General features: G+C 33.8%; 2 protein-coding genes across 2 annotated transcripts; both read right to left on the bottom strand.

Annotated features, from left to right (window-relative positions):
• Positions 1-2,334: 2,334 nt before the first annotated feature.
• On the bottom strand, positions 2,335-6,498 carry LOC115958337 (ethylene-responsive transcription factor RAP2-7-like). Its single transcript, XM_031076739.1, has 9 exons — positions 5,470-6,498; positions 5,193-5,218; positions 5,045-5,075; positions 4,866-4,953; positions 4,634-4,779; positions 4,129-4,232; positions 3,898-4,001; positions 3,455-3,571; positions 2,335-2,755 (listed from the first exon to the last, which is right to left on the bottom strand). The coding sequence occupies exons 1-9, from the start codon at positions 6,006-6,008 to the stop codon at positions 2,483-2,485; spliced, it is 1,428 nt and encodes a 475-aa protein (XP_030932599.1). The 5' UTR covers positions 6,009-6,498; the 3' UTR covers positions 2,335-2,482.
• A 21,859-nt stretch (positions 6,499-28,357) lies between these two features.
• On the bottom strand, positions 28,358-50,842 carry LOC115957986 (regulator of nonsense transcripts UPF2). Its single transcript, XM_031076346.1, has 18 exons — positions 50,709-50,842; positions 50,052-50,152; positions 49,656-49,743; positions 45,267-45,469; positions 44,689-45,033; positions 44,310-44,414; positions 43,979-44,106; positions 42,312-42,488; positions 42,042-42,123; positions 41,377-41,760; positions 41,074-41,271; positions 40,845-40,946; positions 40,037-40,288; positions 39,738-39,956; positions 34,987-35,157; positions 32,169-32,354; positions 29,891-30,352; positions 28,358-29,452 (listed from the first exon to the last, which is right to left on the bottom strand). The coding sequence occupies exons 2-18, from the start codon at positions 50,112-50,114 to the stop codon at positions 28,955-28,957; spliced, it is 3,663 nt and encodes a 1,220-aa protein (XP_030932206.1). The 5' UTR covers positions 50,115-50,152; positions 50,709-50,842; the 3' UTR covers positions 28,358-28,954.
• Positions 50,843-61,432: the final 10,590 nt, after the last annotated feature.

Below are 61,432 nucleotides of genomic sequence, written 5' to 3' on the forward strand. Positions count from 1 at the left end.
GACTGGAATTCAATTCTCTAGGAGAGAGCTTCACACACATATACACTTAGATTAAATTAGAATAGAAATTCTATCTCGTAAAAGAGAGAGAGAGAGAGAGAGAGAGAGAGAGAGAGAGAGTTTATTTTGATTCAAAACTGGAACATTTCAACCCGAATCCAAACGGGGCTTGACTTGGGCTGTATTACTACTTTCCCATGTTGTTCACTGGCTTAAGCGTATCCCAATTCCCAGCTAGGCTCAGCCCATTTCCAGTTCTAGCCCAACTGTATGCGATTTCTTTGCTCCCAAATTCAGTGTCCATAAAAAAACTCTCGGGTATACCCTACCAATAAAGAACTTCCTTTTTTGCGTTGACAATACTATGAATAAAGAGCTTGCTCATATCATTTTTCAGTGTTTGCAAAAAGTGTAAGAAAAATAATTAAAATAGATGTGCTTGCAATATGGTTGATCCAGTTAGGCCAAAACCAACTCCATGATGTTACTCATTTTGATATCATGTTTTCACTATCAAAGAATGTAGCAGACAGAATGTTTATATATGACTTAGAATGTGCTTGCAATTCACAATCAATCACTTTAATTTAGGTCCATCATGGGATTGATTTGCTGGCTAATTTGGTGTCACTCTCCAGGATGAAGATTGGGTCTGCCTAACCAATGGCGGTTTTAGGAATTTTTTTTAGGGTGTTCCTTAAAAAGCGTAAATTATACCATCTAATAAAAAAAATAAATTCATATATTGACAACAACAACAATATAAATAAAAAAATTAAAAAAAAAAACACGCAAATATATAAAGTTTACAATTGTCTTCTACGAGTTTTCATATTTTGAAATCGTTACATGATAGTCTCATTATCAATGCAACAAGTTATATCTCCTTCAATGTATACAACTAAGCAATCATTCATTCATTGAATGACAACAAATTATGGAGCAAAATTTAATTTTATTGGCAAAAAAAAAAAAAAAAACTGAGGGTGTTTCCAATTTTTTTTGAAGGGTAGACAAATAAATTTTTTTAAAATTATTATATATATAAATAATAATAATAATAAAATTAGGTCAGGGTGTTCCTGGGATCACCTTGGCCTTAAGGTGGCGCGGCCCCTGTGTCTAACAATTCATGTTGCATTCATTTAATCTGCTTAGGATTTGCATGTCCTATTACTATTTTCCAGCCCATAGGTCATTCTAGTTTTGGGTGCTATAACCACTGAAGCAGTTGAGTTTGAAATTGAATCATAACATTTATGGTTTCAGCCCTGGCCTGAACCACCATGGCAGCTCCACCAGCAACAAAGAGGAACTGTTCTGAAGGAGTTAATTGAAAAAAAAAATAGGGCAATTTTTATGCGTTTATATATATATGCTGTTACTATAACTAGTCCTTGGCAAGCCCTCACAAAGAACTTATGGTTCAGGTCTCCCTGGAGATCATTGCCACTCAATTCTCAGCAACACTTTATGCGGTCACAAAACAAAGGGAATAAAGACAAACCATATTAACCTTGGATAGATAGAACTGACTAGTAGAACAGTCCAAGTCACTTTCAATTCAAAATGCCTACATTGAAAATTTTAGTACTAGGAAGTCTCAAGAACTAAGCAATGCTAAGGACTTTTTTTTCTTTTTCTTTTTTCACAATTTGTTAAGGTGGGAAGTTATTATATCCTTAACACATTAGCACACCACTGAATTGTTGACATCTTTATTATTATAAATCAATCACAACATGATACATTAATATTTGTAAAAAGAAAAAATCTTGTGTCACTGTACTTGTTTGTAAACGAACTAGCCAAAAAGAGCTGCTGATAAGTATCTTGCAACTTGGGTGGGTTGAAGTTGACCCAAGCTGTGACTGAACTTTTCAAAGGAATCAGGGCCTCCTTTGGGTCGAAAATAGTGACTGAACCTTATTTTAGTATTATCCTTTTTGTATGCTTGCAAGTTTACAACTTGGATAGGTTGAAGTGGACCCACCCGAATGACAAGAAAGCTTGAAATGTAAGTTTTAGCCACCGGGTTGGACCAGGCTAATGATATTTATAACTTTTTTGGGGGGACACATTTCTAGGCTGCCAATAAGTTCGGAGCTCCAAACTCTAATTAGCCTACTCAAATGGTGGTGATATTACACAGCGCTACTCAAATGGTGGTGACTGTTTATCTATATAATGCCACATTTATTGAAGGTAATAGGCAAGAGCACTCATAACTTTGTGCTCCATCCATACATTATTAGCCAACTAAATGCAGGCCATTATTTTCTGAAACTTAAATAATTTTTATCACAAACTCAAGGCTGGCCATGATAAAGGATAACTTGAAAAAAGCCTTTTACGACAGGCAATATATGCTTTATATTATAAAGATACACACCTGTACATAGTACAGACTACTATAATTGGCTAATTTGTCTTGCTTACCTAACCTTCTAAAGGCATAAAGACAAGTGATTACATCTTGGTTTCAGCTCCTCCTATAAGTGAAGTAGTTAGAAATGTTGGTATTTGATGTGGATGTGGTGGGTAAAGGAAGCAAGGGATTCTGGACGCAATTGTTCTGGGGGTTAGATGGGAAGGTAGCTGATGGAGCAGTAGTCGTAGAAGAGGAGAATCCTGATGATGCTGCAATAGAGAATAAGGGCACCGGGGCAACAATGCCATTGCCTTGTATTTGCCATCCCCAGCTGGATAACTGTTGCGAAGAAACAGCTTCAACTGTCTTCTCTGTGGCCATTCCCTGCAAATAAAAGATTAATTAAGTTTTGCTATTTAAACCTGAAATGCAAGGCATGTCAACAACATGAATGACACCTTAATAACCATAGGAAAGAGTGTTAGAACATGGAAAATGGTGTCCTAAAATAAGGTCATTTAGACCTTTTCTACTTAGGAAATGGCTTACTTCTTGCGCTAGACCGTAATATTAATTGAAGTTTTATACTTAGAATTGTATCAAAGCAAAGTTTCAAACTATCTGAATTATAATTAGCTTGTGGAAGGAAAACGTAGAGAGCATGAAAAGTGAAAATATAAATCGCATTATTAGTTCTTCTTAATCAACAAAGAACTACATGTATCGTGTTTATCTTTCTCAACTCTGGTTGATATTTCTGCTACAACCCAAGAATTGTGGAAGATGTATTTTTTTGGAAATTTGAGGGCTAATCCCGTGATTAACTACCAACTAAGCAGATCACAACATGGCCTTCATCACTTTAAACTGGGCCAATTATGAGTCAAGAAATAGTCACTGTAGATCATACTCCGTACATTGACATTCAGTGAAGCACAAAATAGCGAAGAAAGCATTGACAATGCTTGTTGTTACAGGGATCAGTGGTGCTTACACTAATATTTTCTAAACTTCCACAGGGTAGAGGTAGTGTAAATTAACCAGTGTAACAAATCAAATTTTAAATGAAAGAAAGATAATTACCTCATAACTTTGTAAGTAACCAGGACATATGCCAGACCATATGGGAAGGTGCTTTGATGCCATTGTCAGACTATGAACGGGTTGGCCACCCAGTGGTGCAGAAGCAGAGTTATCAACCTGTAAAAGTGGGGCATCAATTATTAATGGCAATATGATAAGAATCCACATGCATTTATATGAGGGTAAAACTTAGGTATGGTTCCTAAGATTTTGTATCATAGGTCTTCCAATTTAATTCAATTACATGGTTGTATTGATTAATGCAGCAAAATAAGTATTATCCTTTCCAAGAATAATTTAACTCAATCAAGTGGGTTATTGATGAAAGCAATCACGTGATTAAATTTAATTGGGAAAACTAAGGTATAAATACCTACGAAACTATACCTAAGTTACACGGAAAAAAAAAAAAATGTAAGCATTGTAAAAGACTGAAGGGCTACCATTAATCTCTCTCTATTGCAACAAGAAAGACAATCCCCCACATTGGGCTTGCCCTTTGAACCATTAGATATCCCAAGGCTTAGATCAAGATTGTGGCCATTTCCTGAACTCATAGAAACAGAAATTCATTCAACATATTTATTAGCAGAGAACTTGTTTTTTACTTGTAAATGCAACCAAAAAATTAACATTTGAAAAATTAAATAAAAGACATTAGTATCTATTAGTACCTTGAGTATTGCAATCTACAATGATCTCCCCTTCATAGGAGCTTGGCTCAAAGTTGGTCACTGCTTCCCTTCCATTGCACTTGATGGCTGCCATGTCATAGGCCCTGAATTCAACAACAACCAAAAAAAGGAAATGAAGATTTCTGTTAGATTAAACCCCACCTAAATCAGATTTCAGACCACAAATTAGTGTCGAGGACAATAAATTCATGATCACAAGGACCTTGCAGCTTCTGCTTCACTGTCAAACAACCCAAGGTATTTATACCTGCAAGCAAGCTTGATAATCTCATGGATAAAAGAGAGGATTGCCTAAGCATTTCATCTTTTGTATCGTTCTTTCTTATAGCCATATTACGCTTCATTTCATTAGCAGAAGAGCAAATTGACTAGATCTAAGAATTCAAGCTGGAGCGTAGGATAGGACTTATATAATACCAATTTTTGACAGCTACCGCTTGTTTTAAAATCATTAGAAATATGGTTTAAGGGAATGTTCTCTTACTTCTTCCCAAGGAATTGTCCCATTCGAGCTTCCCATCGACCACATTTGTGCAGGGTTACACCTCTGTATTTTGAGCTCCCTCGTGCGAATCCAGTGCTTTGACGACGAAGAGTATGAATAAATTCTTCCTTAGTCATATTCCTGGTCTGCGAATCAACCAAACCACAATTAATATGCAAAATAATACTCAAAAAATTTCAGCCAGTAGCAATTAAACAAATCCCACTTCTACCTGTTTCATATCATCCCCATAATCGCTTACACTAAAATTGATATCAGCATCAATCCCCCGGAACTTAATTGCAGCTCGATCATATGCTCTGAAATCACAAGGTCCAAATTTAGGAAAATTTAACAAAAGCATGAAACAAAGTATGAGCTTCATTCAAAACATCAAGCATATCAACTCACCTAGCCGCAGCATGAGCAGTGTCAAATCCACCTAACAAATCCCAACACCAGAATTCATCAAGATATCCCAGAACCAAAAAAGAAATCATTCATTGAATTAATTTCCCCAATAAAATCAAATTACACAAAGAGATCATCATCTACTTACCTAAATATACTTGCTTTCCACAATCCCTGTATACACATAAAAAAGGAAATGAATTAATAACATTGAAGAAAACATATATACAAACCCTCCAATACAAAGAAAACAGATAATTGATTCATTTGCATAGCACAAAACCAGTTATGTAACTTCTTATACTATAAGAGTCAAAGATCAATAAAGAACATTAAACCATTGATGACATATAAAAACAGCTTCTTTCTTTAAGAATAAACAAACATATACTTTTTTTAATATATATATATATATATATATATACCATATATGTGATTCCCATCGCCCGGTTCTCCGGTAAAACGTTACGCCCCGGTACTGAGAGCTCCGGGACCTCGGTCCCCGTCTACTTTTCCTGGCTTGCTGTTGCTTCTGCTGCGTAATTCTCAGCTCAGGCTGACCTCTACCAGAGTCAGCAAACGACAAGTTCAACCATTGAGTCTTTGTCGACGACAACGAAGAAGATGATGATCCTAAGATGAACTCTGATTCCCTGGATTCTCTTACTCCGGTGACCGGAAAAAGTGTCCTTGTAACAAGTTCTGAACTTGGGGTTTTTTGTTTGACCTCGTCGGTGTTGTGGACACAGTATTTTTCTTTTCTCTTCAAGATGTCAAACATGAACTCAGAGGAGGAGTTGTTGGAAGAGTCCTCATCTCCGGCATTGGTTGGAGCTTCTTCAGCATTGACGATGGAGGAGGTGGAGGTGCCAGAGTCTTCTGGGAGCTTCACCAACTCCATTACCGTGTCTTTTTCATCACAAACTGAATTGTTTGAAAGGATATCAACATTGAGATCCAACATGGTTTTTTTAGGCTGTTGAGTGTTGATCTTTGAAGAAAAAAATGGGTCTTTTTGTTTTTTACTTAGTATTGTGTGTTTGACACGAAAACCCCATTTGCATAGCTGAATTTTCTTCAAGAAATATTAGCCAAAAAAGTTTCCAAAAAAGGAAATCTCTTTGAATGAAGACTGGGAAGGTTGCTTGAGCTAGCTTCTTGTGTGTAATGGTAGGAGAGAGAGAGAGAGAGAGAGAGAGAGAGATGTGATCGTAAGGTGTTGAAAAAAAAAAACGGCAGTCTTGAGGTTCTATAAGGACAAATGGATCAGAAAGAAAAGTCCTGCAAAGGCGAAGAGAGAGAGAGAGAGAGAAGAAGAAGAAGAAGAAGAATGGAAAAGAAGAAACTGATGAGATAGGCAATAATAGATGATCAGAGGTTTGTGAAGCACAAGAAACTGGCTGAGCAACTTATAAGAAAGAGATGGGGACGTGTTAACATTGTAGGTAGAGCATGGTTACACTTGGCCCTTTTACTTCGCAAATACTAGTACTTATATATTCACTCGGAACATTTCTCACATAATTGGGACAAAACTTAGTTTAAACCTTGTATTTTAGGTTTTTTAATTACATTTAATTATATGATTTATTAGTCAATACAGCTCATTTAGGTGGCTAATTAGCTCGTTGGCTAATGCAGTTTTCTTGTTAATGGCTACAACTTTCAATTTACAATTGGTATCATCTTTATCCGCACTGTTTTTTGACGTGCTAAACCAGTTTCAAGTTTAGGCAAATTTTAGATACAGTTATTTAAGTAATGATGTAAGTTAAGTTTTCCAATTAATTTTTAATTATATGGTTTATTAGTGAATGTAACACAATTATGTGGCTTATTAGCTTATTGACTAATGCACTTCTTTATGTATAATTACATCTTTTGAGTTTTACCTTTCAAATTCCAATTCTTTATTTTGGATAATTCAATAGTTGAGGGTACCGAAATTTAACCTCTAACGGTCTCTTTTAAAAATATTATGAGTGGTAAATTGAGCTATAAGGCTCTTAACTTTTAAGTTTCAACTTCATTACTATTTTTATTATGCTCTTTTTCAATAATATTGTAAATTAGAGTTTTAAAGTACCCTACTTACCAAATTAGTAAAAAAACAATAGCACAGTAATTATTAGCAACCAACTAACTCACTAATGACATCGTTTATATCCAAACACAAATCTTAACATAGTTTGACTTTGTGCAACTTGTGTACGTCTTTGGCAATTAAGTATAATAATAAGTAATTAAGTTTCAACCATACAAATCAAAATTAACTTTGAAGAAGTGGAATGTCAAATAGATCTTAGGTTGACGTGTCATGAACGTATGGATGTGATGTTACATGTTAATATTATTGGTAAAAGTTATGACTTAGAAAAACAACTTCATGGTAGAACCGTAGAACTAGAAGACAATTAGTTTTCCTTAATCCAACATCTTCTTGGGACTAAAGGAATCTTACATTGTTGAGATTTTTTCATGCAAGTTGATTGAAGTAAGTTTGGTCCACAAAAAGTTAATCTCACGACATAGACACCCTCGCCTCCAAACCTAACTTCACTTCTATCTCCAAATTTGGAATTTGTGATTTCTTCAAAGATTATAATATTAAGTTATTAACTTTAGCAAGTCCTACACGATAATATCAACATGACAGTAGCTTTGCATATTAAAATCCAAAAAATTGTGTTTCTTTATGTGACTCTCATAGATGGAAATAATCCAGAAATTACACTATTTCCTCCATTTTCAATATACTAACAGTATATACCTAAACAGTCCTTTTCACATTGCTAATATTTATTCATTTCTGGTTGTTCAGTCTTTAATGTACCTAAAAAAAGTTGACAACAGAGTGAAATACAAAAAATAGTTAGGAACTTTCTTGGTTATTACAAGAGCCATCATGGCGTAGAGCATAAATGGCCAAATGGGTCATAAAAAGTAAATTATGAAACCGCCAAATCCTAGAGTCCAAATCCCAAATCCTATATTAGTACTGCTTGTTTTGGGTTGTATCCTACACCTTAATTTCTGGAAACTAGGAAAAGCATTTCCCTAAGTGGTAAAGTCATAGGTTTTAATTGCGAAATGGGTGGGCGCGTCTAATGACTTTAGACTTCCTATAGTCACCAAATAGCATACGCGTAGAGTGGAATTTCATTTTCCACGCGCGACATTATTCATCAAAATCTTTACACTCCCAATTCGGGAAACTTTTTCAAGAAAATGTTTTCATTAATTTTTTTTTCTATGATTTCAATACTTTTATGGTACTCCACGTGTCAGTCAGTGATAGGTGCCAAACCTCCAGATATTAATAGGGATATCATAGCCTGATCCCAAAACTTGCCAAAGCTGGACAATGTTGACTGTACACTATATATGAAGGACCACCCCTTCCTTATGTGATAATGGTCCCCCCCCCTATAGAGAGAGATTCAATAAATCGAGCAGTTATAGGTTGGGCCACTCATCCCCTTAAGTTGGGCGCAACAAAATAAATTGAACGTGGCCGAAACTACTTCAAATATCATAAGAATTTATTTACCTACTTCATTTTAATTTATGTTTTTATATTCGATTATTAGTATGAACTATAAACAACGTTTTCTTCCAAACCATGTTGAAAAAATATTCTCTAATCCATACGGGGTAGTTTATAAGATCATATACATGATTATTAGGTAAGTCATGTTACTAAAAAATACGAGGATGTTTATTTAATTTACCATATAATAAGTTAGACAAAATTTTATCTTACTAGTATTAATAAGGATGTTGTGCCAATGACACAATGGTATCTAGTCCAAGGTTAACAATCTTGTTCAAGTAACCATTTTCGATTTGTCCATTAATGGTTTACTTTGACATACTATTTTATAATATAAATATATATGAGAGAGAGAGAGAGAGAGAGAGAGATGCGAAATAGATTTTATCTAATTCTTGATTATGCACACAATACCATTTGTTAACATGTCCAAACAAACTTTGAAATATTTGCCAAAAACAAACACACAGCATACTAGTGTGGTACTGGTCAAGATTTTTCAATTAAATAATATGTCTAGTTAACAGGTGCCCTTAGAGCATTTGTTAATAAACCATTTTTAAAAAGTTTTGATAGTGCTTTTATAGAAAATAGAAAAAGTTGTCAAAATATTGATTTTTTTTTTCCTTTTTTTCCCATAAAAACTTTTCTAAAATGTTTCAATATTAAATGTCCTTATAACATCTATTTATACACCCTTTAGATAGATGAATAATGCTAGAGATAGATTTTATTTTATTTTATTTTTTGAGAATCAAATGGATTTTTTTACATGCCTAATATTATATCCCTCATATGGAAATTTTTTACAATATGTATATTGTTTTTATGGGTATGATATATTAATTTATTCTTTACTAGTAGCATTTTTTTTTATTACGTTAGTAGTAACATGGTTACGCATAGGGGTGTCAATGTTCGACCCAACCCGTGAACACGACACGAACCCGACACGGGTTTTTGCGGGTTAGGGTTGTGCCTTAATGGGCTTGGGTCATAAAAGGGTCGACCCGAAAGCGACACGATAAAAAATGTGTCATAAGCGGATCAACCCGCATAACCCGCAATAGACACGTTTGACAAGCCAATTTATTTGTGTCAACCCAAAATGACCTACTTAACACAACCCGTTTAACTTGTATAACAAATAAATATTCATTTTATTTTAGATTTGTCAAATACCTTTTATATCCAACATATATTTTAAATTTAAAAAGAGAAGTGAGTAATAACAAAAACTTATAAGGGATATAATTGGAAATTGAAACTTTACAAATCCTAGATCTCTAAACCCTAAATCTCTAAACCTTCTTATAAATATCTTATTTATTTATTTATTTATTTATTTTTATTTCAGTTGTACTACCCACTCTATTATCTTATAGACTCATACCCAATTCTCAAACTTGAAGTCTCAAACCGGATATTGCTCTCTCTCTCTCTCTCTCTCTCTCTCTCATGTGTTTAGTGAGTTTTAGAATTAAAAAAAAAAAAAAAACCGTTTTCCTGGTGTTTCAAAATTCTGTATTAATGTTTTCTGCATAATGCTTTTGTTCTATAAACTTCGAACCCATGTGTCGCTATTAATATATGAGATATATTAATTGTTGATTAAGGTCACAGTTGCAGCTTTTGTTTTATGTCAAGTTTTTTTTTGTGTGTTTGTATTAGTGTTGGACACCATCTGCATATCTTGCAAGTGGGTTTATTGAGATAGTTTATAAACTAGATCTGATGGGTACTACTTTTAAAATTGTTGAGGCATGATCATATTTTGTAACTACTAATACTCATATATATATATATATATATATGGCATAGAACTTGCACAAATGAAATTGGATGAGCTTATGGAAGATTTTATGAATTTGGATATCAACAAAGAATTTATGGATGCTAATCGTAGTCATAGTCAAAATTAGTTTACTATTTGCTCCAATTATTTCAATATTGATATTTAGCATTTGGCAAATTCTAAGGATATTATATTTTTGTTAAACTATGTTATTTCATTTTTGTTAAACTATGTTATTTTAAATTTGGGTTGAAGTTTATGCAATTCTTTTAGAGTGTAAAGAACTTATTTCTAGATGAATATTATATTTTTGTTGAACTATATTATTTTGAATGTGGGTTGAAGACTTGAAGTGTATGCACTGCTTTTGGGATGTAAAAAAAAATATTTCTAGATGGATATTATATTTAATATTATGTAGGTTGAAATGAGTTGTGTTACATTCGTGTCAACCCAACACGACTTGTTTATTAAGCGTGACAAATGGGTTGGATCAGGTCAACCCTCCTTATTAACAGGTTGAGTTAGGATTGAAGGATCATGACACGATTATTAAATGGGTTGGGTTAGAGTTAAGCCATTTAGTTGAATACCCCTACCTCGACACGACACGAATCCAACATGCTAACCCGAATTGACACCCCTAGTTACGCATTACAATAATTTCGTTACATTTATTGAAAACTAATGGTCACAGTGAATAGTTTTCTTCCTCAAAAAAAAAATAGTTTAGTATTTTTTATTATATTTTTTCAAATTAAATTGTAATATGATCAAATTAGAAAATGTATACATTAAATCCAAGTTTTTGCAAACATCACATGTTAACACACATTTTTTTTTTAATAAACAATAAAAAAATTCACATATGATAGTATTTTTGACACATTCATTAATCATTAATAACTTAAATCAAATTAATCAATAATTATTCTTTTCAAAAGCTCAGCTAATACTTTTTGAAATTTTCAAAAAATATTTTCAAGATTCAAAATTTTCATTCCTCATTTATCAAATAATTTATTTTTAAAAAAATTATTCTTAAAAAAATTATTAAAATATTAAAAGCTCTAGTATTGTACGGTGTACACAATAAATAAATTTTTTTTTGGTAGAAACAATAAATAATATATGAACCATGAAAGTACCATCTCCCCACCATTAATATTACATCTACCTATTATAATGATTTTATTTTAAAGAATTGATGCCCATCTCTCTCGTAGCCATACATCTTAACTATCACTTCTTAAAAGTTAAAATAACCACACAAAATATATATATATATATATATATATATATATAAGTTATTTTTACCAAGTGGAAAAAGACGAAGGAAATGACGAGAAACTGTAATTTATACGGATTTGTCCTTTCCTTAAAAATGTGAATGTCGTGTCTTTGACATTTCAAAAAGGGAGGGCCTCTTGGTCTTGGCGAAAGTAAAAAAGAAAAAATAAGGAGGGCCTCTTGTGTACCATTCTCAGACCATAATTTTGGATTTTTCAGGGACCCAAATCCAAATTTTAACAAAATAAAGATTCATTTGTGTACTTTATTTTATCTTTATTCACATGAAAAACAAGGCCATTAGATTTTCATTGTTATCACTGTTTTTTTTGTTATAGAGAGACTTTCATTTTACTAGGAATCTTGCATAGATGACCTAAGTGTGTGTTTGGATAGTGCGTTTCTGTGCGGCTGCGTTTTTTTTAGTGGGTTCATGGGCATCGTTCATGGAACCCGTAAATACGGAAAAATGCAAATCTAACTTTAAAATTAGGTTCCACGGCACCATTCACACAATTAAAAATTATTTTGCTACAGTATTTTTAGTTTTTAGTTTTCAGTTTTCAGTAATAAATAAATCCAAACAAACCTTAATTGTCCCTTTAATAATGTCAAAATCAGTAAAAATATCGTAAAGACGTGAAAGGGATATCTAGTAGCTCTTTACACCACTTGATTTTGGATTAATATTTCAGAATTTTCATTGTTTGAATTATATATTATTTATGTTGTTAACATTTATATATCAAATATCATGCCAATCAAATATTATTTTCTATTTCATCCGCATGCTCATATATATAAAGTTAAAATTCAAAAACCTTAAAATTTACTCATTTTTTAATTATTGGTTTCTAATCATCTTGATATTTTGTAAGTATTTAAAATATAATTAGATCATGTAATCTAATTATATAATTGTAAAAAAAAAAAATCAATAACAATTTATTGAGTGATGTAACGTTAACTAAAATAATTTTTTTAATTTTTTTGGATAAGCTAAAATAACACGAGACATAACATAAACTCAACCATATTTTTATGAGCAGTTTTATTAGAATATTTATACTAAAATCATTTTACCAAATAATATGATATCATAAAGATACATGAAAAAACATAACATGAGAAGAAAAAAAGTTTAATTTCCTCATGTAAAAATATTGTAAATTATATATTATATTACACAAAACACAAAAGTAGGTGCAGTTACATTAATGCAAACAAAAGTGCCTAACATGATTATATTCTACTCTGGCATAGCAGTCTGAATTTAGTTCTTAAAATTAATTGCTTCAAAGAGAGTCAAAGATCTATTTTCTCGAGTAGAGATATATATAGAGATCTACTAGATGTGTTTTAGCTCTTGATTTTATTAACATAATGCATTGTTTTAATGTAAATATGTAATGTATTATTATTATTATTATTATTATTATATGTGAGTGACTGTGCTGTAGATTATCCTTGCTTGACTGGAAGAGAATCACGTGTTTGATTTGCACAGTAAAGTGCCTCTTCCCTTGTTTCAAAAGGCAAATGTTCTTTGCCTTTCGTGGACCACAATGTCGTACCTATGAAATTACGTTTTTCACACTTCTGCTTTAGGTTTGAGGCTACATATTATATTACTAAATTTATATTTATATTTATATATATATATTTGGGAGGGGGGGGGGGGGGGCCGAAGATCCAAAACAGCTGATAGGATAGGTAAGGACATTTCCGAAGAGGTAAACTTCATGGAATATTGGCAGTATGCCCTTGGAAAGTACTCACCTAACCTGTGAAGAGGTTGAACTACTATAGTTGGCAAGGGCACCAAGGACTCCTACCTAACCTCGGAAAGTTAAAAGTCAGGGGTAAGGGGAGCACGACACAACCTGGAGGAGAAAAATGGTAACTTGGCACTGAACAAGAAAGAGAATAAAAAGGAAGGAAAAAGCAGTCATTCCCTTTGCATTAAATGTACTGCAACCACTTAGCTAACCGTATTAATGGGAAAATGAATATGAATAGTCTCACACAACTCACACCTTGATGTAAAACCTTATAGCAAGACCTTGATGGGACAAGTATCAAGAAAATCTGATCTTAACCCTCCAAATGTAGAGTCTAGATGCATTTTGGCTAACTATATAAAGTCAAGAAGCACCTAGACCAAGGTGAGGGATTCTTTTTGAGAAGAGCGAGAGAGAGAAATGGACCAATTGTAGCATCTTCCTCAGACTCAACTAAACCAGAGGATGAGCACTTAGCCATTCTAAGGCTTTTTCCAATTGAATATATTCACTTCATGCTAGAGACTGATTTGACTATTAATTTTTGTTACATAATGGGTACTTAAAGGTTGACCTTGCATTCCATTTCTAAAAATTAATTGTGTGATCAAATAGTAATACGATTAAAACCTGCTTAATTTTTTTTTTTTTTTTGAGAAATAACTACAACATGCTGCTAACCCCGCAGCTCGAACCCTTTCTGTCCTAGACCCCCAAGCACTTTGTGCATGGGGGATACCAATTCAACAACTATAAAGCCTTCGGCAAACCTGCTTAATTTTTCTGTTTTACACTTTGCCCACCCCACACACACACACACACACACACACATATATATATACATATATTATAAAATTTAAGGTTCGCTAGCTTATGATAATTGCACATTTTTACTTTTTATTATAAGAGCAAGATATTAATTGATTTTTAGTACAAGTGAGAATAAATATCAGGTATCTTATTTAACTATTAAAACTTTACTTGTTGAGTTACCTAAAACTCATAAGTTGAATTTCTTTCCAAAAACATATTAACACATAAACAATGTAAAAAACTGAGAAGAAAAACGTAAATTACAAGTTGTGCTTAGCAAGTAGCAACTAATAATTAATTGTATATATTATTTGCATGAATTGGTTATTGTCAAACCCAAAATAGTACAAGATAACGTCTGAGAAAAAAATGGAACACAAAGTAGCTCGTTTTTATCAAATACTATTTGATGGATTGGGATTTGGTGCTCCGTGCAATTCACCCAAGTCCTTCACAATTTTATTTTACTTTTTTACCTTCATTTTTTTACTTTTTTATTTTTTATACTTAATTGTTGAGATTTAAAGTTGTTTTTTGCGACTTTAAATCTCAACCATCCATACCAATTGTATCAGGTGCAATACCCTAGGTACTGCACCTGATCTCAATCCCTATTTGATAATCACAAACCTCTGTTTTCATATTATAATTATTTTCCGTGTCAAACTACTTCTTCTTAAATATAATATATATTTTTCATGTAAAAAATAAATATAATATATATTTAGTGAACAGATATGATGAGGCTTCCCACAATTTTTCTCCTCCACAATAAGTAGTTGACCTTTTTGTATATGCATTATAATTCATGGCATGAAGATGATGGTAAGGAAGTCATTGCACTTTTAAGAGAATGACTAGTATCCGCACCATAAATAGTTGTCATGATTAGACCTTAAATCATACCAATTATAAGCACAATATGATGTTTACTTAAAAAACAAAAAACTTTTAATGATACCACAGTAAAAATTGCTTTCAGATTGGCTCAAATACACTTTCAGCCCTAAAGTTTGAGATTATTTTTGTTTTGGATATTTTACGCTTTAAAATTTTTATTTTGATATCTTATATTTTGTTTGGTTGTCATATTGGTCATGTTACCTATTTCTGTTAGTGATTTAATCATCCCTAATATGTTTTTCTACCTAATAATGGAGGTTCGGCAATCTAATAAGTATTTGATGAAATAGTTAAACATGAAGGATGTTTATTGGTCAACTTATTAATGATAATTGACAATAGAGTAAATATTAAGATGAACTCAAAACATGAAGGTCAAAATGAAATTAACTCCAAACTTTAAGAACCAAAAGTGTACTTTAGTATTTGAATTCTAATATTTAATTTTCACAATGAAATATTTATATTTCAAATAAAAAGAATCCTAATACAATAATAACATCTATAAAAAGGAGAAAATGAAAGTTCTTTTTCCTTGCTAAATAAAGAAGCAACTTCAAATCTAAAATATTTTATGGATCAATCCTCTATTCTCAAAATTGAATTTTTACCCATCATTCATGTAAAATGAGAGAATACCACATCATTGTATTCTAGAAATACTCTAATATTCTTTTCCTATTTTTTTAGATAAATATTTGTAAGGACAACTTGTTGTATTAATTGACATTCTTATTTTATTGTATAATTTGATAGTTGGGGGAGGGAGATTAGAATATTAGATGTATCTATTGGAAACTTGAAGATATACCGGTTAAGTTACAAGACTTTTGTATTCTTTTTATTTTTTATATTTTATAATTCGATATTTGAGGGAGGGGGATTCAAATGGAGTCTTTATTGAAAATACTAAGAAATATAAGTTGAGTTATAAGGATAACGGCAATTTAAAAATACTATAATAGAATTTAAAAAGTATGAAATATGTTAATGGGTGTTAGATTGCACTACTAACAAAAAAATAAAAAAAATTGAATAGGTCTCATTATATTAAAAGGTAACAAAAACTAATGAATAAATACTCCTTTCACTGAATGTAGTGTTAGATGACTCTTTACAAATAAAAATAAAAACTGATTGGTTGTGATAACAAATCTAATCTTACCTAATGCATTTCACTGTTTGTTGATAAACTTTAAAAATAAATTCTACTACTATATAAAAAAATCACAACTATTTTATCAGATAAATTATGATTAATTATCTGTCATTTTCACATAACACACTATTTTTATATTCATCCTTCATAATCCGAAAAAATTTGTGATTTTTTTTTTTTTTTTGGTTGGTAGTGGGAGTAGATTTTTTGAATTCAAAAAGTATTATATTGTTGAGACTCGAGAACATTGTAGAGGAAGAAGGGCGTGATGGTAATCTAACACAAAGTGAGAGAACCACCCAATTATTAAGTTGAGGAGAAAAAAAGATCATCAATGGAGAGAGAGAGAGAGAGAAACCTTAAATATTTTATGGATCAATCCTCTATTCTCAAACTTGAATTTTTACCCATCATTCATGTAAAATGAGAGAATACCACATCATTGTATTCTAGAAATACTCTAATATTCTTTTCCTATTTTTTTAGATAAATATTTGTAAGGACAACTTGTTGTATTAATTGACATTCTTATTTTATTGTATAATTTGATAGTTGGGGGAGGGAGATTAGAATATTAGATGTATCTGTTGGAAACTTGAAGATATACCGGTTAAGTTACAAGACTTTTGTATTCTTTTTATTTTTTATAATTCGATATTTGAGGGAGGGGGATTCAAATGGAGTCTTTATTGAAAATACTAAGAAATATAAGTTGAGTTATAAGGATAACGGCAATTTAACAATACTATAATAGAATTTAAAAAGTATGAAATATGTTAATGGGTGTTAGATTACACTACTTACAAAAAAAAAAAAAAAAAAAAAAAAAATTGAATAGGTCTCATTATATTGAAAGGTAACAAAAACTAATGAATAAATACTCCTTTCACCGAATGTAGTGTTAGATGACTCTTTACAAATAAAAATAAAAACTGATTGATTGTAATAACAAATCTAATCTAACCTAATGCATTTCACTGTTTGTTGACAAACTTTAAAGAGAAATTCTACTACTATATAAAAAAAAAATCACAACTATTTTATCAGACAAATTAGGATTAATTGTCTGTCATTTTCACATAACTCACTGTTTTTATATTCATCATTCATAATCCGAAAAAAATTGTGATTTTTTTTTCTTGGTAGTGGGAGTAGATTTTTTGAATTCAAAAAGTATTATATTGTTGAGACTTGAGAACATTGTAGAGGAACAAGGGCGTGATGGTAATCTAAGACAAAGTGAGAGAACCACCCAATTATTAAGTTGAGAGAAAAAAAGATCATCAATGGAGAGAGAGAGAGAAACCTTAAATATTTTATGGATCAATCCTCTATTCTCAAACTTGAATTTTTACCCATCATTCATGTAAAATGAGAGAATACCACATCATTGTATTCTAGAAATACTCTAATATTCTTTTCCTATTTTTTTAGATAAATATTTGTAAGGACAACTTGTTGTATTAATTGACATTCTTATTTTATTGTATAATTTGATAGTTGGGGGAGGGAGATTAGAATATTAGATGTATCTATTGGAAACTTGAAGATATACCGGTTAAGTTACAAGACTTTTGTATTCTTTTTATTTTTTATATTTTATAATTCGATATTTGAGGGAGGGGGATTCAAATGGAGTCTTTATTGAAAATACTAAGAAATATAAGTTGAGTTATAAGGATAACGGCAATTTAAAAATACTATAATAGAATTTAAAAAGTATGAAATATGTTAATGGGTGTTAGATTGCACTACTAACAAAAAAATAAAAAAAATTGAATAGGTCTCATTATATTAAAAGGTAACAAAAACTAATGAATAAATACTCCTTTCACTGAATGTAGTGTTAGATGACTCTTTACAAATAAAAATAAAAACTGATTGGTTGTGATAACAAATCTAATCTTACCTAATACATTTCACTGTTTGTTGATAAACTTTAAAAATAAATTCTACTACTATATAAAAAAATCACAACTATTTTATCAGATAAATTATGATTAATTATCTGTCATTTTCACATAACACACTATTTTTATATTCATCCTTCATAATCCGAAAAAATTTGTGATTTTTTTTTTTTTTTTTTGTTGGTAGTGGGAGTAGATTTTTTGAATTCAAAAAGTATTATATTGTTGAGACTCGAGAACATTGTAGAGGAAGAAGGTCGTGATGGTAATCTAACACAAAGTGAGAGAACCACCCAATTATTAAGTTGAGGAGAAAAAAAGATCATCAATGGAGAGAGAGAGAGAGAGAAACCTTAATGCCAATTGGGACAGGACGTCTTGTCAGTTGTCACTGACAACAACTAACCAACCCCAATCAATTCAATTCTCCCACGCCAAAAAAAGCAATGAATATCGTCGGACAAATCTGAGCCGTCCAAATTTTCCTTATTTGTAAAGAGAAATGGAAAGGGGCAATGGTGTTGATTGGTCACTGGTCAGAGATAAAGAAGACATTGGGCACGAGAATCTTTCATACACTGTCACGACTCGCGCAGGAACCTTTCCTCTTATGGTAATCCCTCTACCTTAAAAAATAAAAATCGTCCTTTTTTAAGATTCCTTTTTTGGTTAAAGTAAACAGTCCCCATCGGCCACTCCTTACTTGATTTGACCATTAATTATACCGGCATTACTAGGTAATCTTCAAGCTCTAAAGACCCCCCCATCTTATTTGTAATGACAATGAGGACACTTTGGTAAATATCTACCCAAAATATCATGTTTGATTGATTAAAATAATAATAAATAAATTGTAAATATCAAGATATTTTAGGTAAGAATTAGGTAGCTTGCTCCGGGTTCCAATATTTTAAGATTCTCAACCAAAATAATAATAATACCAATATTTTAATATCCAAAAAAAGAAAAACCCAATATTTGAAATTATTTGGGGCTAATAAAAAGTCAACCAAATTTACACCATCAACTTTTGCTAGGTGATTGAATCAAATTCTTTTTTTCTTAGATTAAAAAATCACACTTTTTTAAATTTGGGACATTTTGTTTGAGAGTTTGAATTTTCATCCTTAATATCAAATGAGGCTTTGGTTTCAAGTTTTTCCATTCATACTAGTTCTTGAGATGGTTAAGTGTGATCTTTTAAAATTCTAGATCACCAATGAATGCAAAAGGCTAGCACCCACTATTGCATAAGATAAGATAGTCACGTGTTTACAAAGTGTGCATTTTTCTACTATAAGATCACTAAAAATCATAATAATTCAGTTTAAATAGAAATCTTTATTAAAAACACAACACCCTTACCTACCTAAAAAATATACATTTTTCCACAAGCAACCAACCACACACACCAAGCAAAACCCCAAAATCACCCTAATACCTAAATTAAAAAAGACAATAAGAGAATACTCTTGAAACTCATTTGTCTTAGTGGGTTCCAGTTAGTTCAACTGGTAAAGTCTCTGATGGTTGAATAAGAGGTCTGGGGTTCAATTCCTGCCTATATCAAAAACCGATTGGTGTCTTGGTCTGATGATAAAGAGTATCATCAAAAGCGGACGCCTTAGATTGAAACTCTCTCTAAAAAAAAAACTCATTTGTCTCTAAGTATTAGTACCTAGCATGCCATATGCCATATGTTGGTATATTTTATCATCAAAGCACAAAAAAGGCCATTACTTGGTCTTCTAATTAAAAAAAAAAAATTGCAATTGTGCTACAATACCATCATAAATTTATGATGGTATTATAGCAACGTTCTAAAACCTAATAATTTTTTTTTATTCCAACCTACAAATATCTGCCTCTTTCTCTCTCTTCATTGTCTCATCGTCTCTCTCTATCTCTCTTGACAGAACATGGCTTCTCTCTCTCACATCTCTTTCATGGTAGTCGTTTTTTCCTGGCATAGGTCCGGTATGGGTCTAGTGGTTTCAGCAGCATGATCCTATGATGGAGGCGCTTAAGCTCACCTTCGATGATGAGCTGCTCAACCTCTCCTTCGATGATGGGCTGCTCAACCTTGTCTACTGATGATGGGCTTCTCAACCTCGCCGACCGATGATGGGCTCAACCTCACCGATTATTGGATTTTGGGGTATTTATTTGAAGTTTATGATTTTGTTTGCTTTGCTTTTAATGAGTTTTTGTTTTTAAGTGTTTAATTTATTTGTTGGAGTTTTTTTTTTTTTTTTTAATATTGAGTTTTTGCTTAATGGGTTGATGGGTTTTTGTTTAAATGTTTAATTTAGTGGTAACTTGTTTGAGTTTTTGTAACTTTTTTTGGGTTTGTTCGTGGTGGTAGCAGTGGTGATTTGGGTTTTGGGATTTATTTGGGTAATTGTAAACTTGTTTTGGGATTTATTTGGTTTTGAGTTTCTGTTATGGTTTGAATTGGCAGTTGTGCCCATGGCTGGTGCTATTGGGCTGCTCGGCAGTGATAGGTGGTCAAGAGAAAGAAAGAGAGAGACAAAAATTAGAGAAAGGAGATAAATGAGAGAGAATAGAGATGGTTTTGAGTTATATTATTTTATTGTATAGATATTTTGTTTTAATATGTTGTATAGGAATATAAAAGTTGGGATGTTGGGTGTGTTGTAAAATGGTATGGTATAATAGATAAAGTAGTTTTTGAGATGATAAAATAGAATAATCTGTAGATAGCATATCCTAATGCTCCTCAATGTAATACGCTGGTATAATATATAGTGGGGTCGGAAGTGACAAGTTTTGACAAAACAAGCATGACACATTCAACTTCAATCAAGTATTGATGCAACACAAATGGAAGGAAGTGTCACTTGTGGGGTGACATAGTTTCAAATGATTGATAAAACAAATCATATCAGTTTGAGTTTATATGGCATATAATGGGCATGGCCACCTCATAAATAAGGTTGGGCATGGATGAAATGACACAAATAAAAGTGCTACATAATGTTAGGACCAAGCATCCATTTTTTAAACATAAGAGAGCAATAATGAATGATCAAAATTTAGAGGATGTAATTTATAATTTAGTTTTTCTCCCTTTATATAACTTACATAAGATTAGCAAAATAGAATAAAACTAATCAATAAATTAGAAGTTGTTGTCGAGTAATGAGAGGGGTTTTGACTTTTGACTACATACTTGTAAAGTGACCAAATTGTTTATAAATGCATTATTTGGAGTTGATACTCATAAGTTAACCACTCACAAAATTCAAATTTTGTGCATCACAAGAAACACTATTGATATTTATTACTAACAACAAAAAAAAGGATGGGCTATTCGAATATAAAATCATTGTAGGAAAATCCTTAAGTTACAAGGTTTTTATCAAAACATTGGATGAAAAGTAGAAAAACCTATCTCAAAGGTTGTGAATGATGTTTTATAATAATGATCATGACCCTCCATGTGATTATTTTAGTTTCTTATACCATGAATCTACCAAAAAATTGTCCAAATTGAAAACCAATGTGATGATGAACTTTGCACAAGTTAAAAATTCATTGATAGTAACACAAAAAAAATCATGACCAGGCCAAACCGGCTGTTCATGTAGCCGGTTGAAATAAATTTGTGCCTCATCAACAACGACCCAACATAACCAATCATTGGTTGCCACGTACGCAACACAAACCTTCTATTACACAAAATGATAAGGTACGGTGGGCCGTTGAAAAAGAACGTTTCAAAACCCAACTGTTCAAGATTTAACACGCGCCAATCTGCGCGTGTGCTGTAAAAAAGTCACCTTTTTTTGGAGACTGTGGGATGTGACCGTACGATTAAGCAAAAAAAGAGAGCAGAACACACACGATGAGTGCCACTCAGTTTTGTGGATACGTCATTGCTTAAATCATAGCATTCTTTGTGAACTGAAAATAATTAATAAAATATTAGAGTAAATAAAAAAATTGGAAAAAAATATAATAATGGGTACTATTTTTTTATTATTTAATGAATTGGGTAAGATTAGGATTGAAGATAATTTTTATAATAAGATTTAAATATTTTATGTTGTGGTGGTCATTATCTATCAGTTTTATAATGAAACATGCGAGAGTATTTTATATACAAGTCCCAACATGGGAAGGAACAAATAAATACTTTTCATTACTAAAATAGCAATAATGGTAAAGTGTTGAGAAATTTCAACGAGGAAAAAAAAAATGACTCGACTAGGTAATAGACAAAGGGAGAAACAAGAAAAGTGTCATTGATTCTGTTCATCGTTTAACACATTGGAAAAATGCCAATCACATATTATTAATTTTTGTCGGAAGTGTTTACATGAATAAGAACATGAGAGCATTGTCAAGATTTAAAAACAATGGATTTACATTGATGTTGTTCAACGTATTACACATTCAAAAAATGCCAATCAAATATTATTAATTTTTGAAACTAGCGAAGTGATTCACATGAAAAAAGGAATAAAAACCCAATAAACAAGATAATATTTAATATAGATGAGCTGACTTTAAGCTTTACAGTGCTTAGGGGTTGTGCCAATCAAAATTTACCATTAATGATATGGATTACAAATTCATTTAACCAAATCTTACTAACATAATTACTCTCAAAATCTCTCACAACTAAAATTACTGGCAAATCTCACCTACCCAAACTCACAAATTTACTATTAACTATATCTAATGTTACTCTCTCACTCATAGATAAACACTTTTCGAATAAACTCATTCATCATTTTTTTTTTTTTTTTGAATTTTATCTTTCCCCCAATGGGATGATCAATTGATCCCTAGGGCTAAAGATGCCATTTTTTTTTTTTGCAATACTATCTATGATTCTATATATGAGATTTTGATACATATTCCTTGAATTATGAGAACTTTTTAAGTTGATAAAGAAATATCAAATTACTTATCTAATAAAAAATAAACTTTTCTTTCATTCTCAAAAAACCTAAATCAAGTTAAAATAAGAATTTGAGATAGTAATTTCTAATACATACATTGGAAAAAAAGGATGATTGTTCCAATTATCATTGACTTTTAAGTTTGTCCCATCAAAATTCAATCCAGGGTTGGTGTAGCGCTTCCTCAAATTCATGAAATCTCATCACTATATGGTTTCAAATTCCACAATCTCCACTAGTATCTAAACAACAATTTGGAATTAGTTTTGATAATTGCCTAATGTGTAGAATGGGAAACTAAATTCAATTTGAGACTAGTTAGATAAGTTCTTAGCACTGCATTCCCCCCAACCCTTAAAAAAAGAAAGAAAGAGAACAATGTTTGATTCACTGCATAAGTGGGCTTCAACTTGTAGTGTTGAATGCAAAGTCAATAATGTTACAATCATGGTAACCACTACCAATTTTAAGCATTAAGTTTAAATCATGAGTTAGTTGTTGAATAATTTGATCATTTGAGAGATGAAGTTTCATTCAAAAATTGACTAGATACTTGATTGAGACCAAAAAAAATCTCAAATAGAATGCATATTGTACCTATCTTAATATTCCAAAAGAAATCATATTAGAGTAGAAAGACTAAATGTTGATTAAGTCTCAGATTATCTTTCCATATAAAAATAAAAAAATGCTAAATAAGTTTTACTACATAAAACTTACAAATTGATGTGACAATGAATTTGATCAGTGGGTTTCAACCATTTCATAAATTGAATTTTGAAGTGCCTCTTTCTAATTAGTAACACATCAATTTGTAAGATTAATATAGTAAATATTGTAGTACATGTAGCATTACTCATAAAAATAATGCATGAACTCTTTTGGAACTTATTGTGATTAGGCTGCCCACTTAATTGCACAAATGCATTTAAGTTGAAAATTTTGAAGTTTAATTGAGGAAGCCACCAAGAAAGTTTATAATTAGATTAAGCTCTTTAGAGTTATCAGGGTAACTTTATTATAAAGTTTATAAATCATATCTTTTCTTTTTGTTTTTGGGCTGAAATTGGAAATTTAATTAAGAAAATTAAGAAGTACAAAGTCCATAGTATACAACACCTTAACCGTTAGCTATAAAGTACTACAAAATAAAGGAGGGAAGATAAGAATGTAATATAAAATGATATAAAAGGATTAGAGGAAGAATTTCCTTCCTTGGCTAAAAAATTTGTGCAATGGTTCCCTTTGCGGTGGATATGGCTAATGTGAGCTTCCTCAAAATGCTAGAGGAGAGACATGTAATTATTAATTTCCATTCATATTGAAATTAGTGGATTGAGTTTCTCAAAAAAAAAAAAGAAAAAGAAAAAGAAATGGGTGGATTTTATTTTGCTACATCATCAACATATAAATGGATGTTGATAATTATCATTTTGATACTTATTTAAATTATTAATAAATGCAATAAAATTTAATTCACTCATATCAAATTGGATGGATTAGTCTTTTTTTTTTTTTAATATTTTTTTATATTTTTTATAAATAAAAGAGAGGATGAATTATATTTTAGAATTTTCATGGTGGATTTATTCTAGATATGTTAACAATTCTATTCCATTGAGGACTATGCTTTCTCAAAATAAACATTGTTTTACATTCTGAATTTAACAGAAGTGCTATTTATTGTTTTTGTCAAATGATCCGAGTAGAATTTGGTTATTTAATCTTTGCATTGGCTGAAAGCCCTTCAATGATGACATACAATCATGAATATATTGGTAATATTTAAAGTATATGTTAAACAATTTTTTTTTTTTTTTTTTGAGGAAAAGTACATGTTATACATGTTTCAACGAGTTACTAAAGTTTTTTTTAGATTAAATGAGCAAATTGCTGCTCAGATCATTTGACAAAACTTGGTAGAGAACTAAATGAGCTTGTTGGTTTATTTAATAAAACAGGCCCTATCGTGTATCAAACATGCTTAATGTATATCCTATTAGTATTGTTTACGTATGTAATGATGCTTGTGAGACTTCTTTAATAAAATATTTTTTATTTAGAGAACTTTAAAAGCTCATCCTCAAAGGAGGTGTCATCAATAAATCAAATTCAAGCTCATTCTTTTGATAAAAACAACTATTCTAATGTTCTTGGTATACTATGCCTTCCTTTTACGTAATTATAATTAAGTTCTATGTATGAAATCTATGTGTGGTCAATTTTTATAAAAGAAGGCACGTCACATCTAATGTACCGCATAATTTTACCTTTGACAAAGAGCCGAGGTTTTACTCGGCTAAGAAGCCTTTTTAAGTTTTAACTCATCCTTAATTAAAGCCTTACTTTCTAAAGAAACACTTGTCATTTTCCACTTTTGAAGAAGTTTTCTTAAGTTTTAACTCATCCTTAAATAAATCTTTATTTATCAAAGAGACACCAGTCGTTTTCCACATTTAACAATTTGAAATAAATTAGCATAATAATATAATTAATTGAAACTTTTCTTTTAAGTAAAGGAACAATAATTGGATTAAAGACATAGGGACCTATAAAGGTTCCCCTCTGCAACCGCAAGTGGGAATATAATAAAAACAAAGAGTATTAATTTAATTTAAATATTCACAAAGATAAGAAATTTATGTTTTTTGTGTACTTGTCGGCAAGGATACGAGGTTTTAAAGCTATTGAGTGACGTGGCCCCTTCCTCTCCATTCAAATTAAGCCCTCTCTCTCTCTCTCTCTCTCATATTTCATGCCATTTGAGTCACATTTTGCCTTAATTTACCAAACCATCCTCTCCTTTTTCTTATGCACGTGATATTAGTGAACAATCCAGTGTTGACAAATTATGTACAACTGTTTGTTTTGTGGCTTAGGAGTTAGAAAAAGACGAATAGTCTTTGTTTTTTTTATAAACAATACGTAATTTTTTTCATTTTTATTATTTTACACTAGTTTTCTTTGTTCTTGTTGGAGATATAAATTGACCAATGGGAATGGTAACTGTTGTCGTTAGTATGTGGGGAAAGGTTCTATGATATTCATATCCCACTGTTCCCACAAAGTCCAGTTTTAGAATCATTTAGATGTGCCACATACCAAACATAAAAATTGGATGAATTAATCTCACATATATTATTGTTCTTTAATTAGTTAGTGTTACCACAGTCAGTCTACTGAATTTTTACTGGTAAGAGTGTCCTTGATAACATTTACTTGTTTCAATTTTTGTTACTGCAAATTTTTTTTTAGGTAAAAATGTATGCAATTATTGCATAATGGATTATGTGGCACTAAAAAGAAAGTAATATGTGTTTAAGGGTCACGTGTAATACACATGATCAGGTAGACTTTTAGACGCATGTTACTTTTTTTTTTTTGTATTAAAACTTTCTTAAAATGATTTATTAACAAACTCCTTAATAAATCCGTTAATTGGACCCTTAACCTTTTGTATATTTGGATTTGTCTTAAACCAAAACTGAGTTTTGTATAAAACTTAAACCCCTTCATTAATTGGGCTACACAAACCCAAGATCCGAGATTCCTCGTTTCACAACAAACCTAATAGTTCATTGGCTAGCAATTTGGAGCTTTTCCTTTTCCTTCACCTTCAAAGTGTTGTCTTGAGTGTTACAAAATGTAAGGGGCATGGTTTGCGCATGGAATCGTCTAATCAAAGCACTGGTTTAGAACATAAAATTATATATAAGCTCAAAAGTTATAAACAAAATCTTTGACTTCTTGCTCTCTCTGTCTCTCTCTCATCAATTAAAACTTTAGTAGAAGATTTTAGAACTAGCCATGAAGTACACTTGCCTGTTTTGGCTATCATATAAATTTTGGCTGAAAATAAATGACAACAACATAAGACATGATTCGTATAATTTTTGTTTTTGTTTTTTTTTTTAGTTTATTATGATGACTTATGTTGGTAAACCTTGTGTCTCTGTCTAGAAAAGAATATGTGACACAATAATACTTCACTCACCATGGATCACATCACATGACAATGGTCATTTTAAGAAGTTTACCCTAGTTTAAGGTGTCACAAATTTCTAACATAAATGGAAGTACAGGTCCCACATGTTACAGCTATGGCACACAATTCTGAGCTGTAAAACTAGAACAATGCTCCAATGGCACTTAAGTATATGTTTTATGGCCACAAGACAAGACTTCGGAGAACCAAATTCCTTACAATAAGTTATGTTTCTTGCCTTACCTTTTTTAAAGAAAAGCTTTGCCTCAGTAACACCTCCAACTTTACATGCCCTCATCATCAATAACCAAAGATTAAAGCCATTCTAAGGTGGATGCTTTGGATTTTATTATATTATTATTAAAAACTTTTGTCTTTAGAAGCTATCATCAGCAATGATTTAATAACACTAGTGAAAAAGGCTGTACTAGATAAAGCCTTTCCAAGCTAAGGAAAAACCAAGGAAAAGCAACCACTGCTTGGATTGGACACTCAAGCATGAACTCTTTTAAGGTTGAAAGTGGCAATATGTATGGCAAAATTAATGCTTCATTTTTGTTAGGAATCGTTTGAGGAGAAATTATTTGTTACTCTAGAAAACCAAATAACATTCATTGGGACTGTTGGGTTTATCTTCATCTTTATCTCACTCAGACTCAAAAAATATAAGAAGAAGGTATCGAGGTTTTGCTACAAAGTAGAAAAATTAGAGAGTGGTATCGGTGATCAATAAGTTAATCCAGCAAGAATAGAAGAAAGGAATAATAATAGTGGGGTCTATTAATTATTTCTTGCTCTTTTTTTTTTTTTTTTCTACGTGATATTCGCAAAGAGAAAAGTGATATATATAGTTTCCTTATATTTATCTTGAAATGCTAGACATGATCAGAAAAATTCTGAATTGCAAGATGGACCGCTTCTTATTTTAGCAGCGATGTCTTGGTCGGTGACTCGGTGGTAATATCGTGACCACAAGGAAATAATTTATTAAATATCCAAACCAAACCAGTCAGCGTCCTTTGAGTTCTGATGCCTGTTCTTACTCAAACTAAAAAATGAAAAACGTGGGACTACATGAAAAAACAAAGTGCACACTTCACACTGTGCACTCTTTACCTACCATGACAATTGTGCTTAGATTCAAACCAAAGCCAATATGAAAAAACATTGTGAAAATATTAGCAACACAAACAGATGAAAATGGATACACTATAATTTCATTCTTTAGGTTCTCACGCTGATTTGATCGTTTGTTGATACTTTCTATGGAACACCATTGAGGACTCCAAAATAACAAAGTAATGAAGACAAAAGTAGTGCAGCACATAAAAACCACACATACATTAATTTCCAAGGAAAAAAAGCACAGAATATTAATCAGAGTCCCTTTTTTCCCATATCGACAAATATACAATCATAGAGACATGCATCGATTTTTCTGTCATGATGAATTGGATATAATTACGGCGTAACTCCAAAGGAATTTTCCGGTTGCCATCGGATGTAATCGTACCTAATAACCTTCGTATATCCAGTGTTTTTTTTTGGTCAGGGATCCTTTTGTTTATCTTCACTCCATAGTCCATATGCCACTACCTTCTGATATAGTCCAAATTTAACCTCACCACATTTCGAAAAAAATGGCAGAGGGTAGTGCCAAAATGCTTGGGGTTCTTCACCATTGCATAGGAACATCTAATTGGATTTATGGTTGATGTACCACAGTTGCAGAATTCCAGAAGCTCAAGGTAAATATTGTCAACAATTTAGCATTGCAAGACAATTACTTTTCACCTTTTTCTGCTGTAATAGACTCCACCACCTGAGTAATTATGATGCCGATGACGTGATCCACTAGCCCTACTACCAGTTCCTTCCCAAGTGTTGCCACGACTGGCAACTCTGCTGCCCCCACCTTGTGACCAGTTAATTGTTTGGGTACCCAATCCATTAAGCTCCTCCTCTTCTCGATCATTATACTCCAATACCAACCTCTTAATGTCTTGTTTCTCTTCAAGCTCAGCTGCTTCTTTCTGTTTTGTGCTCTGCACAAGTGAGCAATCCCGAGGGATCAACATCTGCTTTGTTTGTTGCTTGTTCCCACGCTTCACAAGAACTTTCACCGGAACCTCCTTGCTTCCTCCAGCTTCCTCATCTAATGTCTCGTCTCCACTCTCCCCTCCCCTTCCATGATGATCCTTTGTGGGCCCCTCAAACACATTCATTGGTATCATCATATTTAATGTAGGTCGACCCCGCAGCTCTAGACGGCGCTGCTCCATGCTCTCCTGCAGTCAGGGCATAAAAGTTACCAAATGTATCCCTTCAGTATATCATTCTAGAGAAAATAAAGACACTATTAATTTGAGAAAACATAAAATGCAAACATCAGCAGAGCCAGAAGAATGTGATCGTTGAGGCAACAATTCCATTCCATGTAAACCAAATATTGGTGTCAAACAATAGCATGGATAGCATCATTGGTCACACACACCTCATGGATCTTGAGCCCACAACCTCACCCTCCTAACTATGTTTCAAAATCACTTCAAACTATACAGAAAATTTAGGCCCCCCATGGATAAAGAAATTTGGAATAGAAACCAAAAAACCATAGAGCATACTAATTAAGTCCCGTACAATATATTTCAAGAAATTGTAAAGATGACCTAATTCAACCTGAAAGTATAACAAAAATATTGAGTAAATAACAATCTCAATCGTACCTGCATTACAGCCTTAAGCTCCTGTTCAAAATTAGCTTCTTCCAGAGGGTCCACCTCAGGGGCCCTCTGCCTGACACGGACTTCATCATCCTCATCAGAAGCAGGTCCACCCCCATCATCATCATCCTCATCCTCACTATCACATCCATCATCATGATTCTCTTCATCCAACTCTTCATCATCATGTCCCTCAGGCTCGCTGCCACTCCCCGATTCACTATCACTGTCCCCAATGACTTCATGCACCCCGTTTTCATCAGTGCCATTAATGCTCTGTCCATTTGCTGAGGTGGCATCAGAAGTACTCCTCCTTGAACGCTTTTCTGTGTCAGAGTGCTTCTCATTACTAACCTTGTCAGTTGAAACAGTATGTTCATGCTCCTCAAGTTCTATTATAGCTGCATTCACCTCTTCAATGGTAGAGTATCGAGTCATATTGGGCCGTAATTCAGCAAATAAGTCCTGAAAATGCTTCAATTTTTAGGACCTTACCATAATAGAAATGAAGTTGGTATTATCTAATAAATTCAGCACAGAAGGGAATTAACTTTCCAAAATCCAAGTTTAAAATTCCTCAAAACCCAACAAAGATTCTTAAAAGATTAACGACAGAGGGCAGAGAGGAACTCCAAGTATGCTACTTGTTGCATGATGCAGTTACTCCTCTGATTCAGAGTAGTGCTAACCTATGAAGCACAAGTGCGTTTCTAGATTCAGGTGTGGGTGCGGGTGTGGGACTCGGAAATTTTTTAAAAAGTAGGGTGCGGGTGTGGCGGGGTGCCGCAATTAAAAAATTATTAAAAATATTTTTATTTATATTTTCTATATATTGCTAAGCATACTTTTTTCACATTATATAAACATATACCAAATTTAAGAGCAATAGTAGATAATAACTAAAACATGATGTTCAAAAATTAAATACAATCCACAAGTTTGAAACTAAAACATTGAAATTAGAATACAGGGAGGGAGGCAGAGAGCAGAGAGCAGAGAGGCAGGGAGGCAGTGACGGTTTTTTTTTTTTTTTTTTTTTTTTTTTTTAAAAGATGTTTTTGCACTCTTTTTAAAAAAAAAAAAAAAATTTACTTGAATTTCGGCCTGATTCAAAGCCGGTATCGGCCTGAATTGGTCGGTTTCGGCTGGCCGATACGATCTGATTCAACCCGAATCAGCCTGAGTCGGCGTGTATCCAGAAACGGAAAAAAAAGAAAAAAATCTGATGCAGCACCGATGCACAGGCAGCGGGCGTCGCCCACCGCACCCCATATCGGACGCCAGTGCAGCACCCCTGTAGACGCGTCGGTGCTTTCTAGGTGCTAACCAGGTTCTAAAATTACTGGATATTCTTACTACAATTGATCGCTAATATGTTAGTGATTAAATTTGCAGCCAATATGGGAGAATGCTATTGTGCTAATGATTTAGCGTATAAAGACAGTAGAATCCAAATAATATAAAACTTGTTCAAAACACTGAATTTAGTAATCCAAAAATTGTTTCTTGCTAACTCTTCACAGAATAGTCAGAAATAAATAAATAAATGGTTTTGTGTTTTATTTCATTAAAAAATAATCAATTAAACAGAAATCAGTCTTAAATTTGATAGCTGTTTGTCATGCTCAAACTCTAGGACCTGAGATTGACAAGACTGGGGAGAGGCAATTCCCACACAAAAATTAGGCATAAACTTCCTCTTCCCTTGCAAGAAAGAGCAAAATCTGATTAAGCCAAGGGGAAGTTTTTGGAAGCAAGTTTCCAGCCAATCAGCATGAGGATTTACTTCCCTACAGACATGCCAAAGTTGCAGATCCAATTTTGGTGCAGCAGTTCTTTAATGAATCAAAAGAGAGAAAAATTATCTTGCTGCATTGTAGATTTCAATGATTCCTAGCCCTCAAATAAGGCAGGGTTTGGTCCTACCTTATTGAATGTGCCTTGAGAACCAGATCCTAGCAGAACACCCCTTACTCCCAGCTAAAAAGCTAACTTGACAGCAAATGGCTAGAGTTCAGCTGTCATTTCTACATATAAGATTGTCAAAATCTTACAGCCTTTCCATTCCGGTTCTGTGCTAATATTGGTCCATCATATTTGTATATAATCTACACCATTCATTAATAACTCTCCCCCCCACAGCCTTATTGCATAATATTTTAAATTTACTGCTTAGCAAGCTTAATAAATTAATAATTCATATCAAATTGTGATTGCCTAGTTTCCCATAATATCAAGAATAGAAAAAGGAAGGGAATAAAGAAAGAGATGTATGACTGACCTGTAAGTCAAATTCAATATCTAGAGGTAGTGCACCTTTGCTGAGAATATACCTCTGAAAATGTACTAAGAATCTATCAAGCTTCCTCTTGGAAGAGCCTCGATCAAAGTAGTGCCCACAGGTGTCAAGAAGAGTACAAACCATCCTGATGCGGAAACTATCTTCTGGTGGGTCTAGTGCATCTTGCTAATAGCATTAAAAAGAAAAAGAAAAAAAAGGAAGATGCGTTATCCATGCGTTATACATATAATCAGAAACATTCTTATGCATTGTAGATCAGAGTGGCTTCTTATCCAAGTGTTATACACACATATGGGGCCTGTGAATGCATACAAACACACACGCATGATAAAATATAAATTGAGTGACTTTCCTAGTAAGCAACTTCTTGAATAGAAATCAATATAATTATTATTAGTAAGACACTTGCCTACTGGGAAGGCAAGTCAGACACATAGGACAGGACATCTCTATCCTAATCCAACACTCATTTTGAGAAACATTAAAGAATTTAACTTAATTTACTACCCAGAAATTTCATGTATGCAAACAAAATGTTTCTAGTAATATATATCAAAAACTAAATACAAATCCATGTTCTCATATCTAGATGATCAGGAGTTGCTTAGTCCAAGACTCATTTCCATATCTGCTAATCATGACATTATAGACAATTATTCATTCTTAAAGCATGTCAGTCGATACAGACTTCCCACATCTATTCAAAGAAAAATACCCATTTAAGAAAACTTGTGCATTCACATAATTCGTCTTCCACTTCCCTCGCCACGTAGAAGTTGAAAATTAAAAAAAAAATTCTACACACCAGAATTCTTGTGAATGCATATTTTGACCTTCAGTCTTCTACAAGCGTAGAAAATCCAAATTAATATTAATGAAAGCAATGGCAAGCAACACCTATTTTCAGAGTCATTAATTCTGTTGTCATGGACAAACTCACACAGTATACAAATAGAACCATCACAACCAAGCCTTTGTCTTTCAGAGTCATTAATTCTGTTGTCATGGACAAACTCACACATTATACAAATAGAACCATCACAACCAAGCCTTTGTCCCAAAAATTTTGGGTCAACTATGGATCCTTAGTTGTCATGTATCCACCATTCTATTCTATCCAAAATCATATTGTCTTACCTCCTTAATTGACATGTACTTTTTTACTATTTCTACTAATGTTATTCTAGGCCTTCCTCTATCATTTTTTTGTTCCCTACACTTGAATCAACTCACTCTTCCTCATGGTGCATAAATTACTTTCCTATGAACATGACCAAACCATGCAACTCCCCTGGACCTTTTCATCAAGAAAGGCCACTCCATTTTTTTTTTATTGGTAAGTTACACACATACCCAATGGGGTTTGAATCCACAACCTCACCCTTCCCCTATAACTTAAAGGGGGATGAGATGCCAATTGTGCTAGAGCTCAAAGGCTCCACCACAATCTTTAAGCAAATTTCATCATTTTGAATATCTTTCCTTGTATTTCCACTTATCCATTTTAACATTCTCATTTCAACTACACCCATTTTATAAACTTCTTAATAGCCCAACATTCAGTACTATAAAGCACAGTTGGTCTTATGGTAGTCTTATAAAATTTTGCATTTAATGTAATACATATTCTACAAACACACAGTACACAATTCACCTGATATGCTTCTCCACTTAATCCACTATGATCTTACCCTATGATTCACATCCTCTTCAATCTATTCTCATCTATTCTCATGAATAGTTGATCCAAGATATCGAAAACCCACTCTTTGGTATCTCCTGACCATCCAGACTTATAGCCTGTTCATCTTTGATTCCACTTTTACTAAACTTACAATTTACATTCCATGTACTACTCTGTTTTAGTCCTACTTATCCAAAAGCCTTAAGACTCTAAAGCAACTCTCCAAATTACTAATTGAACATTAATTTCATGTCTAGTTTCATTCACTAAAACTATATCATCTACAAAAAGTATACACAAAAGACTTCATCTTGAATCGATCTAGCGAGCTCATCCATCAATAGTACAAGAAGAGATGGACTTAACGCTAATGCAAACCTATAATAATAGGAAATTCACTTGTGATGCCTCCACTTGTTCTCACACTAATTCCAACTTTGTCATTTATATCCTTGATCAACTTAATATACTTTATGAGAACTCCTTTCTTTTCTAAAGCCACTACATAACCTATCTATGTATCCTATGATATTTTTTCTCTAGGGACAAGCCCCTACATAAAAACCATATGGAGACCTCTAGCTAGCATCTTGGAGCTACCCCAAGGGATTCGCCCCTTTATTGACCCGGTGTGTGTGGGACAAGAGGACTAAACATACCTAGGGGAATAGTCAGGCTCTCAAGAGCTTTGGAAACCCTCGTTAGTAAAAAAAAATATATATATAGATGTTTACTGACTTCTCTATATTTTTCTATTAAACATATAAGAAAATAGCTTCTGGCATAAAACCAAATTGATTTTTCAATATTGCAGTTTCATGTTTTAACCTATATTCAATCACTCCCTCCCAAAATTTCAAAGTGTGAAAGTTTCATCGTGTGACTCAAGCTTTATTCCACGATAATTTGTACAGTTTTGAATATTTCCCTTATTCTTGTAAGTAGGTAATCGAGTACTTCCCCTTCATTCACTAAACATGTTAACACTAAAGCTCTTAATGAAAATGTTTGTCAACTAGCACATCAAACAAAAAAGAAATTAAAAAATAAAAATAAAAGAATTCTTTTGATAGACATTCAAAAAAATAAAAATAAAAAGATACAATTCCATACCTCTGGAGTGCCATGGCCAAAGACAAGAATCAAATAAAGTGTCTCAAAAATAACGGATGAGTCTACATGCTCATAATTATACAGCTCCCCTAAGAACCGCATATGGGCAATGCGTCTTTGTTGCATCCCATAATCATTTAATTCTAGCCCAAGCCTAATCTCCTCCAAAACCTGAATGTAAAGTCATCATCAATGAACTGTCAACAAAAACTCCAAAAAAAAAAAAAAAAACACAGGAATGCCTACAATAATATACACTTCATATGTATGTAGAATTTTACAATATTTCCAATATTTTCCCCTTCCTTCTAGGGTATTTTCTTCAGAGCCAGTCACAGCACTGATGAAGGGAGGCTACTTTGAGTTGACAGTAACAGAATCAAAAGTGTTGAGCAAAAACAGGAACGAAAATTTTGAGGGTTGATCTTATTAGAAGGCATTCTTTCCCCCAAAAGAGCATTTGGCAAGTTGTGATTCTAATTAGAGTATCTTCTTTCCTTTAGACAGCAGCCTTCCATCATATTCTAACAGTGGAGAGTTTAGAGGGGGTTTTAAGCCAATGCATTAAGCTCAAGAGCAATGAAAAACTGTTGAGCATCTATCAGAAGATCCATTGGGTTACAGCATTACCTTGTTCATGGGTTTTTTCTTCCATTAGAATAAGAAATTCGACTTTTAGAAAGTGGACATGTTTTGGGACATCCCAAAAAGAAAAGTGATGGAGTTATGGAAGATTAATATGCTATTGCTTAGCAAATTCGCCTATTCAAGAATTATTTTATTGGGTCCTCGTGTGAAGTCCAATTGAAGTGCAAATTCAATTTGGTCCTCGTGCAAATTCACCCTCCATCTCTTGAAGAACCTTTACCACTTCCTCCTTATAAAAATCCCTCTCTAAATCAAGCCGCTCATCCTCCTCAATACTAGCAAACTCTAATCCATCCATAGAAGGGCGCCAAGTATTTGACTCAAGTGTACAAACTCTGATAAAAATTTACCACCTTAGACCGTACCTCCTCCTCATCCTCATAGAGGACACCATCCACCTCTATACCCCGAATATAATTAGTTCTTCTATGGGAGTTTGCAACCTGATGAAAAATGCGAGTATTATTGTCCCCCTCCTTCACAAATAAAATCCGGGACTTTTGTCTTCAAGAAATCTCCTCCAAAGAGGCAAGATATGCAATCTCTCCTTTAATTTGAATACGAGGAGTTTGATCTTCCTGAGAAAGACCTGAAAAGTCCTCCCTAGCATCCAAACCCAACAATTCAGATAAAAGACATTTCTTCCTAAAGGCCAGATCCCCAAATTCCTCCTTATTCCAGTTTTTCAAGTCCTCTTTAAGAGCTTTTAGTTTACGAGCCAAAATAAAGCTAGGAGAACCCGAAAAGTAATACCCATTCCATCATTGCCGAACCCTCTTTACAAAACCCTCTTCTTTCAACCACATATTCTCAAACTTAAAGGCACTCCGGCCTTTAATAACACTACCCGCCACCACCAAAAGAGGGCAACGATCAGAAACTACACGAGGGAGAACCCTCTGGGACACGTTACCAAAGTGATCTACCTAATCCACCGATGCCAAAGTTCTATCAAGTCTTGACATACAATCTGTCCCTGAATCTCTAAACCAAGTAAACGAAGCCCCTTCAAGGGGTAAGTCCACAAGGTAATTAGCTTCAATGAAATCTGAAAGAGCAAACATAGCCGGACTAAAAGCCTCACAACCAAATCTCTCACTCGAATATCAGATGGTATTGAAATCCCCAAAAACAAACCATGCCGTATTCCACCTGGAGTGCATCCTTGAAAGTTCTTCCCACAGAGCACCCCACTAATAATCCTCATTAGGCCCATACACTCCTGAACAAGCCCATACAAAATCATCGACAACCCCCTTCAATAAAACATTAACAGAAAACATACCAACAGCACAGTCAACTTTTTCAAAAACTCTCTTGTCCCAAACCAGTAACACCCCCCCTGCAGTATTGACTGTATCTAGAACAACCCAATCTAGGAACGGACTATCCCAAAGGCTTCAAACGACAAAAGAGTTTAAAGAAGACAGCTTAGTTTCTTGAAAGCAAACTATATCACACTTCCACTCCTTGAGAAGATTTTTACATACCTCTCGCTTCTGAGGATTATTTAATCCCCTAACGTTCCAAGATAGCAATAACATTCCAAGCTGCTTAATGTGGACTATTTGGACCAAACGGAATCGGCGGTCTTTTGAGGATGAGGGGAAAAGTGCGGTTCAGTTATTAGAGTTGTGCCAATGGACCCTCTTTGATTGGTCTCGATGTTGGGGTTCTTGGATTGTTCTACCCTTTTGGATTTTCTTTCTTCTATTAGAATAGATTAGGGGCTGCCTTTGTTTTTTTGTTCTTTTTTTCCTTTGTTCACTACCGTGAACTCTGTGTTTCTCTTGCTTTTCTTTTATTAATAATATTCTCTTCTTACTTATCAAAAAAAAGAAGTGAAAGTCATGCCCTTTTAATGGTCTAACTATGAGTCTTTTAGGGTTAAAACAGTTTTTAATTTGGGTTTTTATTTTACTAGTTGTTATATTGAGGGGAAAATCTGTAATTTCTGCAATTCCTGTGAATTAAGGGTATTTTGGTAATTTAGTTGAGTCTAGAATCTTCTAAGATATTCTAAGTATCTTAGGTTTATTTACTTTGGATCCAAGTTAGTATTTATTAGGTTTTATTAGTAGTCCTAATACTAGTAGGATTCCTATTACTACTAGTACAAGTAAGAGTCTTTATATATATTGTACTCAATGTATTAAAAAAAATAAAATAGAGAGAATGAGTTGATTAATAAAGGCAAAAATGCAAAACTAACCCTCTAACTTTCATTGTTTTTCATTTCAGTCCTTTAACCTTTAGTTTTGTCAATTCAGTCCTCTAACTTTCAATTTTTGTCAATTCAATGCTTCGTTACAACTCAATTACTACTGCCGTTAGATAGGCTCTGTGGAAAAGGACAAAATGGTAAATTGAAGATTGGATGTGGAGTTGAGACGACGCCGTGGAAGAAAAGTTAGAATCGCCGAAAGAGTCCCATTCATCTTCCGAACTGCTATCAATACAGTTCCGGTTAAAACAGTTGCAGCGGTTACGGCCACACCTGACTGCACCGAATTGCTTCTCGTTGTTGTTGTTGTTGTTGTTGTTATTGTTCTCTTTGACGAAGTTCTATACCATACTGTCCAAGCACACAGAACTCGGCTCAAACTCAGCGGCCACCACCAAAACCGAGCCATTAAAGCTGTCCTTCTGAAAATGCGGCTCCTCGTCCACGACCTTCTTCGGTGCCATCGTGGAATTCCTTAGAATGCTCAGGAACTGGAAATCAAAAACCTCTTCAGCCGAGACTTCGCCATCGGCTTCACAGAGTTGATCCTCATCGTCTCTTCCGACGTGTTAAAATCGATCGGCTGGATCTTCATTGATAAAGGCATGATCAGTGTGATAAAAAATCACGAGAAAATTCTCAACTCCACCTCCATTCTTCAATTTACCATTTTGTCCTTTTCCGCAGACCTAATTAACGGCAGCAGTAACTAGGTTGTAACGGAGCTTTAAATTGACAAAAATTGAAAGTTAAAGGACTAAAATGAAAAACAGTGAAAGTTAGAGGATCAGTTTTGCATTTTTGCCATTAATAAAATTGAGTGTTTTGAGCAATAGGCACGTTGGCCTTTGTTGTTTCTTTCTCCTTCTCTCTTCTCTTTATTTTCTCTTCTTTCTTTCTAAGGTTATGGTTCACGGGTACTATTCACAAAGCCCCTAAACAGCCCTAAAATCTATCTAATTCTTCTTCTTTCCTAACCCTAAACCCACCACGACTAAATGTAGAAAAATCCCTAATTTGTCCTACATCATCAAGTGAGATGTTTAAAATGGGATGAAGGAAGTTAAAAGTTACAACATATTACTCAATGATGGATGAATTAATAGTGTTAAAGATGCTAACCACTTAATCAAGAATTAAAAATTCAATGATCTTGCTCCTACTGATCAAACATCAACTTCAATGGTAGATATGGTAGAAAAGCTAACCACTGGATATTGCTCCCCCTCTTCGATTTTCTCCAAAATTCACCCAACCAAACAGCCTTATAGACACAGCCACTTTAATTTTATATCACTATCCCAAGGACAAAGAATAGAAGCTCTTGAACATGAATAAAAAAAGCTTCTCTGAAACTGTCAGTCCGAGTTGCCCACTGGAACCAACAACACTTCAGATTTTGCTCTTACACCTCAATATAGCAAGGAAAAGGGACAAGCTTTTATGATGAAAAACAAATAATTGTTACTAAAGGATCATTTTGTATCATTTCAGTGTTTATATCCAAAGATCCACTTACGTCAAAAGGTTCCATCTATTTTTAAGTTTTTGGCCTTTGACTTCAAATAGTTGTAAACACCAATTGGGATTTTTTTTTAAAATAAAATTTTCTTTTCAAAACACTCAGCTTTTTCCAATAGAACGTAACTTCCCTAGACGCATTTTCTAACATTAAGCATTCCACGTGATGTAAATTGAAAAATCCAAAATTCAGAAGCTTGCACCAGCAAAAGAAATATAAAATGGAGGAAACGTATATAAAGAAAAAAAAAAAAAAAAAGTGGATAATCTAGATTCTCTCTCAAAATCAAGATCATGTTTCTTATGGAAAACTTCAATCAACTGAAGAAAGGGTTATCTGAATTGAACTTTAACAAACCTCATCAACAACAGCAATGGCAAACTCATCATGATAGCGACTCAAACCAGCAGTGAGAGAAGCAATTAAGTGAATCTGACCATACTTCCCTTTGTGAACCTTCATAAAGCATTTTAAAAGATATGGCTCACATTCACTCCATGGCAATTTACGAAGTTGCCTCAGGACATGCTCAATGGTGTTCTTATCAAGATCTGAAAATAGCAATTTCCTAATATACTGCCAAAAGATAATCAAACAAAAAGTTAGAGTCAGATGGGGGTTGGGGGGAACCAATGAACCTGAGAAATTTGTCACACCTGATGCAATGGAGGACGGACTTTAGAGACTCGTGCAGATCTTTCAGGTGGTTTGCACAGGTAGTAAGCATTTTCTACAAGGGTGCTGTGGCGAGGATCCAGATTTTTGACATTTTTCAAGCGCATCAAAATTTCCAACATGTTAGCCATCCGAATGGTAGTTTCAGGAGATCGATACAGAAAACGACCACATGTCTCGAGAAGATTGCAAGCAACATCAATGTTGTGATGAGTGAAATCATCTAAACAAGCCTGGTGAGAATATAAAGCATCAATACAAGAAACATCAGTTTATGATGAGAAATCTTATTAATGAGCCTGGTAAGAAGAGAGAGCATCAATATATATGTATCCAATATGAACTAAAGTATCAACCTTAATGAAAAATATTTATCTCAAATCTCAACAAATAGCATACACAGTTTCTTAATTCATCTTTCAACTAAAATTCAATAGATCAAGAGATGGAAGTTAAATAAGAAAATGAAAGTAATGGATATGATAACAATAAAGCTGATTTCATGGCAAGATATCTCCATGCTTGTTACTCTTTTGCAACCAAAAGGTATACAAGCCACAGAGAACATCAAGCATCATAGAAAAAGAAATTGAAGAGGATAACATCCTACCCATGCTAAGTTTTTTTTTTTTTTTAATGAGTAAGTTTTGGCCCCAAGGAGAGGGGGGACAGGACAGGAAATTTGAACTAGTGACCTCCACTTCACAAGGCATGGTGCTAGGCTTAAGGACCCATATTGTCAATAACACAAAGTAATTGTCAATAACACACACACACGCACATAATTACCTTCAAACAACTAAAAACAAGGCCAGATGTTGCAATTTTAAACTTGCAGAGTTCTCCAATAAACCTAATATTCCTTATCTTTGTTTCAATGTTCATTTGATCCTGCAGCAAATTACAGTTCAAAAGGAAAATCGTGAATAATTAATGAAATGAAAAGGCAGCAGGACATAAGAAATAACCATCAACTCCTATTTATAATAGAACACCTATTTGATATGTGAAACTTTACCTTTTTATTAATTAAGAAGTTAAACTCTTCCTCCAACATCTGCAACAGCATGGAAGAGACATCCTTCATACAAGTTGAAAGTGTGGCAACCATGCGTGAGTAGTATGGTAGTAGTTCTAGAGATGTCCTTGGGACAGTAAACAGTGCCCTTACAAGCTTTTTTCGATTGGACTTTGAATTTAAATAACAGAATTCTACCTGGAAGTGAAAATACAATGATAAGCTCTTCATTGTGAGGGTTTTGATACCAAAATACGAAAATTGGTAGTAGACAACAAAGCTTAAAGATACAGAGATGATTACAGTCAGTTGATCGATAAGATCACGGCTCACACAACCCGGAAGCCTCTGTAATAAAGCATCCAAATTTGTGCCTTCAAGACCTTTTAATTTCTCCTTTTCATTTTCCCCCTTTTTATCTGAATCTTTCTCTTTCCCTTTCTCTTTGTCCATATCTTTAGTCTTTTCAAGACCTTTTAGTTTCTCCTTTTCATTTTCCCCCTTTTTATCTGCATCTTTATCTTTCCCTTTCTCTTTGTCCATATCTTTAGTCTTTTCTTTATCTTTTTCTTCCTTATCTTTTCCTCTATCTAAGTTTTTCCCCTCCTGCAAAGTGCCAGAGTCTGCAGAAACCTCTGTTGTATCTTGGGTAGCCTGCTGACGTTGGTCTGATTCAGGTGCCAGTTCCTTACAAACAAACCAAAATTTCAATTTTATAGCATCTTCAAAAGGTAGATACCAAACCCTATGAACATGAATTTCAATAGCTAAATTCTAAAAATTGATGATTAAAAAAAAAATTAATTAAAACAGCGCCTTTTATAAAATCATAACACAAACAATTGAAAAATTCCCAAACATTTTCCAATGATTGGATATAAGAAAAGATCAATTTTCACCACAATGTTTTGGCTAGCTCAAAAAATAACCAGAGCATTAGATAATAATTCAGAATTTAAGCTTCTTACAGTCTGTTGTTCTTGCGTCTTTGCAGATTGTTCATTCACTTTGGGTTCTGCTTCTCCCAATAATACTGCTGGTACAAATGCTCTGAGAAAAAATAGATTCATCAAATCTTAATAACATGTCAAGCAAGCAAATTTACTTTTAAGGGAACCACCATCTAAGGAACAAGCAACAAAAAAAGCATTCATAATTGTCAACAAACAACACTACAAAAGTGGCAAATTTATTTAAAGGAGACTTTCAATTGGCATAATAATCTGACCAAGACAAACCTGAGATCAGGTAAACCTTCATAGAAAGCCCTGGTATCTTCATCATCCCACAAAGCTTCTAGAACAGAAGAATCTTTGCCAGAAGCAGGAGCTGAAGCATCCTCCCCAGTAGTAACCCTAGTTGTGTGACCATCCTCTGGCATTACTGGGGGCTGCATATCAAGTGCTTCTGCTAAACTGCAAAAAGAGGAATTCATACAATCAGATAAAAAAAAATTAAGTTATTAAACTGGAATTTTTATGAAGAACACATGTCAGTTGAGTGGAAGCTGAAGGGAGATCTAGTTTCTATTTAAGGAGCACGGACACTTCAAAACCCCCCAGTATGTCTGTGTTCTACACGAACACTCCATCCTCATTGTGTTTGGAGAAAAAAAAAATTCCTCTGATATAAAATATATTTTAAAAGGTTTGAAAGTTATTATTTATTTTGAAAATTTAGAATAAACATAAAATATGCTTATAAATACATAAATATTCCTAAAAGAAACATATTAATTAATTAACAGTAGTATCCCCAACATGTCATGTCCTAATTTTACAAGAATTGCCAAGTCTCCATGTCCGTGTCTGTGTCCATGTCCATGTCCATTTCCCTGCTTCTTAGATTTTTATTCCCCCCATTGAGTTTCTTTTATTTATTTATTTATTTATATGCACCAGCTACAGCAAACAGCTATTATGCCATCATCCTCAGCAACGGTAAAAGAATATTACAGTCCCCAGAAACAAGAATTCTTATCTTAAGGACTGATGGAACTTTCTAGGCTGACCACCCTACAGCTCAGGAGTCTTGTTGAATTGTGATCGAAGTGAAGACTAAGGGGGAAAATAAATAAAAAAACTTAAGCAATCATGCAAGCCAGAACCTTCAAGAAGCATTTACAGATCAAGAAAATTAGCAAGAGACTTGACATATACTTTAATTGCTGCATCTTTCCCCATGTTAAACCAAAAATCATGAAGATCTACAGAAAGCCAATTATCCTATACAGGACGGCTTCGGCAGTTCAGCTTTTACACCTCCCCAACAGCAATTCTCATCTTGAAATATACCTGAAGAATTCAAAGATTTTATGACCAGAGCTCCTTGATTGAGTGTCTGCAGCTCAGGGATTCCAAAACTTCCAGTCAAAGTATTGTTGCCAAAAATGTCAAAGATTGAAATAATTTCCACAAGTGAGTTTGTATCTTTCAAATTTCAACAAAAATTTCCAGAGTTATGCCACCTTTATTGCATTAGCATCTATGTGATATAGATCTTCAGATCATACTAATTTCATGACATAAGCCATTAATTCACCAATAAGTAGAAACCACATAAATCATCATGTCTGGATCATGTGACTAGTAACCTAAACTGCCTTTTAGAAATATTGATGGTATCAATGCAAAGTCACAGAAGTAAATTAACTGAATTTAAAGTTCTTCATATAAACCCGAGATCAGCTATGATATAAGCAATCATTAGTATAGAGCATAAAGAATAAGAAATTATCTAGTGAGACATCACATGCTAAAACCATGCAAAATGTCAAAGCAATGAAATATTGTAGGTTGTAAATCTTACAACATAAATAAAATCCCATCGAGGAATTACCAACCCCATTGTTCGAGTCACTAGCGAAACAGATGCAACAAAGAGTATAAAATCATAAATAACTTACGAAGAGATATTGCGGTACAAATGGTCATAAGATTTCCGCAGCTTTTCATATGAAGAGACATTTTCATCACTGAGCTCTCCTCTAGCATTTAGAATCTTAGCATTTTCATGCTCCATTTGACGAAGTGACTATACAGACATACAAACATAAAAGTCCATCAACTACAACCATTATGAAAAAAATATAAAGAGGGAATAATACAAAATAATATAAAAAATAATTCTTTATTCAAATAAATATAGAACACCAGGATCTAAAAAAATGGAAGTAGGAAAAGTTAAAAAACAGCACCTAATTTTAAAAAAAATAGGAGTAACTTAAAGAGTCTTACAGCATGCTCGGACTGAAGTAGCTCAGCTGCAGCATCATAGTATGTATGGAACGCCTTCTTGAAAAACTTCTTTTGATCTGTTGTGATATTAAGGCCCTTAAAAAACTGTAGTACAATGTCAGTAGAGTAAATAGAATAAAATAACACTGGAAAAGTAATCCTTAATACCAAAAAAGGCCAAAAGAATGAAAAAAGAAAAAGATAAGCGTGTTAAAGATTTTCATTGAAAAATAAAACCCTTTAAAACAAGAATAAATTTAAATGGAAATCACAAACAGCTCCACTTCTGATTTAAATGATGAAAAGCCATAAACAGAACAGGGATAACAAGGCTAATAAGATACACTAAGTCAAGTAAAGGACCAAAGAGAAATTGTACCTCTTCATGAATTTCTTGTCCAGAGAATGTAAGTCCTAGGAAAATTCTTCCTTGTCGAGCAAAACTAGCAAGAAGGGTCATATTTGTCTGAGTAGTATCTCTGTCCTTTAAATGTTCTAAGTTTGTAAGATCCTTAATGATATTCATGAAAATGCCACTGTCTTCTATAACTCCAACAAAGTAAAGTTCCAAAAGGAGTTTCAGAGTGCTGCGCTTTTTCATGGCCTTCAAGTTCTTATCTGCATCCAAGTCATCCCCAGACTTTCCAGGAAAAAAGACCTTCAAGAGCCCTTGAGTCAGGCTTGGCGAGAAATCTTTATACCTTTGATGAAGCAAAGAGCAGATCTTTGAAAAAATAGACAAGTGTCAGACACTGTGCAGGAGAACAGTTAAAACACATAAACGGTATCCATATGTTTGTCACTAAGCATCAATTAAATGAGTTCATGTATGCACTAAAAAAAAAGAAAACAAAGCTTTCACTCATAGGAATGCATGAAACAAACCCACTCTAATATGTAGAAGTAAAAATATTGCACGAAAAACTAAGTCTCAAAATATTTAGTGCAAAAGAGTACCTGAACCGCTGCTTGTATATCTGAACTTCTAAGCTTGGCATCGCAAATAGCTGTGACGGCTTCACTAACAAATTTGCTAAGGTTGACACCTCGCAAATCTTCCATCAGGCCTTCGCGCTGCTCTTCATTTATCTGCTTTAGTTTTTTTATAACTGCTGTATTGCGTTTAATGCTGGAATCCAATGTCCTAAGAAATCCTGAATCTGGTTATGTTGACAGTGTCAATATTTTAAAAACACATAATATTCTCAAACAAAATAAAATGCAGTAGTCATTTTCAAAAGCAAAAGAGATTCTACCAACTAAGCCTGGGGAAGTATAAAGACCCTGAAACCCTCACTAAGATATTAGAAGAAAATTCAAAGCAATGTAAGTGTAACCAATGATATGCAGAGATTGTGATAGCAAGAAATGTTTACAAGAAACACAAATTGATTCAAATGGGGCACTAAACAAGTTGGTTCACTCAAAAACACTAAAGCAAGTTCCTGAAGAAAAGAACATGAAGGAGAGCTGTAAAGCAAGTGCCCTTAAAGAATTACAAGCGGACCCTCATGAGGTCCAAAAATCAACAATAGTACCACAAGACACCCCCCCCCCCCCCAAAAAAAAAAAAAAAAAATCAAAGTACAATATTCCAAAAGAGATCTCAAAAAACTATTCTTAATCCTTTTCTAGAATGCTGTTCATTGTAAAAAGTCTCGATTCCTCTCTCTCCAAATAGTCCACATAATACAATGCTGTGTAGCTTGCCACAATGCTATTATGATGATACCAAAACACCCCTCTCCAAATAGTCAACAAATCGATTACCTGGCCTAACATAACGCAAAGAACCCCTAAAAGCCATAAATGCAAAAGACCACAACTTCCTAACAATAGGGCAGTGAAGCAACAGCCAACAAGCAGTCAACAATTTCAATACTGCCCTTGCATGTTATACATTTGTCAACCACCACTAGCTTCTGCTTTGCAAGGTTATTTATGGTCTAATTAGGAATTCAAAGCTACCTAAGGGGTACCTTACTACCCCATATGTCTTTCTAGACGAACCCAAATTGAGGGGCTCGTCACAAACATATGCATAACAGGACCAAACATTTTTTTTGATTGATAATAAGAGTTTTATTGATGAAAAAGAACAACGTGTTTACAATTGTAAACTCACTGCCCTTGAAACAAATACAATCAAATCATAAGGAAAGTCTAATAGAGATAAGGAAATCAGACAAGGAACTACAATGCGTAAGACCCCAAATATGAGACCACTCAAACAAAGTCCTAGCAAGCAAGTTCTTCAACATATCTATAGGTCTCAATGTCCTCAAAAGTTCAGGCATTGCGTTCCTTCCATACTAACCACATACGGCATGCTGGTACCATATTCCAAACTTTTGAAGAGTAAGTTCCCAACCAATTCCTCCAAGCAAAAAGAAGAGAAACAATAGTATCCGGCATCACCCACTGAACCCTAAACATAATAAGGACCTCACTCCACAAAGCATATGTAAACTTACAATGAAGCAAAAGGTGATCCACAGTTTCCTCATCACACCTACATAGACAACACCAATTAACAAGGGGCAAGTTCTTCTTAACAAGGTTATCTATTGTAAGAATCCCACCCCTAGAAACAGTCCATAAAATGAAAGATACCCTTTTAGGTACCTTTACACACCAAATGCTCTGCCAAGGGAAAGAAACAGAAGGGGCTTTCAATAAAGCAATATAACAGGATCGCACATCAAAAACGCCACTACAATTCAACTGCCAAATCAAGATATCCTCACCCTACCCACTAGGTATCCTGGTAGAGATATGCTCATAGAAAGAATAAAATCTCTGCAACTCCCATTCATTAAAGTTGCAACAGAAAAGGAAGTTCCAACTCCTACCTCTCTCATCTGGTGCAAAAATAACCATGTCAAAAATCAGAGCTTCTTGAACCACAACACAGGCAAGCAATTCCGAGTATAATTCTTTCAAAGAAATAGGACCACTCCAAGGGTCGTGCTAGAACCGAATACGATTGCCCTCTCCCGCTGCATACACCACATGACCGAAAAAATTGTTTGCACCTTTCCTAATATTCTTCCATAACCCACAACCATGAGTCCCTCTCACAACTCTAGTGCACCAACCTCCACTACCCTCTCCATATTTGGTGGCTATTACCTGACGCCATAAATGGGTAGCTTCCTTCCCAAACCGCCAAAGTCACTTCCCAAATAGAGCTTGGTTAAAAAGCCCAATCTTCCAAATCCCCAAACCCCCTACCCTCCACCGGCCAAACAACCTTATCCCAAGCAACAAGCAGATATCTGAAAACTTCATTAGAACTACCCCAAAGGAAATTCCTCTGAATCCTCTCTAGTCTATCTGCTATATGTTGCGGAATTGTAAACAACGATAGATAATAAGTTGGGAGACTCGACAAAGTACTCTTCAATAAAGTAAGCCTACCTCCTTTTGACAAATACAACTGCTTCCAACCAGAGAGCTTTTTCTCCACCCTTTCTAAAATAGGATTCCAAATCGAAGCATCCTTAAAATGAGCCCCAAGAGGTATTCCCAAATAAGACATAGGCAAACAACTAACCTTACAACATAAAATACGAGCCAAAGCATCCAAATTCCCAACCTCACCAACTGGCACAATTTCTCTCTTGCCAACATTTACTTTTAAGCCTGTAATAGCTTCAAAAAAGATCAACACCATCCATATATATAATAATTGTTGGCCTTTCCCATTTGGATTCCAATTTCCAAAACAAACAGTCCTTATTGCTTTCAACAATCTGTCTAGAGTAAAGTAATCCCATCAAGTCATTCACTGCTTCTAGCTCCCAGTCATGGAAATCCCTAATGAATTGAAGATTCCAACACCTACTTCTACCATTCTCACCAAACATAATCAAAGAATGTACTGAAGCATCTGTGTCCACTGCAATGGAGTATAAGTCTGGAAACAAGGTCTACAAAGACTGATCTCCACACCATACATCATGCCAAAATCTAATTATCTTGCCATTCCCCACCCTAATGGATACAAAATCAGAGAATCTATCCCAATTAGCTCAAATTCCTCTCCACAGACTACAACCATGAGGTCACAATCACCGTATACCAATCACCCAATTGCTCTCTATTTTTAGCCTTAATGATACCACACCAAGGCTGCCCTTGTTCAACCCCATATCTCCATAACCATTTACCCAACAAAGCTTTATTGAAAGTGGCGATTCTCCAAAATCCCAATCTCCAATTTACAATAGGAGAGCACACCTTATTCCAACCCACTAAATGAAATTTACCTTGAACATGGTAACTTAAAAGTAAAAACTCACACTCTGAGGTATACTCTTGAACCAATTGATCCCCACCAGCCAGTCTACTCCTTAATACTCGACTTCCATGAGGCTAAAGTTATATGCACATTTCTAATCTTGGAATTGAAAACGATGCCACATGTCCCATTCTATTAAAACCTTAATATTTGCATTCTCAATCCTAGCAGAACCTTTTTAAGCAAATCCTCTTTTCTCTCTCTAGTCCCAACACTGATTCAAGCTCCTTCCCAACAACGCAGATTTGATGTACCAAATCTGGGCTTGCTAATTGAGCATAGTTTCACAAAACTTGAGCTAGTGACCTAGTATAATTTTTTTTTTTTTTTAAGTGAGACCCAGTAAAATTATGAGCAGCATACTATTACAAAAGATGTGGTTAGCTCTTATAACAAGGAATTTTTTTTTTATAAGTCTTAATTAACAAGGTAATTGTGGGAGGTAAAGACAGGAAAACAGGATTTTCACCTGAAAAAAAAAAAAAAAAAAAAACAGGATTTTCACCTAAAAAAAAAAAAAAAAAAAAAAACTAAAAATCACATAGGTAAATTGAAAGTAATTATAATAAATTAAAGCTGCAGGTCAAATGCATGAGAGATGATCTGAACTGAAAAGACATGGTAAATCTTCTGATACATTGTAAGTTGGGGAGGGAGGATTTGAACCTTGGACAACTCCGTTGGAAACACCGGGAAATACCATTTAACCTAAAGGTCATTGGCGAAAAGACATGGTATCTTTGCATATACCTCCAGAAGAACACTATAGATTCTTCCAGAAGTTCCAACCTCCTCTTTCTAAAATCACTCCATTAAACACAAACACCTAAGAGTGACTGTTCTGAAAATAACTCTTATCAGCATTGTTTTATCAAAATAATTTATTAGCCTTGCTCCTTTTATTATATGCTGTCTAATTAAGCATAAATTATGAAGTTCATATCAAATTTTTAGCTTCTGTATAGAGATTTACATCCTTTTAGATGACCATTCAAACATTGACATACAAAGTAAACCCTGCAATTCTTGCAACATTCACTAACCAGGCCTTTCAGGATTCATATTGCTCTGACGAAGAGCCATTTTTGACTCAACTGATTTCTTCATTTCCTCAAGACGAGCAGCAGCTTCCTGCAAAAAGAAAATAACAGACTTGAAAAGTCATTTCCATAAAGAAATACCCGTCCAAAATGAGCACAAAGATGAAAACAGTAAGTTCTCAGCACATTATCAAAGCCGTTTTCAAATATTTTCCATCATAACCCAACTTGGAGCAAATAAAATCAATATCATCACGTGCACCAGTTTTTGTGAATTGAAACAACACTAACAGACAAAAAATATTAATAATCTGCATAACTAAACCAAAGTGCAAACCAAGCAACTAAAAGAACGAGTCATCGTGAATCAATTTTCAGAACCAGATACACCAATCTCACCTCCTCATCTTGCTTGCCATGATTTTCAGCTCCAACACGGCATTCGTCCTCATGGTGATCCATTGTCCTATTTGTATATCTTAATAATTATATGTATATACCTACATAACAAGCCATTAAAGAATTAATCCGCAAAGCTTCAAGAATTAACGCGAAGGCAAAGCATGTGATTGAATCCAACGCGTTCAATCTACAAACTAAAACAACGTCCACCGAAGCAAAACCACCTCAACATATCACTCAAAATTAAGCTAAAAATTGTGCAAGAAATTCCACTCCACTCTCATCATATCAAAATTTCCGCTTTAAACAAATCCTATGACTTCAGATATAACCAAAATCAGTTTTAACATCCACATACTTGAGCTTAATCATTCAAAAAAAAATTTTTTTTTTGATAAATCGCATAATGCATAGTCAAAATAGGACCAAACTCTACAAAGCCTAAATAAACAGCGCTTAGCAATTTGCTTTATACGGTTACAAACTTCCAAACCAGGAAAAAAAAAAAAAAGAGTATGAATTAGGTTAGATGATATCAATTTCACATAGAAGAAAGAAACCTATGTGAGGTTATGGCACTTGCTACCGAGATCTCGCTCCTACGGAGTGAGAATACGCATAAGTACACGTGAAGAAGACGAAGTTAGGGTTTACCTTGTGTGAGATTTCGTCGGAGAGAGTCGCCGGAAAAGTGAGGAATGGAGTAAATAACTCAGAGAGAGAGAGAGAGAGGACCGAGGCCGAGATTGAGAGTGAGTTTTGGCGAAATGGAATATGGGGAAAAAAAACCCAAAATCGGTAACCGATTTGAAGTTTGTGTGTTTAGGGTCCGAGAACGGGTTAACCCATTTGGATGTAATTGTAAAATCAGGCCCATCTACTTAGCCCAAGAAAGATTGAAAGTATATATATAGGGCCCAGTAAGGGCATTGGGATGAATCAGATGTGGTTCGTCTTATTTGAATGGGCTTGGGCTGCTCGCTGCTAAGGTATAATTTTTTTTTTGCTAAAGCTTCATTTATAAACATACACGCTTATTTTTTAAATTTCACAAAAAAAAAATTATTTTTGAAATAAAAAAACTAAGCAAATAAGCTATTTTAAATCACATGACAAAAGAGGAAAATAGTTTTAAGCTAAATTATTTTTATAAGGCATTCTTGAAGTTTCTTTTTGATTTTGTTTTTCTTTTTTTCCTTTTTAAGGTTTTTTTTTTTTTTCCAAAAAGATTTCAACGTAGAGTTTTTTGAAAAATTACCTTTTGAATCCTATAATTAAAGAGGTGTAACAAATAAAACCATGTAGTTTTAAAAGTAAAAAAATAAATTTAGAAATTCCAAACAATTTCAAATTAAACTCTGTAGTTTCAGAATAAACAAAATTAAACTTTGAGATTTCAAAAAATAACAAATCAAAACATCAAAATTTAATTTAATACTTTTAAAACTATATGGTTTAATTTGTTACACCCCTAAGGAGAATACCAAAAGGTCAACATTTAAGTAGACATTTCAAAAAGGTTATGGTTTATTAGTGTTTTTAACTTATTCTCTTATAAAGGAGAATTTGGATTCAAAGATCTTTTTCTCTATTTTATTGTGAAAAAAAGAAAAGAAAGACAAACAAACAGGAAGTCCAAAATCACGGCCAACATTTTACTAAATAGCTTTCATCAATACGAAGAATCGAAGCTAACTGACATAACATCAAATCACAACTATAGCTAGGGCTGTCCAACGGGTTCAGGACCCGTTCAAACCGCCCGAATCCGACCGACCCGAAGCCCAACGGGTCGGCCTGAAGCCCTTGGCAAGTCGGGTTCGGTTTCTTCTCTCAGGAAACCCGAATATTCGGTTCGGGTTGCGGGTTAAGGGTTTAAAAACCCGTACAAACCGACCCGACCGAAGTTTTAAAAGAAAAAAAAAAAATTCTGAACCAGGGGCAGATCACGTGAACTGAAGACTGAAGAGGAGTGGACTGATAATTGACAAGACTGAGCACTGTTGTTTCTGCCTCATTGAGAACCACACGGCTCCTGTGCACCACAAATTTCTTTCCACTCAAAAAGTAAACATCAAATCACCAGACACCAGCTGTCCAAAGTCTTCAGAACGGCTAATTGCTAAAAAATTCAAACTAAACTCTAAGTCTCAAAAGCCTAAAATTGGAACTAAAACTCTAAAAATCTAACCTTTCCCTTCATTCTTCAGTCCGGCCTTCTCTCTCTCTCTCTCTCTCTGTAAGTCTCAAAAGCCTAAAACTAGAAGCCTAAAATTGGAACTAAAAATCTAAAAGCCTAAACTTTCCAAAAGCCTAAACTTTCCCTTCATTCTTCACTTCAGTTCGGCCTTCTCTCTCTCACTCTCCAAGTCTCTTCACTCTTCTCTAGTCTTCGGCCTCACTAACTCTCTTCCATCTTCACTTTCCTCTAATTCTCTTCAGGCTTCACTCTCTCTCTCTCTCTCTCTCTCTCTCTCTCTCTATCTCTCTCTACCAGTCGGTCCAGCCCCAAATGGCTAGTCGGCTACCCTTCAAATCAAACTCAGATTTGATCTTTCCCATGCCTCTGTTCATGAATCATAGTTTAGGGTTTCAAGACTCAACTTGGCTACACTTCTCAAAATCAAAATCAAAATCAGATTTTCCCTCATATCTCTCTCTTATAAATTGGACTTTTACCGAGTGTTCTACGTTCTCTCTGCTCTCTAGTCTCTCTAGTCTCTAGTGATTTCAAAATCTCTTATTTTTATTTTGAAACAAACAAATCCCTTTACTCCTTAACACTCAGCCTCTCAGACTCGGCTTCCTAGTCTCAGATCAGGTAAAGTTTCTTCCTTCCTATTTCATCCCTCTTTTTCTGTATTTTGTGTTTGTGATTCGGCAAATAAAGAGGAAAGCTTGATGATTTTCAGTCCTTTGTATGGTATAATCCGTTCTTCATTGATGCTAGAAATTGCTAAGCTTTATTTTATTTTATTTGTTAATGTTGTGATCTGCTACTTAATTGCATTGAAACTCTTGTTTGCAATTAGATTGTTAAATGCATTATAAGGAATCTAATTTTCATTTCACCTTGTACAAATATGTGTTCTTTAATGTTGTGATCTGCTACTGAGTGTTATTTTCATTCGGCAAATATGTGTTATTTCCTCTTTTTTTGCCCAATCTGGGTTTATCATTTTGTTAGTGCTCTGTGTGTGATTTGTTAGTGCTCCCTGGTTTTATCATTTTCTTGCATTGACTCATTATGGTAGTGCTCTGAGTGTGATTTGTATCTGCCCTATTTTATTCCTTGTTTTGTTTGTTTTTTTTTTAATGATCAATATACTTGTATCTTCACTGTAAAAAAAGAATATGAACCCCTATTTTAACAAGATGAAATCCAAACACATTTTTATTTTCTTATCTGCCTGTTTTATTCTTTGTTTTGTTTCGTTTTCTATGATCAATGTACTTGCATCTTCACTGTATAAAAAAGAAAAAGATGAGCCTCTATTTTAAAAAGATGAAATCCACATTCTTATTTTCTTATGTGATTGTATTTTATTACTCGTTTGATTCATTTTGCTTTCTTAACTTAAAATTTTGAAATGTTAATTTTATACAGGAGTTGAAATCCTAGGCTTTTTGCTTCCTTTTCAAGGTTAAATCCTGATAGCTGAGAGTTCTTTGAGGTATCCTTTCTTTCTCTTTTAACTTCTTGTTATTGTTTGTGTGTTACTTTTATGGTTGTTTGCTAATCTATAAATTTGATGTTTATAGGTTATGGAACCCTCAAGTGATGCATCCCCTTCCCAAGCAACACCTACTGCCACAACTGAACCTGTTGCCCAAGCTGCCCAAGCTGTACCTACTGCCCATGCTGAGGTTCCCCCACTTCCACCTAAAGGTAAAGGCAATGTCTGTACTAATAGGAAAAAGTCTATTGCCTGGAACCATTTTGAAAAAGTAGATATTGGTGATGGTCATTTTAAGGCTGCTTGTAATTACTGTCAAAAAACTTATCTAGCTGATAGTAAGGGGCATGGTACTGCTAACTTGTTGAATCATACACCAATCTGTGTTAAAAACCCTAATAGAAAGATACTTAGTGGGCAACAAACCTTAATGTTTGAACCTAAAATGGATGGGGAGGAAGGGTTTCAGCTTGTACCGACAGCCTTTACTGTTGAGGCTTCTAGAAAGGCACTTGCTGAAATGGTTATAATAGATGAGTTGCCTTTTAGGTTTGTTGAAGGGTATGGGTTTCAAAGATATGCAACAACCTTACAACCTAAGTTGCGAATTAGGGATATCCCATCTCGTCAAACTATAGCTAGGGATGTGATTAGCATTTATGGTGTTGAGAGAGAGAAACTAAGGGGGGCTTTGAAGGGTCGTAGGGTGTGTCTTACTACGGACACATGGACGAGTATTCAAAATCTGTGTCATATGTCCCTTACAGGTCATTTTATTGATGATGATTGGAAGTTACATAAGAGAATTTTGAATTTTTGTCAAGTTGAAGACCATAAGGGAGAGACCATAGGTAGAAAGATTGAGTTGTGTTTGCGTGAGTGGGGTATTAATGGCATATTCACTTTAACAGTGGACAATGCTAGCTCAAATGGTGCCACTATTAAGTTTTTGGAGAATGTAACTAAAGATTGGGAGGGAACTGTTTTAGAACATGAGTTCTTACACATGAGGTGTTGTGCACATATCCTAAATTTGATTGTGAGGGATGGTATGAGAGAAATTGATGCATCCATTGCAAAGGTGCGTGAAGCTGTGAGGTATGTGAAGTCCTCACCAAATAGGAATCAAACTTTTGTGGGTTTTGTGGAGAGATTAGGTATTGAGTCTAAGTCTCTTCTTTGTCTAGATGTACCAACTAGGTGGAACTCTACTTACCTCATGTTAGAAACCGCACAAAAATTTGAAAAAGTGTTCATACGTATGGACTTTGAGGATGATAGTTATTCTTCATACTTTATGAACAAGGAGAATAGTGGTGGTATGGGATCTCCTAGTAGTATTGATTTTCAAAATTATAGGATATTTGTGGGGTTTTTGAAGCTTTTTTACAATGCCACAAAAAAGTTTTCAAGTTCTTTGTATGTTACTGCCAACACCTTTTTTGATGAGATGTTTGTCATTCAAGAGAATATTTCCAATTTAAGTAAATCACAAAACCACCTCTTGAAAAACATGGCAACTAAAATGGAATCTAAGTTTGATAAGTATTGGGGGAAAGGGGATAAAATGAATCATCTCTTGTATGTGGTTGTGATTCTTGATCCAAGAAAGAAGTTGAGGTTTTTGAAGTTCTGTTTTTCTGAAATTTATGGAAATGAAGTGGCTGATGTGATGGTTGAATTGGTGAGGGGTGCCTTGGTCAAGTTGTATGATTTTTATTCTCGAGTTGATTCATCAAATGTACAAGTAGCAAGTGAGAGGGAGAGGACACACATAGAAGGTGAGTCAATAGGTTGTAGTGATCCATATGTGATGGTTAATTCTAGGTTTAAACGGTTTTTGGAGGCTGAGCAGTCCATAGGGTGTAGCAATGAGATTGACAAATATTTAGCTGAAAATTGTGAAAGTAGAAGAGGGGATGTGAAATTTGAGATATTAGGGTGGTGGAAGGCCAATTCAGATAGATATCAAGTACTGTCCAAATTGGCTAGGGATGTGCTGGCTGTACCTGTTTCTACTGTTGCATCTGAGTCAGCGTTTAGTACCGGAGGACGCATACTTGATCCATTTCGGAGTTCACTCTCCCCACTTATGGTTCAAAATCTGGTTTGTGCACAAGACTGGCTTCAAGCCTTGGTTCCAATTTCTTTTCGCAAATCAAAAGATGAGGTAGAGGTCTTGGAAGATGAATTTCATGATTTAGGTAATATGTTAACTTCCAAACTTTGTCTATTAAGTGCTATTAAATGTGTCTTATGCAAATGAAATTTAATCTAATAGTCTTCATTTCTTTCTCTTTTCTAGTTATACGTCAAGCAGCAAGAGATGGTGGAAGTTCAAGCTCAAGCAAAGGTATCTCAATTAACATTGATGACTAATCAAAAACTGGGTAAGTTTCTGCCCTTATGTTATTTCTATTGAGTTTAGTTCTGCTTTCTCTATTGTTTTTTGTTATAACTATTCTGTATTTGTTGGTCTTGTCCTTATATTTTTTATTGATAAATATCTTTTTGCCCATTTTCTTGTAGGAGGAAGGACACACATTTTGTATAGGAGGCAGATTTTTGGATGCAATTTGGAAGTTTTTTTGGACAGTGCTTTTCTAATTGATAATTGATAAATTAACTCTTGCTTATAGGATAGAAAACTTATTAAGTTTAATAGGCTTTCTTTTCTATAAGTCATGGACTAAACTCTATATAGTAGTTGCTCTTTAAATGTTTTAGAAAAGCTATTTTTTGGAAGTTTGTAACTAATTATAACTAACTACTGCTTTACACACTTTCTGCCTTCTTTAACTCTATGGAAATATTGCAAGAGATGCTCTTATTATCTTTTGTTACCACACTTGTGATGTGGTTGTGATTGAATTATTTATTAAAATTTGTTTGCTGGTTTGCTGGTTTGTTGCCATACTTGTGGTGTGGCTGTGATTGAATTATTTGTCAGAATTTGTTTGTTGGCTTGTGTTAGTTGTGTTACATAACTTACATGTATGAGTGGTTGGCACAACTTGGTAGGTTTAATAGGCTGCTCAGGTTTACATGCAAGTTATGTATTGTGAAGTTTTAACAGGGGGTTTACATGTTGAAAAAATTTTCAATGTATAGTGTTATGTATAGTGTTATAGGCATTTTGAAAAATTTTGTATAGTGTTATGTATAGTGTTATGTATAGGGGGTTTACATGCAAGTTATGTATAGTGTTATAGGCATTTTGAAAAAATTTCTTTGTATTGTGAAGTTTTAACAGGGGGTTTACATGTTAATGCCTATAAAATTTTGGGCCTCCTCTTGTGCTTTTGCTGCCCAGGTCCTATAGTGTTATAGTCATTTTGAAAAATTTTCTTTGTATTGTGAAGTTTTAACAGGGTGTTTACATGTTAATGCCTATAAAATTTTGGGCCTCCTCTTATGCTTTTGCTGCCCAGGTCCTATAATGTTATAGGCATTTTGAAAAATTTTCTTTGTATTGTGAAGTTTTAACAGGTGGTTAGAAAGTAATATCATGTGTTTTTTATGTGCTTGCAAATTGCAATTACTCAGGTTGTGTTGTTATATATTTACTGTATTTTTTTGTCATTAGATGTGAGCTAGAAAATTAAATTTGGACTGAAGGGCTGGAGGCCCAAAGGTTTCAAAGTTGTGTAATGGGCCAATTTGAAATAAAGGAGGTGAAAAAAGGCCCATTTGATATATATATATATATATGATTTAATGATATAAATCTTTGTTAAAAGTAGTAAGCCCATTAATTTTGGGCCCAAAAGGCCTGTCAAAAGTTGAATTAAAAAAAAAATTATGCAAATTCACAATTTTAGCCCAATTTCGGCCCAAACCCGCCTAACCGACCAAACCGAACCGTTTAACTGTTGACCCGAACCGTCGGGTCTGACCCATTATTGGGTCGGTTTCGGGTCAAATTTTTTATAACCCGATCCAGTCGGGTCGAGTTCGAGTCAGGCCCAAACCCGAGCCGACCCGACCCGTGGACAGCCCTAACTATAGCAAACCTAATTTCTGTCACGTTTCTTCCACCATTGCAAGAATTCACATCGACCAATTCTTGATAATCAACAACCTCCAACTGTACAGAACCAAATTCCACAAATTTCCAAAGAAACTTTTGTTTTTTTGTTAATTGGTAATTACAAATGCACCCATTACATTATGGACCCATGAACTTCAAATTCCTTCTTGTTTTTATAAGGAGAAGAGATACCGGGAGTATGGGGATCTTATCCGGAAGTGAGTAGAGTGTTGTTATAGTCACGCCCAGGTAGGGAAGCTAAACTAGTCGCCTCCCTCTACCCCTTTTTTGTTTACCAAAAAAAAAAAGAAAAAAAGAGATATCATTCAAGTTAAACATTATTAGCCAAAAAAAATAAAAAAATAAAAAACTTCGAGGGGCAGCTGGTCAGTTTGTTTTAGGCTCTGCCCCTCAAGTTTTCTTTGATATAGTTATAACTGAGCATGCGTTAGATGAAAATTTAGTGTAGTTTGTACAGTTTCTGCTGTTTCAATAAAATCTTCTTGATTTTCATGTATTAAAAAAAATACCCTATTAATCAATTGCTTTCCACCATCCAAAATGAGCTCAAAGAAGAAAACAGTAAGTTCTCAGCACATTATCAAAGCTGTTTTCAAATATTTTCCATCAAAACCCAACTTGGAGCAAATAAAATCAATATCATCACGTGCACCAGTTTTTGTGAATTGTAACAACACTAATAGACAATACATATATATATATATATATATATATTTTTTTTTTTTTTTAAGGAGAAGGTAAGACAGTCTTATTTGAATGGGCTTGGGCTGCTCGCTGCTAAGGTATAATTTTTTTTTTTTTTTGCTAAAGCTTCATTTATACTTTTACTTAGCTTATTTTTTAAATCTCACAAAAAAAATTATTGTTGAAATAAAAAAAACTAAGCAAATAAGCTATTTTAAATCACATGACAGATGAGGAAAATAGTGTTAAGCTAAATTATTTTTATAAGGCATTCTTGAAATTTCTTCTTGATTTTGTTTTTCTTTTTTTCCTTTTTAAGGTTTTTTTTTTTTTTTCCAAAAAGATTTCAATGTAGAGTTTCTTGAGAAAATTACCTTTTGAATCCTATAATTAAAGAGGTGTAACAAATAAAACCATGTAGTTTCAAAAGTAAAAAAATAAACTTAGAAATTTCAAACAATTTCAAATTAAACTCTGTAATTTTAGAATTAACAAATTAAACTTTGAGATTTCAAAAAGTAACAAATCAAACTCTAGACCTATATTAAGCCCCAAATACAATGTTGGCTTAAAATAGTTTTAAATTAAATTTGTTACTTATTGAAACATCAAGATTTAATTTAATACTTTTAAAACTATATGGTTTAATTTGTTACACCCTTAAGGAGAATACTACAAGTTCAACATTTAAGTAGACATTTCAAAAAGGTTATGGTTTATTAGTGTTTTTTACTTGTTCTCTTAAAAAGGAGAATTTGGATTCAAATCTATTTTATTGTGGAAAAAACGAAGAAAGACGAACAAACAGGAAGTCCAAAATCACGGCTAACATTTTACCAAATAGCTTTGATCAATAGGAAGAATCAAAGCTAACATAATTTCGACAACCTAAAGCATCCTAATTTCTGTCACGTTTCTTCCACCATTGCAGGAACTCACACTGACCAATTCTTGTTAATCAACAACCTCTAACCGTACTGAACCAAATTCCACAAATTTCCAAAGAAACTTTTGTTTTTTTGTTAATTGGTAATTACACATGCACCCACTACATTATGGACCCATGACTTCACTTTCCTTCTTTTTTCTTTTTTTATTTTATTTTATTATTTTATTTATTTATTTATAAGGAGAAGAGGTATCATTCAAAGACCGGAAATACGGGGTCTTGTCCGAAAATGAGTAGAATACTATTATAGTCACGCCCAAGTAGGGAAGCTACACTGGTGCCCCCCTCTACCCATTTTTTGTTTACCCAAAAAAAAGAGATACCATTCAAGTTAAACAACTTTAGCAAAAAAAAATAATTCCAGGGGCAGCTGGTCAGTTTGTTTTAGGCTCTGCCCCTCAAGTTTTCTTTGATATGTAGTTATAACTGAGCATGCCTTAGATGAAAATTTAGTGTAGTTTGTACAGTTTCTGCTGTTTCAATAAAATCTTCTTGATTTTCCTTGTATAAAAAACTACCCTATTAATCAATTGCTTTCCACCATCCATTTTGATAAGTAAAATGTACCAGCACCTCTTAATGATAAAAAGGAAAGGCAAACTGAACCATTGAAATTTGAGCTATATTTAGACTTCCTTAAAATAAATGAAACTACATGCATTTCTCCTTATAAAATCTCTCCCACCATGTTTCAATTCCTTCTTCACTTAGAACTTCGTTGGAGAATTTCTCAAAACAAACTTATGATGGCAACTTCTATGAAGAAGTTCTCGGTTGGGTTCCTTGTTATGTTGCTGGTGACCCTAATTGTATGCTCTAGCTTCACAACTGCAGACGAGGAGTTTAAAGTCCAGGACGAGAATAGAGATTTCTTGGTTGGAATACCACTTTATAGGTTCAAGGACAAGCCCAATCTGCTGATACCTGCCTTTGAGATTGACTCAGTGTCACATAATAAGAAAGCAGATTCACCATGAAATTATGCAACAGCATGGTGCTAGTGCAGTTCCAGTCATGTGTAATCAATGTTTTTTATGTTTGAAATTTGGAATTGGGTTTGACACAAGAAGGAATTCCCGGGTGGAAAAAAATGGAAGGACTATATGCAATGCTATATATTGGATATATTTGAATTGAAGTTTTGCTTTGTGTATATTTGGGTAATGAAAAGTGTGTGGCATAATGACTTGGAAAAATTAGAACCATATTGTCAGGGTTGGAAATTAGTACAATGATCAAATTATGGCCTTCAAGTTTTACCTAGATAAATTTTTTCTGTTCCAAAGAGATTATGGGCACAAGTCCCACCCCAAGGGTGTATATAATTTTGTATTTAATATATTATTAAATTCTTTATATATAATTTAATCTTATTACACAAATCTTACTTATAATTTATTTTGTTTATATATATTGCAATACCATCTTAAAACAATTTTTTCTTTTCTTTTTAGCACTCACATGATTGCACGTTCCCTTTCGCTTTCATCTCTACCTTATAAATGTCAAAACCACCTGTAAATTACCTCAAACTTGCCCCATTATGAACCTGTTCCACACAGGTTTTTCCCGCCCCAAAGACAGGATAGGGATGTGTATCCTTAAATTGATCCTACCCCACCCCCTTGCCATCTCAAACTATACAAGTTGTAACTTCAAAACCCCAAATCCATTATAAGGATACACAGAGGAAGCACATTATATGGACCATTATTGGTTAGAACTTAGAATCAATGCTTAATAAATAATTTTCGACTGACTCCCCTCTACTTCCCCTCAATCTAAACAAGCCATTAGGATATCCACGTCAGGACGTGTTAATTTTCAGTGTACATTTTAGTTTTGCACTGATCTTCATCATTCGTGACTTGGAGCAAGTACATGGTTCTTTGAACTAAGGTGCTCCATGGGTGGTATTTGCTTTTCTTTCTGTTTACTTTCATCATTCTTATGATATAGTGACACTTTTTTTTTCTTCATTTTATATATTGATAGTAACACTTTTGAATTGAATTAT

This window comes from Quercus lobata, chromosome 8, assembly GCF_001633185.2.
Source record: "Quercus lobata isolate SW786 chromosome 8, ValleyOak3.0 Primary Assembly, whole genome shotgun sequence".
NCBI classification, from domain to species: Eukaryota; Viridiplantae; Streptophyta; class Magnoliopsida; order Fagales; family Fagaceae; genus Quercus; species Quercus lobata.

Excerpts from the sequence above, each read along its gene's own strand:
- LOC115957986 (XM_031076346.1), bottom strand. The coding sequence starts at position 50,114 with ATGGATCACCATGAGGACGAATGCCGTGTTGGAGCTGAAAATCATGGC. Across the intron at positions 30,353-32,168 it reads ATATTGAATTTGACTTACAG|GACTTATTTGCTGAATTACG; the intron begins GTCAGTCATACA and ends AAGCATTTTCAG. Across the intron at positions 29,453-29,890 it reads AGCTTAAGGCTGTAATGCAG|GAGAGCATGGAGCAGCGCCG; the intron begins GTACGATTGAGA and ends CCCTGACTGCAG.
- LOC115958337 (XM_031076739.1), bottom strand. The coding sequence starts at position 6,008 with ATGTTGGATCTCAATGTTGATATCCTTTCAAACAATTCAGTTTGTGAT. Across the intron at positions 5,219-5,469 it reads CGATGGGAATCACATATATG|GGATTGTGGAAAGCAAGTAT; the intron begins GTATATATATAT and ends ATGTGTATACAG. Across the intron at positions 4,954-5,044 it reads ACTGCTCATGCTGCGGCTAG|AGCATATGATCGAGCTGCAA; the intron begins GTGAGTTGATAT and ends TTGTGATTTCAG.